The sequence below is a fragment of the Erythranthe guttata genome, chromosome 14, assembly GCF_056151865.1.
Source record: "Erythranthe guttata isolate IM_541 chromosome 14, IM_541, whole genome shotgun sequence".
Taxonomy (NCBI): Eukaryota; Viridiplantae; Streptophyta; class Magnoliopsida; order Lamiales; family Phrymaceae; genus Erythranthe; species Erythranthe guttata.
This window is the reverse complement of record NC_142546.1, coordinates 3,978,354-4,050,442: the sequence shown is the minus strand read 5'-3', so window position 1 is coordinate 4,050,442 and position 72,089 is coordinate 3,978,354. Positions and strand designations below refer to the sequence as shown.

General features: G+C 32.3%; 8 protein-coding genes, 1 long non-coding RNA gene and 1 pseudogene across 13 annotated transcripts; 5 read left to right on the top strand and 5 right to left on the bottom strand.

The window, feature by feature from the left end:
- The first annotated feature begins 1,253 nt into the window (after positions 1–1,253).
- On the top strand, positions 1,254–3,661 carry LOI1 (Pentatricopeptide repeat (PPR) superfamily protein). Its single transcript, XM_012983665.2, has one exon. The coding sequence runs from the start codon at positions 1,482–1,484 to the stop codon at positions 3,528–3,530; it is 2,049 nt and encodes a 682-aa protein (XP_012839119.2). The 5' UTR covers positions 1,254–1,481; the 3' UTR covers positions 3,531–3,661.
- A 3,208-nt stretch (positions 3,662–6,869) lies between these two features.
- Positions 6,870–8,862, bottom strand: LOC105960294 (LOB domain-containing protein 15). Its single transcript, XM_012984460.2, has 3 exons — positions 8,671–8,862; positions 8,286–8,571; positions 6,870–7,351 (listed from the first exon to the last, which is right to left on the bottom strand). The coding sequence occupies exons 1-3, from the start codon at positions 8,682–8,684 to the stop codon at positions 6,896–6,898; spliced, it is 756 nt and encodes a 251-aa protein (XP_012839914.2). The 5' UTR covers positions 8,685–8,862; the 3' UTR covers positions 6,870–6,895.
- A 5,198-nt stretch (positions 8,863–14,060) lies between these two features.
- LOC105959532 (CBL-interacting protein kinase 2) lies at positions 14,061–16,924 on the top strand. Its single transcript, XM_012983652.2, has 2 exons — positions 14,061–14,195; positions 15,089–16,924. The coding sequence occupies exon 2, from the start codon at positions 15,350–15,352 to the stop codon at positions 16,727–16,729; it is 1,380 nt and encodes a 459-aa protein (XP_012839106.2). The 5' UTR covers positions 14,061–14,195; positions 15,089–15,349; the 3' UTR covers positions 16,730–16,924.
- Positions 16,925–20,197: 3,273 nt separating this feature from the next.
- LOC148764961 (CBL-interacting serine/threonine-protein kinase 11 pseudogene) lies at positions 20,198–22,090 on the bottom strand (annotated as a pseudogene). The gene has a single exon (XR_016029925.1). The product of XR_016029925.1 is annotated as a CBL-interacting serine/threonine-protein kinase 11 pseudogene (transcript).
- A 6,295-nt stretch (positions 22,091–28,385) lies between these two features.
- On the top strand, positions 28,386–31,590 carry LOC105959516 (MYB family transcription factor). The gene is made up of 2 exons (XM_012983627.2): positions 28,386–30,403; positions 30,826–31,590. Exon 1 carries the CDS (start codon positions 28,981–28,983, stop codon positions 30,319–30,321), a length of 1,341 nt encoding a protein of 446 aa, XP_012839081.2. The 5' UTR covers positions 28,386–28,980; the 3' UTR covers positions 30,322–30,403; positions 30,826–31,590.
- On the bottom strand, positions 30,548–31,386 carry LOC105959524 (transcription repressor OFP17-like). Its single transcript, XM_012983640.2, has one exon. It carries the CDS (start codon positions 31,384–31,386, stop codon positions 30,754–30,756), a length of 633 nt encoding a protein of 210 aa, XP_012839094.1. The 3' UTR covers positions 30,548–30,753.
- A 5,307-nt stretch (positions 31,591–36,897) lies between the features above and the next one.
- OFP2 (ovate family protein 2) lies at positions 36,898–38,354 on the top strand. The gene has a single exon (XM_012984452.2). It carries the CDS (start codon positions 37,176–37,178, stop codon positions 38,208–38,210), a length of 1,035 nt encoding a protein of 344 aa, XP_012839906.2. The 5' UTR covers positions 36,898–37,175; the 3' UTR covers positions 38,211–38,354.
- A 3,549-nt stretch (positions 38,355–41,903) lies between these two features.
- Positions 41,904–43,484, top strand: LOC105960275 (uncharacterized). Of its 2 annotated transcripts, XM_012984444.2 has the most exons (3): positions 41,904–42,336; positions 42,891–43,004; positions 43,119–43,484. In XM_012984444.2, exons 1-3 carry the CDS (start codon positions 41,953–41,955, stop codon positions 43,299–43,301), a joined length of 681 nt encoding a protein of 226 aa, XP_012839898.1. In that variant the 5' UTR covers positions 41,904–41,952; the 3' UTR covers positions 43,302–43,484. The 2 variants fall into 2 exon arrangements, with proteins under 2 accessions (XP_012839898.1, XP_088670538.1); XM_088814412.1 differs by lacking the exon at positions 42,891–43,004.
- A 1,623-nt stretch (positions 43,485–45,107) lies between these two features.
- LOC105959507 (uncharacterized) lies at positions 45,108–47,415 on the bottom strand. 2 transcript variants are annotated; one of them, XR_001172953.2, is made up of 4 exons: positions 46,795–47,219; positions 45,826–45,866; positions 45,562–45,660; positions 45,108–45,328 (listed from the first exon to the last, which is right to left on the bottom strand). It is a non-coding gene; the product is annotated as an uncharacterized LOC105959507 (long non-coding RNA). The 2 variants fall into 2 exon arrangements; XR_001172952.2 differs by lacking the exon at positions 45,562–45,660 and having other exon boundaries at positions 46,795–47,415.
- A 10,486-nt stretch (positions 47,416–57,901) lies between these two features.
- LOC105960266 (uncharacterized) lies at positions 57,902–59,182 on the bottom strand. 2 transcript variants are annotated; one of them, XR_016029956.1, is made up of 3 exons: positions 59,109–59,182; positions 58,410–58,574; positions 57,902–58,307 (listed from the first exon to the last, which is right to left on the bottom strand). XR_016029956.1 is itself a non-coding variant. In XM_012984434.2 (3 exons), the coding sequence occupies exons 1-3, from the start codon at positions 58,882–58,884 to the stop codon at positions 58,125–58,127; spliced, it is 576 nt and encodes a 191-aa protein (XP_012839888.2). In that variant the 5' UTR covers positions 58,885–58,942; the 3' UTR covers positions 57,902–58,124. The 2 variants fall into 2 exon arrangements, 1 of the variants encoding a protein (XP_012839888.2); XM_012984434.2 differs by lacking the exon at positions 59,109–59,182 and adding an exon at positions 58,657–58,942.
- Between the last annotated feature and the right edge of the window lie 12,907 nt (positions 59,183–72,089).

Genomic DNA, 72,089 nt, shown 5'->3' with positions numbered 1-72,089 from the left:
GATGGTGTGTTGTGGCGGCAGTGTGGTGACGATTGGGAGACAGATTTAGGGTTTTTTGGTGGATCGGGCGGATGACGGCGCCGGTAGAGAATTTCGCGCATGCTGAAACCTTAATCGACTATGTACATGTTCATAGTCGATTAAACTAATCGACTATGCTCTGGCAGTCGATTAAGGTTGATCGACTCCAAGTTTTTTTTTTTTTGAACTTTTTGTTTATTGTTCCAATTGTATAAATCATTTATAATATTTGTATATTTTTTGTTTTTGTAATATATAGTTGATTTTGTATTTTTTTCGCAATTGTGATTTGTTATTTTTAGTAGCAGATTCTTAATCGAATATGCTTCACATCATAGTCGATTAATATACCTAATATAAAAAAAAATATAAAAAAACAAAAAAAAAATTAAATAATTTCCTTAATCGACTATGAAGCATAGTCGATTAAGGCTAATCGACTATGCTTCATAGTCGATTAAGGAAACTGATACAGAAAAGACGGGGAAAAAAACGGAAAAAAAAAAAAAAAATCGCTGAGCGCGTGACCCAGTGTAATGTGGTGGGCGGGGGCAAAACTGGAAAACATAATGGCTGAAATTGGGTGTGGAATTTTCTTAAATGGACTAAAATATTTTTAGCCTCCCTCCATTAAAAAAAGTAGTGAGGGAGTTTTCTCAAAGAGCCCATTTTTTTTAGGATACACAAGAGAAACCTAGAAAGCATTTTTTAATGCAAGTCATCTCGAGTTCAAAATTTTGAATTAATTTTTAAATATATAGAATTGCGAAAAAATTTGAATTAATTTTTTTCTTGGGAATCCGAAATTTCAATATCTAATTCCGATTTTTATTTTCCGAAAAAGATTTAAATTAGAAAATTTAAATAAAGTATAAAAAAATTGGGGACCAGGGCCGTGAACTCGAGCTCATCGAGCTTTCATTTTCTAGGCTCAAGCTCAAACTCAAGCGGATTTGTCGAGCTCGAGCTCAGCTCTCTTTGTTAATTTTTAGTTTTTTTTTTTCTAATTTTTATATTAATATTACTTTATTTTATCAGTATAAATTATTTATATGACTATAATATATATATATATATATATATATATATATATATATATATATATATATATATATATATATATATATATTAATTTTAATATTATTTTTATTATTAAAATAAAAAATAAATAAATTAGATACTCGCGAGTTCGAGCTTTTATCGAGAGCCGGCTAAGCTCATTTACCACCCCTATTGGGTATTGTGGGTTCCTTGCAGTCTTCCCTCGTTTTTCTATCATTCAAAAACTCTCTCTCGAGTTGTATATCCAATATCCATGGCGGCCGCCTCCGTGAATATCGGACCCCTTTCACCATAGACCATGAATTTCATCCTCCTCCATAAAAACAGTTATCCATCGAACACTTCAATTCCCAATGTCGGTGATCAAATGAGCTCAACATTCGTAGAACAGAATAAAGATGTCTTTCCTCAGCCCGAAATCACTGGCCTCATTCGTGGAGGCCGCCGTCTCTGCTCAGTCACCCCGCCACGGCGGCGCCGCCCACGCCCAGGTCATCAAAACCCTGGGCCTATCCCTAAACGCCTTCCTCTCCAATCACCTCATCAACATGTACTCCAAGCTCGACCGGCCCGAACCTGCCCGAATCCTCCTCTCCCTCACCCCACCCCATTTCCGATCCGTCGTCACCTGGACTTCGTTAATCTCCGGCAACGTCCAGAACGGCCATTTCTCCTCCGCCCTCTCCTATTTCGCCACCATGCGCCGAGAGTGCATTCAGCCCAACGATTTCACGTTCCCTTGTCTGTTTAAAGCGTCGGCCTCACTCCGCTCGCCCGTTCTTGGCCGACAGTTTCACGGGCTTGCTACGAAGCTTCTGTTGATCGACGACGTGTTCGTCGCCTGCAGCGCTTTCGACATGTACTCGAAGACTGGATTTTTGAGCGACGCGGATAAACTGTTCGACGAAATGCCGTACAGAAACGTAGCCACCTGGAACGCCTGCATTTCGAACGCAGTCCTCAACGGGAAGCCCCACGAGGGCGTTCGCAAGTTCGTGCAGCTTCTACGCTACGAAGAGGCCGTTCCGAATTCCATTTCATTCTGCGCTTTCCTAAACGCATGCTCTGACGGCAATTTCTTGACGCAGGGGCAACAATTGCACGGATATTTGATCAAACAGGGCCACGAATCTGAAGTTTCTATCTTGAATGGGCTAATTGATTTTTACGGCAAGTGTCACAAGATTCAATTTTCGAAGAAAGTTTTCGACGATATGGGCGAGCGCAATAGTGTTTCTTGGTGCTCGATGCTAGCGGTTTACGAACAAAACGATATGGGAGAAATGGCATGTGGGTTGTTCTTTAAGGCAAGGAGGGCAGGTGTAGAGCCCACAGACTTCATGGTTTCAAGCGTGTTAAGTGCGTGTGCGGATTTAGCCGCACTCGAATCGGGGAGAGTTGTTCATGGTCTGGCTGTAAAGGCTTGTATCGAAGAGAACATTTTCGTCGGAAGTGCTCTGGTCGACATGTACGGCAAGTGTGGGAGTATCGAGGATTGCGAGAGAGCTTTCTTCATGTTGCCTAATAGAAACTTGATTTGTTGGAACGCTTTGATTGGTGGATACGCCCACCAAGGGCGCGCCGATGTGGCGCTCGAGCTTTTCCGTGAGATGACTTATCCCCCTAACTATGTAACTTTCGTGTGCGTGTTAACTGCATGCAGTAGAGGTGGTTTGGTGAACGAGGGTCTCGATATATTCGATTCGATGAAGAGCAAGTACGGAGTTAATCCTGGAGCAGAGCATTACGCGTGTGTTGTGGACATGTTAGGGCGAGCGGGACAGGTGGAGCGTGCTCATTCGTTCATACAGCAAATGCGGATTTGCCCCACGATTTCGATATGGGGAGCGTTGTTGGGCGCGTGCAAGATGCACGGAAAATCGGAGCTCGGGAAAATTGCGGCCGAGAATTTATTCGAACTCGATCCACAAGATTCGGGAAATCACGTCCTGCTTTCGAATATGTTTGCTGCTTCCGGCCAATGGGAAGAGGCGAATCTCGTGAGGAAGGAAATGAAGGAAGTGGGGATTAAAAAAGGGGCCGGGTGCAGTTGGATATCGGTTAAGAATTCGGTGCATGTTTTTCAGGCGAAAGACGTGTCGCATAGTAGAAATGTCGAAATCCAGGCGATGTTGGTTAAATTGAGGAAAGATATGAAAGCTGCTGGATATACGCCCGACACGAAATTGGCTTTATATGATATTGAAGATGAAGAGAAGGAAAACGAAGTGTGGGCCCATAGTGAGAAGATTGCGCTGGCGTTTGGGCTTATTGCGCTCCCTCGTGGAGTGCCGATTAGGATAACGAAGAATCTTAGAGTGTGTGTGGATTGCCATAGTGCGATAAAGTTCATATCGGGTATCGTTGGACGGGAAATTATAGTTAGGGATAATAACCGTTTTCATCGGTTCGTGGACAATAAATGCTCTTGTGGTGATTATTGGTGAATATATATGTATATATGGACGCCTTTTTTTTGCGTTTCGAGCAAAACCGTGCTTATTTTTTTAAATGCAATAGATACTTTGAGACCAAGTTATGAACCGAATATATCGATTTTTGAAAGACTAGAAACAAATCGTATCAGTTTTATTTCGGTTTGGTTTCATTCATTTTTCGATTTTATATTTCATGTTTGGTTCGTATATTGGTTTCAATTTTGATTGAAATTTTCAAACACTTTCATATTATCTTATTTTCTTTGAGGCTGAGACCATTTCAAATAAGGTTGAGTTGTTTCACCCGAGACAGAATCCATGTTCATATACCAGCAATTAAACAAGGTTGAAGAAATTTTAATTTAATAAACGCAAATATATATTAGTTATAATAATGGACGACGGCAATTAATATGTTGCCAACTTTGATAAATTATTTTATGGAAACTGGTGCTTCGTGGAATTAATTAAATACAAAAACTAGAAAAGTTTATAAACTTATTTTGACCTATAAAAGTCAACTCATTTTTTGACACCCTAGATAGGCCTTGAGAATTGAGATTCACCAAATAAATGTACACTCTTTGTTTACGGATTCACACAAGTAAAGGTTTGATTCGTGAAACAAGAAATAAATAACACATTCATATCTGGGTTGGTTGGTTGTCAAGATAAAATTAAATAATTTAATAAAATCAAATTATATTATTGGAGCTTCAATAATCCAATAAAAAAACATGGCAAGATAATGCTAAGTCATGAAAACTAATGAGGCCTGATAAGATATGGACTATATATATGGGTGGGTTTATCAATATGGATTTTTGGGGACTAATGGGCAAGAACAATACCTTCTCCACTGGACTTAGTTCCCGAAATTTACTTAACTGCAAAAAGGGAGTATTAGAGGGTGTTCTTCCCGTCGTTAGCACTCCGAAGATTAAGTTAGTCCAAATGTAATGATCGCTGAGAAGGAATATGTAATTATATGAGAGTGTGTATAAATATCCAAAAAATGGCAACATGGAGATTAATCTAAGAAGTTTTATTTATACTCTCACCTTATAAGCTCCAAGGATCCCATGGCCACGTGGGAGGCTAGTAGTAGTCTGGGCTATCGCCGCCTACCTATCCTACAACGCCACGTGGAAAGCCGTCGCAACTCACCTATTATGTCCTACTAAACGTCCCTTCACATAAGTCCTCCGTATCCTCATTTCCTTTCAACGAGGTTAATACCCTTTGGCAAGGTCAACCCGCGCACATCCTTCTTGGGGCGAGATCTTTGCTATTTCTTCGTACTCGAGCGAGATGAATTTCGTTGGGCGAAGTTATTACTCCTGACACATTTCTCCCAAGTTGTCCTGTCTACAGGCTTTCCGTCTTGTTTCTGACCCCGTTCTCCCAGGCAATTCCTTTTTGCATCCTCTTCCGTACGCCCTATTTTCATCTGCAAATTCAACTCTTTGCCTGATACAACTCCCGACCCATCTCCGTTCATTCGACAGCACGCACACGATCGTATTGTGGACTTCCAGTGACCGTTTATCCAGGTGAATCCCCTTTCCTAACTTTTTCCAATTAGTTTACACCAGTCGTCTTTTTCTTTCCCGTATTTCCATAAAGATGGCATCGACACCCCTACCATCCAGTGAGTCCACCCCCCTAGGCAACTCCTTAGAACTATTAGGGTCCATGGCTTTTTGAGGTGTTTTTTGTGTCTCAAATTATTTGTCACTTTAGAGTTCCAATAAAGTATTAATTGTATTTTTATCAATTTTATCCCTTATCACTCTTAATTAGTTAATTAAAAAATATTAATGAAAGGGGTATTTTAGTATTACCATGTTATTTTTGGTATAATCTATGCATATTTATTGACTATCTTAATCTACGCATAACCACCCAAAACGACATATAAAAAGGGACGGATGGAGTATAATGGGATAAGAATGGCATAGATCTTATTAATGATAAATGGGGGTAGTGAATTTATTTATTATATTTCTTGTTAAATTGCTATTAATTATTTTGAACTGATAAATGATGATCGCACAGTGGCGTTACGCAAAATGAACACATTTTTACTTCCAATTTGAATTTATTTTTAAGTGAGCTAGGTGGCGGGTAAAACCATCAACCAACCTATTTCGAAACTAATATTCGGTTGTCAACAATCAATCGACCCACAAATGTTGGGTTGGCAACGGTTTTCAAATTTGAGCATAGTTAATTTACCGAATGGGCCGTTTTTAGGATTGTAATCGACCGACCCAACTGAGTCCCAACCTTACTCAAAACAAAGCTTAGTTGGTACTAAAAAGGGAGTAATAGGAAACAATTTTTTTTTTTTTTTGAAAACGATAGTAATTAATTTAAAACTAGAGGAAGAGTAATAAATAGAGTCTTAAGTTAAGAGTTGTAGAGCATTGGGCAGCACAATGAGCTTACATTTTGTCTCCTTTTAACTTCACATTACACCTCCTTAAATTGCACTGACTAATATGTGTGTGTCCGATCCACTGACTTTATTGCTCGGTCAAACCTTTGTTTTCCCCGCACGTGCATCCTTAAGGGCGTGTTTGGATGTTTCAATTACCCTAACAAATTATTTATCCGCGGAAAACCTAGTCAATTTCGAGTTTTTCAGAATTAACTTTTAAATATTCATAAATTTTTAAGTTGACTATTTTTTTTTAAGTTATTATTATAAATACTTCACAATAATACTATTAATAATAATACTATGTAATTACTCAAAACTAAGATTTAAAATTAATTTTTTTATTTAGGTTTTAAAAAATTCATGAACCGGCCTTTGTGATGAGCTTGATCGAACTCGAAAATTAAAATGTAAGCCTATTGATTTGAAGTTCAAATTTATAAAATTTCACTCGAGCTCAACTCATTTACACCCTACCTGAATATATCCATGCAATAAAGACCAATGTTCAACACATGAAAATAATATATCACATATTTTCTTATAAGAAATTAACAATGTAATTACGAGTTATGACCAACCTTATAAATCTTATCAATCGCATCAACGTTCGCAAATGAGCTCTTGCTAGAAATCTCTAATCACGAGATCGACAACTAGTATTTTCTCGTACATTTTATTAGGTTCAACCGATCGAATTATTCGAGCTCTATAGCTAGTATATATTTACCTCGAGACATAAATTTCGTTTCAAGAAAATTAAGCTAAGTGTCACAACATACAAGAAATAGAACAAACTATGAGAAAACCCTAACACATGCAAATTCTCAGTCACCCCAAATTTCTTACTAATAAGTAAAAAAAAAGAAAAAAAAAATCAAGAAAAAAAACAAATGCACTATATATATATACGTATATATAGTTGATGCATTTAATCGAAATACGATATGTGATTATTGGAAATGCTGTTGTAGCTAGCCGTTCTAGAAGGGGAAGTGAACAGAGACGAAGGGGTTGAAGAAGTGGAAGAAATGATGATAGAAGGCGGCGGCAGTGGCGGCGGGGGCGGCGGTTGCTGCCGAGGTGGTGGTGCCGAGGCTGGACCGGGCGGAGAAGGTGTTGGGGTGAGCGGCGCTTGCGGCAGCTCAGCCACAGAGACGGCGCCCAAGGCGGCGTTAGTGGAAGCGATGATAGTATTCGCAGCTTCTCGATATTTGTATCTGAGTATTTCAGCCCTAACTGCATTAAGTTCAGATTGTAGGGTTTGAATTTGTTGCTGAAGAGCCGAAATGGCGCCCATGCAGCCGTAAACGGGATCTCTGAGCCGTACGTTGGCTTCGTAAACTAAACTGTTGGCTGCGTCGGCTCTTTGGAGATCGGGCACCTCCTATACGAAACGAAATTTAAATATATTGTTACGGAGAAAATTAAATACAGTTAAACTTCTATAAATTAATACAGTTGGGTCTAACGAAATTCTATTAATTTAGCGAGATATTAAATTGTTGAACTAATAATTTAATACGTTTTTACCGAGTCGGGACCAGAAGAAATTATTAATTAACGAGGTTATTAATTTATCGAGGTTCTACTGTAATAGTACATACAAAATAAGAAGTTGAGTGTTTTTTTGTTAATTTTTTTAATTTACAATCAAATGTCGTTATTGAAATAAAAAATAGTGAAGAACACAATCCGAACTTCGGTGAATAATACTCGAAATTTATGTCATTTAAGGTTTCGGCAAACAAATTAAACATAGATTTCTAACGACGGATAAATTTAAAAGTTTAAAATGACAGATAATATAGTGAATAGAAAGTCTCTAACGAGGGTTTATGAAGTTATATTTAGGAAATTCAATGTGTTTTTTAATTAAAAATTCAAATGGTCGTTACAGATCGAAATAAAAAGTAGTGAAGAACACGATTCGAATTTAATTATTCGGTGAATAAAACTTATTTAAATGTGTCGTTTAAACATAGATTTCTAACGACGGACAAATTTTAAATTTTGAAATGGCAGATGATATGCGAAATAAAAATTCTCTAACGAGGGTTTATGAAGTAGCAAATTCAATGTTTACTTATTTATTTATTTTTATTTTTATTTTTTTATCTAATTAAAGTTAAACACCATAACATATATCCTCTTAAACATGATGTTTATTTATGCAATACATAACAAGGATAAAATGAACCCTTAAACTGTGGGATTTCGATTTAGAAGTTCGTAAAAGTCAATATTTTTCGATTTTTCGATTTTCGACAAATAATAATAATTAAATTAAAGTAAGAAAAAAAAGAAAAAAAAAGAATTACCAGCAGCATCTTGGAAACATTGCTAGCACCAAAGACTTTGTGAACAGCAGCAAATTTATGAGGCTCATGTGGTGAGAAGTAAGGAGAGAAAGGGCATTCCTCTGCACATCTTCTTCTCAACAGCTTACACGCAGCACACGGTGTTATTGTGTTTAATGTCGTCCCCGCCCCGCCCGGTGGGTGTGGGCCCCCGGCCATTACCATATTTCTCCTTATTCCCATCGAATTATTATTACCAACATCGATCTCTTTCTTCAACTTCTTCCCGATCTCTTCATACCCTTCCCTACCAACAAATATATATATTACAACTCAAGACTTATATATATATATCAAACAAAATTAGGGTTTCTTGTTTTCTTTATGTATATATATATATATATACCTTTCTCTGGACATATATGTATATACTAAAGTTTATGTTTATGTATATATATGGCTCTTGATTGTTCTCTCTCTCTCTCTCTCTCTCTCTCTCTCTCTCTCTCTCTCTCTCTCTCTCTCTCTCTCTCTCTCTTTAAAGAAGACAAAAAGGAAAGAGTTGCTTAGAAGAGGAGATATATATCTCAGATAAGATAAGGGAAATTAAAAGTAGGTCAATGTTATGTTTCTTCAAGAAAGTGCCAAAATATTATTTGTCATGTAAAAGATTACTATTTGATTTGAGGGCGGCTGACAGATCAACGATAAGATAATAACCTCGTTTAAATAATAATTTATTCTAGTTCCGACTTGGCAAAAAAATACTAAATTATTATTTGTTCGATAATTTAATATATTACTAAATTAATAGAATTTTGTTAGTTTTAACTATACTAATTTATAAAGGTTTATATATATATATATATATATATATATATATATATATATATATATATGCTAATAGTCATCCAAAGTGTTGAACATTTGGAGAGAGAGAGAGATCTAGAGAGAGAGAGAGGAATGACAGGTTTGAGATGGGGCATGCATGTGTGTGAGATCTAGCAGATTTGACTTTGGGACAGCAAACACACACACACACAATGACTTTGCATCACACGTTGGAACAACATTTGTTTATGAATTATCACATCTATCGAAGTTTTCTAGCATACATATATATATACAAATGGACAAGTTTTTAATGAGACAAATATCTCTATTTGCGTGAGCGGAATTATTAAATAAACCATGATGCATGAGTAAACATTGTTAGAAATTTTTTGTCTAATTAATGATTTGTCTTGGTATGTGTACGATCTTATTAACTACCTGTACTAATGGATTAATTAATTCAATTACATATTTTAATTGAAGCACTCTAATTATTTTGTTCCACTTATGGTAAATCAATGAAAGGGATCACTAGTAGAAAAATTGTTTTTAACTATGATCATTAAATGTATTAAAAGGTATCAAATTCATACTAAAAAAGTTTTTGCTACGAATTTGCCCTGTAACATATACAGGCGTGGCAAAAGCTTTGCTACGGTAAATGGCCGTACCAAATTGTTTTGCTAAAGTAAATCCTAGTATTTACTACTTCTTCAAAATTATTCCATAGTAAAAAGTACCTTTTATTATGGTTTTTTACTGTAGCGAAAAATTTCGTAATAATAAGCAACTTTTCTACTAGTGGATATATGGTAGATCAACGAGAGAGATAATTTATATTGTATGTATAGGCATTATATTGGCCGAGTGGTATTGGGGTGAGCAGAATGCATTCAGTCAAGGGTTCAAAAACCTTTTAGTTTGATTTTTGGCAATTCAACTTTAGGCCAAAAAAAGATTTTCATTACAATAAAGACAATGCAAATTTGGCAATTAGTGAAAAGTCCTGCTCATATGTCAATTGCGCAATCCTAAGAGTCTTTGAGCCCAATAAATTAGTAGAGAACGCTAATAGTTATTAACATGTGTTCGAGGTAGTCAAAGGGATGGCTCCACTAATTGCTGATCAAATATAGATTGTGCAACTCAAGAGTATTTGAGCATGCAAGAGTTGAGATTATCGAAGATTACTACTACGTGGCTGAGGTATTTGAGCCTGCAAGAATATAGATGTTTGTAAGCAACTTCTAATCATTTAAATATGTGCCGATCTTCATAGGTGGCGCTTCGTGCTCTTAGGAAACTTCCAATTCTTGAAGTCGGCGGAGCGCCTGCCAGCGACCTAGAGTTTTGGCGAGAAAAAAGAAAAATAAAACAAAGAAGTGAAGATGCAATAGATTGGAGTGAATGAGAGCTTACAATTTTCATAAATAATGCAATGTGGGTTATATGAATGGTATAGTATGTAGTTTGACAATGTAATGGGCTTATGTCAAGTTGAAAAATCATATTAGGGGCTATCACTAATAAAACAAAAGATGGTTGATCAATCTTAATATATCCTGATGTGTTTGGGGTTTCACTAATTCCTTAATTATAAAAAAGAAAGAAAAAAGAAAAATATGATAATTATTTGTACATCCCACTTGTTGGATCTAGAGAAAATAGAATTTATTGCATTTGATGCGTCTACATTTATTATAATTGTTATAAGATCCCCCGTATTATTTATATTATATTATATTTGAACTTTCCTTACCCTTGAAACTAGCATTTTAGGGGTTGTTTAAAAGTGCAATCATAAAGAGATTTTTGCTAATATATTACTATTATCATATGAGAATTTTAGCAATTCAGAATAATACATGATCCTGATTATCACAATTCAACAGTCAAAGAAAATAATGTAAAATGCATAACTTTGACTAATTGGTCCGTGAAATTTTCATTTGTAGAGATCTATTCCTCCTTTTATTGCAAATTGAATACAATTATTTTGTAAGAGGATTCTCTCAAAAAGAAAAAAAAAATGTAGGAGGCGTTAAGAATAAAAATTATATTCAAAAATTAATTTCTCAACGCATTTTCCATACTTGTATAGTTGTATTAACTATATTCACGGTATAACGTATTACATAAACCAAGGATGTAAAAAACGGTAATCGGGTCAGAGGCGGTTAGGCACCGACTCACGATTAATCGGTGCGGCGGTGATTAATCGGTGATAAATCGAGAATAAATCGGTTTTTAAAATTTAGTATAATATATTTCTAGATATTGTTTATAAATACTGAAAACATATATAAAAAGATATTTAAACATAGTTATGTCTCCATCATGTATATATCCTAATAACATAATAAAAGTTTAATAATAATAATAATAATAAGATCATAATACATAAATATCCTTATAAAATATAAATAAAAAGCCTTTTTTTTTGAATTTACATTTACTCTTGAACATTCCTCGCATACATCATTAATGCTTTAACAATAACTGTTGGAACCACGGCTGCACTTTGACGAACTCACGAAATTTGTGGATTGAGGCTTGTACTCCATTTGTTCTCTAATTTTATATGTAACAAGTTGCTGCAATGAAAACCACGATAATGTAGATAGGCAACGTGAGGCGCGGACTAGGTCGCTCTCTTAAGACGAATTTCACGACCCCTTCTCTAATGAGGTGCAAAAAGGTTCCGATCATGTCGCCTATGTGATACAACAACCCAGCCTATCTCTCCGCTGTAACTTCACCGAAATTGCACGTTCAAGTGAAGCAGAAGCTTACACCCGACACACAACAAAAGCTCAAAGTATAAGTATATAGTATAGAAGAAAAGTATTTCTTTTATCTTCTCTTGTACTCTCTTCACTCCTCTCTTTACAAAGCTACAAAAGTCCCCTTTATATAGTATAAATTATAAGCACCATAAAACTTCTATTTAATATAGAATTAAAGGAAATTATGGAGGTTTTATGAGACAAAATAAAGTCTTTATAGGTTTCAAAATGTTTGTCCAAATGACCTCATAAATTGGTCAAAGAAAATATTTAATAAAATATTATTTTTTATTAAAAAACCCAACAATAACAGTTAACATAAACAAAATAAAGCATAAACTCATATTTTTTTTTATTAATATCCCAACTTTAATTTTGAATTATAAAAAAAAACCGATTTTTGACCGATTTTTGGCCGATTTTTGCCACCTAGTTTGACCTGCCTTAAAGGTTTGACCGTCTCGAACCATCTAAAACCGCCTCACAGGCAAAAAATCGATTTTTCAAACATTGTCATTAAAATCGTAAATGTTTGGGACCGCCCCCGCCTCGGAGACCGATTAATGAGCCGCCTCGGCCGATTTTTAGAATACTGACATAAACAATCATCTAGTATTTTGAAATCCGGACCAGACCGGTCGTTTGAACGGTTAAACAGCGGACCGTGGCCTTACCCGTTCCGGTTTGTCGGTTGAACTATGATATCGAAATCTAGTGAAAATCAAGTTTTCTTTTTTGCTTAAAAGTTTGCGTTTTTTTTTTAAATAAACAAACAAAATGGCTAAAACAATGTCTTTTTACTGTCTATTTGAAGGAATGAAAAAAATCAAAATACAAAGGTTTGAAATTAGAAGACATATTAGTTTAGATTGTAATTTATATAATATTTCGGATGATTATGGTGGTGTTTGCGAAAACTTTTTGAAAGTGATTATGAGTGTTTTTTTTTGCTCATAATATGTTTTTACGTATTTGCAAAATCAACTATTGCTTTTGCTTCTCTTAAAATAATCTGCTTTAAGCTATTTTTCTAAAAGTACCCCTAACCCTGCTTTTTCTATTTAAGTTCATTTTCCGGAATAATTGCAAACACCCCCAACTTTTAGAAATAAGCACTTAAAACTGACTTAACTCACAATCACTAACTTCTGCTTTTAAATAATCATTTGCGAACACCACCTATGTGTGATATGTGTGATATGTGTGTATTGATATATTGTGTGTGTAAAATAAAAGTTGGTTTGATTTACGTTTCAATTGGAAATGAGCAATGAGTTAATGTCTGTGAAAAAAAATATGGTTATTTACTATAAAAATTAAATATAATAATTGTAAATGAAAAAAAAAATCGGTTGAACCCTAATTGAATCGGTTCAACTGTAACCCAGTAGCTTGTTCGAGTCACTGTCCGGTTCGATTTTTACAATATTGAATCATCTAAAGAATAGTCCCTTCAACAAGAATTTTATTTAATTTTAATTTTTTTGACAAACGAGACTTCCAATTTTAGAATAATAAAAGGAATTCGCCGGTGATAATTTCTTTTATATGAAGAGGCCGAGTTAATTGCGACAAAACTCCTCGTGTTAATTCGAATTGCTTCAAAAGTCATTATATTAACGTAATTAACAAAAATCACTTATGTTGTATTTTTAAAATCACACCGCTCCCAAAATTTTAGGATAAATTATGACTAAACTTAGATTAAATTACAAAAACCACCTCCACCTATTCATAATTGTCAAACCCCATGATGTTTGTTTCTTTCTTACACCAACCCCTTACATTGTGACTTTTCACGAAATTTTTAGACTTAACAAAATTTCAGATATTTTCTTTCATTTCCCACCTAATTAACATAAGGTATAATAAATTATACATATTTTCTGTTAAAAAACTCGATCAACAATTAATTAGAGGGGGGTTTTGGTTATTACGGATATGTGGGGGTATTTTCGTTATTTAGTCTAAGTTAAGGGGGGTTTTCATAATTTACTCAAAATTTTAATATGGTCCTTGAGTGAAGCACAGTAGTACACATCTCAAAAGGATCTTAATTGCCTATAACTTTAGATATAGAGGGGGTATTTGTCAATTAAATATAACTCAAGGGTGCCGAATGCAAAACACCCTGAAAGCCGAAAGGCCCCTTGTGTGAATGCAGTTCATGTTTCTCATTCAACATCACGCGTTTACTTTTAATTTATTTTATTTTTTAAAACAGAAATAAAAAATAAAAAAATTCAGACACGCACTTTCTCCCTCATCTCTCTCTCTCTCTCTCTCTCTTCCGGCTCCCAGAAAAAATAAGGTAACTCATCGAATTCCCTTTTATAGTTTTCATTTTTCATTTCTTCGATTGCGATTTTCTTGTTTCCTGTTTCTCTATTCATTTACGAAAATTCAAATAATAATAATAATAATATCAACACAAAATCCCCAAAGATTTAATTTTGAATTTTGATTTATGTTTTTCTAGCATATTCATTTTCTGGGCTCCCAGCAATAGTGTATAAATCTCTTGATTGACATCCATTTCTTGGTTCTTGATTATACACACACACACACACATGTGTGTGTGTGTGTGTGTGTGTGTGTTCTGAGCAATTATGAGAAGCTTGATTTTCTGGAATAATTAGTTCTAGAAAATGAAAATTGCTTAGTTTGCTTGTTTATAAATGTTATATAAATAATTAGAAGTAATGCCTAACTTATGTGTAAGTTTCCTATTGTGTAAGAAGAATAAATTCTTGTGGGTATTTTTTGGATCAAGCGAGTTCGTATATTCGATTTTCAAGTTCGATCTTGTCGAGTAAGTTCGACATAGTTCGATAAGACTTTTGTCTAGCAAGATGCAGTAAGATTGCAATCTTATGGATTATATTGGATCCGATTAATAGTTAGTTAGTTGATAAATTTCGAAAGGTTTGATATGAAACTAAGAAAAGAAGATAAATTTTACGATCACCCCCTACCTTGTTAAATCTTTGTAGAATCTTAACCCGAGCAAAATCCGTCGAGTTTCGGAGTAAAATCCTTAATGTCTTTAAATTCTACGATTTTAATGATCATAGTGAAGCCCGACCATTTGCAAGATATTTACGATCCTACGATTTTACGATCAGATTTTACCATAATTAATGTGTGTAGGTAAGTTAATATGTTAATTGTCACTTAAATCGATTTTTTTTCTCTCTCTACCAGGTGTCGTGTGTTTCTGGACAACCGACTCTTTGGCGCTGTGCCGAGGCTTATTCAGTTGCCGAAAAAATACTTTTCAGCATTTTCTTCGTCGGTCTTCAAAAAAGACAAACCAAGAAATGCTGAAAAAAAATGTTCACGAATCGAAATTCTCGTTCTCCGATTCGCCTCTTCGCCTCTTCGCCTCGATAAACGAGGATCGAATATTTAAAGCTCCTCCGTCAGTTATTGTATATTAAAAAAAGGATCTTTACACCTTCCAATATGGATAATAATAATAACAATAATAAAGGCGTCGTCTTATTGGATAGATACGAGTTAGGGAGGTTATTAGGGCAAGGCACGTTCGCGAAAGTTTTCTACGCGAGAAGTGTCCAAACGGGGCAGAGTGTGGCGATTAAAGTAATCGACAAGCTGAAGATAACGAAAGTAGGCGTCGTCGATCAAATCAAACGAGAGATATCGATCATGAGGCTCGTAAAGCACCCTAATATAGTTCATCTCCACGAAGTAATGGCGACGAAGACGAAAATATATTTCGTGATGGAATACGCTAAAGGCGGCGAGCTTTTCCACAAAGTGTCGAAGGGGAAGTTGAAAGAAGACGTCGCGAGAAAATATTTTCAACAGTTGATAAACGCGGTCGATTTTTGCCATAGTAGGGGAGTCTACCACCGAGATTTAAAACCCGAGAATATTTTATTGGACGAAAATGAAAATCTTAAAGTTTCGGATTTCGGTCTCAGTGCGCTGGCAGAGACGAGGAGATCGGACGGTTTACTTCACACTACTTGTGGGACCCCCGCTTATGTGGCGCCGGAGGTAATCGACAGGAAAGGGTATAACGGTACTTCGGCGGATATTTGGTCTTGTGGGGTTATTCTTTTTGTGTTGTTGGCCGGTTATCTTCCGTTTCACGATTCGAATTTGATGGAGATGTACCGGAAAATTGCTCTGGCGGAATTCAGATTCCCGAGTTGGTTTTCGCCTGAAGCACGGAGGCTAATTTTGAGGCTGCTCGATCCGAATCCGAACACTAGAATTTCGGTAGCGAGAATTAAAGGTAGTTCTTGGTTCAAACGGGAATTGAAGTCGAAAGCGACGAAAACAAACGATCCGCAGAGTAGTGTAGTAGAAGAAGAAGGTTCTCGAGAGAGAGAAATTGTCGATTCCGAATCGAGGCTTTCGAATTTGAACGCGTTTGATATTATTTCCTTATCGGAAGGGTTCAATCTCTCGAGATTGTTCGAGGAGAGTCGTCGTCGTGCGGATAGAGAAACACGGTTTGTTTCTAGGAAACCCGCATGCGCGATTATATCAAAGCTCGAGGAAGTGGCGAAGCATGTGAAGATGAAGATAAACAAGAAAGACGGAGGGTTGTTTAAGTTCGAAGGAACGAAGGAGGGTAGAAAGGGAATTTTGTCGATCGAAGCCGAGATATTTGTGCTGGCTCAATCTCTTCATTTGGTCGAAGTGAAGAAAACGAGTGGGGATACTTTGGAATATCGGAGGGTATTGGACGAGGGTTTAAGACCGGGGTTACAAGACATTGTTTGGTCTTCAATGAGTGAAGTACAACAGTTGAAGCAAGAGGAAGATTCATTACAGAAGCAGCCATTGTTGATGCGGGATCGAATACCTTGATTTTGAGGCTGAGTTTTTTTCTTTCGTTTTTTCGGGTTTTTTTTTTTTTTTTTTTTTTTTATCATTATTTTTGTACACGCTATATAGTATATAGTTATTATATATATTAGGTACAGGCCATTGAAATGGTTTTTCTAGACCATGATGAGTGTGTGTGTATAAAAGAAAATTTTGTTGATGCAAGTTATTCTTGAATACCTGGACTGAATTCCCAGTAAATTGATATTAAATGAGTTGCACCAATTTTTTTGGGGAAAAATATCGTTTTTATCCCCAGATTTGTATCGATTTCACATTTAGTCCCCTATGTTCACAAAAGCGCATTTGGTCATTTATCTTTCAAACATTCTAACACTTTTAGCCCTTCTCATCAATTTTCTGTTATTTCTAACGGAATCAAATTTGTTCCAATGACTGCTTTAATTGACCAACTAACGGTAAACTGACGGAAATGACCAAAATAATTAAATTATTGAAATACGAGGGATCTAATATGTTTTTTTCTTCTTCTAGTGAACATAGATGACTAAATGGGAGATTAGTACAAACTTGAGGATGAAAACTGTAATTCCCCCAATTGTTTTTCATTTGTTTTTCTTGATCCTCTATCTCTTTGAGATTATGTGTAGTAATTACTAAATTAGAGCTAGACTTTTTCAAGTTTGAAAAATTGCACAAACATCTCCCTACCAAAAAGGTTATATCCAATTGTTATTTGTTTATTTTTGTTATTACATTATCAACAAATTTAGTGTTTGAAAAAATATTAACTGAGGCAAAGAAAAAAACGAATAAATCAAACTAAAATAAAGAGGCTCTTTGAGAAAACTCCTATAAGCTTTTCTATTAGCAAAAATAATGTTTTGAAACCCGGACCGGACCGGTCGGTTCGATCGCGAATCGGAGCTTTGTTCAGTCCGGTTAGCCCTATCAACCCGAAAATTACAAAAAACCGGTCTAATTGTTAAAAATTGGTTTTTTGACCGGTCGGACTGTAAACCAGGAAACCGGGTAAAAATCAATTTTTTGGCTGAATCCACGCGTTTTTAATAAATCCCAAAAAAGAGGCCAAAACGACGTCGTTTTAGTGCATAGAAAAAAAAAAAAAACCCTCTATGAAAGGGAAGTTGGAACGTGCGTTTATGTTTCCATGTTTCACAAAAATTCTATTGTGATTTGATTTCTGCCAAAATACGACAATATCAAAAGTCGTTTTCTTTGTGAAAAAAAAAAAGAACAACTTGTATTGCTAATTGTAGTTTTATGCTTAACTCATACCAATATTTCATATTGGTGATAAATTGGCCATTATACGTAATTTTTTGCATAGATAATACTATAAAATTAAATATAAATAATTAAAAAATAAATATTCAAAAACCCGATTGGACCCTGGTTTGAACCAATTCAACCGTAATCCGATAGTTTGGCCGGGTCAATTTTCAGTCCGATTTTCAAAACATTGAAAGAAACCACCCTATTTTCATTAGTAAGGATACCTTAAGTTTTCATAATACTAAATCTACATTCTTCGCACTTCCCACTACCACATACAACGGTTTTTCATTTTCTTTTTCAATTTTAACAGGTAAAAATCGTCAGGTTCAGCCAACTACTAAATCATAGTTGATTAGCGTTGTATTTTAGAGAAGAAAGACACGTATTCGTTATAATTTCTACATTAAATCGTTGTCTTGTCGACGTAACCATAAAATACACAACATCGAAGTGAAGATTTGGCGGCGGATGAAGCTGAAGGTGAAAGGACTAAACACGGTGAAGAAGCTCATATTAAAAAAATCAAAAACCCGGTTGAATCGGTTCAACCTTATAAAACCATGATCCAAATGGTCGTCCGGCTCCATGGCCAGTTCGGTTCTGACAATATTGTTTTTTTCATTAAAAATATTTTTGGAAAGAATAAAATATTATTTAATGAAATTAAGTTGAATTTTTTATTTAAATTTTATTGTGTATTGGTCCTTGGTATCCATCTCTTTGTTTATCTTGGTTTCACAATCAACTAGACGCTGAAATAGGGGTTGTAAACGAGCCGAGCCGGCTCGCGAACTCGACGAGCCAACTCAACAAAGGCAGCGAACACGAGGTCGGGGTTTTCAAGCTCGAGCTCGAGCCCAAATTTAGTTGTTCGATAGCTCGCGAGCTGCCTTATTATTATTATTATTAACTAAATAGTAAAGAGTCTATAATAATAAATATTTATAGTATTTAAATAGGAACAAATCTATATTACTTATATAATTCATAATAATATAGAATATTACAATAATAATATAAAAATGAAAAAATATATATAACTAGAGTTCATTATTTATTTTATAACTTTTTTTTATTTTCCTATAAATATTTTTTAATAAAACATTAAATGATTTTAACAAAAAAAAAAAAAAACACTAGATGAGGCCGAGCTCGAGCTTGTTAAAATTGGCTCGAGCTCGTTCACACCCCTAAGCTGAAATACTACTGTTAATATTTGGACTCGTTCAATTTTTCTGCCTATTTTGATTAGTTCAATATTTTTCATATTCTATTAGTTCAATTTTTTGTCCTTTTCCTTTTAAGTTATTTGGGTTTGGCCAGTGAAAATTTAAATTCGACATTTGAGCTTATTTAAGGTGTAAGAGTTGGAATACAGGGTAGATGATAAGCCAACAACAGAAATACACCCTTTCCTTTTGGCTTGTCGAAATCCCGTTGAAGTTGATCAATTAATCGGCTTCGTTTTCAGTTAAACCCTCAATAGGCTTTGTGGTCCATTACTCGTTTTCCCCTCGTGGCCAATGGGGAAATTACTGTTATTTGTGAACTACGCTTCTTCAAGTCTCGTTTAGGACTCTCAAGGAGCACCACCCGCTTATGGTTATCTCCGAAAAGGGAAAAAAAAAAAAAAAGGATATTTCTCCGTAAGTGGGCTCTACTTGGGTCTATTCATAATTACAACAAACAATTCTAACAATTATAGTTTATTGAGAGATTATCATCCCGTTTGGCTGATCTTGTTTTAAACTGCTAATAGACTCTTACTTCTAATCAATTTTCTTAAAAACTGATAAGTTATTACTTGTTAAATATTATTTTTAGAATTATCTTTTTAATTGTTTGGATATAAACTTATAAACTATGTTTACTATTTTTAAGAAAAAAAGTGCGACATAGATACTTTTTGAAAAGAATTAAGCTTTCCACCAACTTATTTTTTAAACTTTTAAGATTTTGAAATATACCACCAACTTATTTTTTGAACTTTTAAGATTTTGAAATATACGTTACCAAACACTTTAGAAAAAATTATAAATTCTTAAACATCTTATAAACTAAGTCAAACGTACGCTTCTATATGTTATAAGCTCAGCTCAGCATAATTTTTGAACAAATAACAATCACAAACAGAACAATATAAAGCACCACCACATTAGAATCAATAACAACACACAAACAACAAAATCATTGTCTAAAATGACTTTCTTTTTTTAAGTTTTGAATATAATTTACATTCCAGGACAAATATTTTCGAAAATCCCGGTCTAAGTTTCTTATTTTTTTCCTAATTCCTAACATTCTATGATCAAAGACGAACCTCGGTTCATCTTATCCACACTTCACAAACAATCGTCGTATAATTCAAACACTCACACACACACACACACACATATACCGTATGGATCCGAATAACCGGATCGATTTTTCAATAAATAAAAAAATGTATAAACACAACAATACCCCCACACCCCCACCCAGCGCTCGCCGATGGGCTGCCTAGGAACCGATCGGAGACCTAGTTAACGGGCTCCGTCCATTGCATAATCACCGGCCTAATTTTCTCCTTCCACAAATCGGAAAAGACTTTGGCATCCCCACCTTTCTTTTTCACCTCCACAACCACCAAATTATCCGTCAAGCGGTAAACATCCAACGAGACAATGAAATTACCATTTTGCCCCTCCACCTCCACCCCACATTCTTTGGTCCTCCTCAATTCAAGCCCACCGTTCTCCTCCGCCTTCACGGCCTCCTCCACCCTCTCGATAACTTTCTCCGGCGAATCCTCCACCGTCAGCCGATCGACATTCGCCGACTTTCCGTCGAACAAACCGGAGAGATCCAAACCCCGAGAGAAGGAGATTATATCAAAGGCGTTCAAATTCTGCAACTTAATTTCTTCCTCCTTCACAAGAGCACCGCTAAAATCTTCACTCCTTTGAGATTTGATATCCGAGTAACCCTTTCTGAACCAAGGATCGCTCTTGATTTCGTCGATGGTGATTCTGGATTCCGGGTTGGTATCTAGGATCCGGGTCAGAAACCGTTTAAGATCCGGGGACATCCATTTGGGGATCCGGAATTCGCCCTTGTAAATCTTCTTGTACATGCACATCAAATTGGGGTCGTTGAAGGGCAAATACCCAGCTGTGAGGACGAACAAAACGACGCCGCACGACCACACGTCCACCTTCGCGCCGTCGTAGCCCCTCTTCGCGAGAATCTCCGGCGCCACGTAAGCCGGCGTGCCGCAGAGCGTGTGCAGGAGCCCGTCGCCGCGGACGTGGTCGGTCAACGCGCTGAGACCGAAATCGGAGACCTTCAGATCGCCGTTCTCGTCAAGGAGCAGATTCTCCGGCTTCAGATCGCGGTGGAATACGCCGCGGAGGTGGCAGTAGCTGACGGCGGAGATCAGCTGCTGGAAGTACTTCCGGCCGAGATCCTCGCTGAACCGGCCCTTGGCCACCTTCGCGAACAGCTCGCCGCCCTTGACGAATTCCAGAACGAAATAAATCTTCGTCCTGGTGGCGAGAACCTCGAACAATTTCACGATGTAAGGGTGGCGCAGCCGGCTCATGATCGAAATCTCGCGCTTGATGTTCGCCATTAGATTCACATTGTTGTTGAGCTTGCTCTTGCTCACCACTTTCACGGCGACGCTCCGGCCGTCGGAAACGTCCCTAGCGTGGTACACCTTCGCGAACGCGCCGCAGCCTAGAAGCTTCCCGATCTCGTACTTGTTGAACAACGCATTCTCCGCCGATAAAGCCATGTTTGCCGCGGAAGACGGCGGCGATGACGGACCGGAAACCGAAAAATCGTCGATTCCCGGCATCAGTGCGCAATAATTCGGAAAAAATCAAATTCCAATTAGGTTTTGGAAAAGGGATTGGTTGTAAGGTTGTGTTCTACAGCTAATAATAGTTGGGCGAACGATTGGTTTTTTTGGTTTGTAGAGAGAGAAAGAGAGGAGAGAGAGAGAGTGGTTGAGATTTAAAAGATTCTAGAGAATAAGATTTAAATTACAGGTGGCGATTTATGAGGACGTATTTATATACAGTGTTTCAACTCGGTACGAGTTCTTTTTGGACTTTGGGGAAATTAATTAATTAAATAGACGCGTGTTTTGGGTGGGAATAGTAAGACTAGTCAATTTGCATGTTGAATGAATTTTTTTTTTTATTTTTTTATTTAACTTTTGGTGGAATTTCACCTAACCTTATAAAAGGTTTAGGAACAATTGTACTTGTGTAAGGTGTTTAAGTTAAATTAATAATAATCGATAAAAAAAAAAGTTAAATTAATATTACTTTTGCCTTTTGTACTTTCAATTATTTGCAATTATGTAGGGTGTTTGGCTAAGCTTTTAAATAAATAATATTACGCTTTGATATCGTTCTAGGTTCAACTCCAATTTTTTTCTTTATTTTTATTATTTTTTAATGGGTTAAATACAAACATCATGTACTATGAACTTTGTATCATATACCTCCTATACTACTTATAAATAAAAAAAGAAACCCTTACTGTTATATTTTTTTCCAAAATCTGACGAAAATACCCCTGCTAAGTTTGTAAATATAAGGGTTTTGTTTGAGCCATTTTCTACTATATTTTTTAACATTTTCGGTCATTTTTACTTGCGAAATTTTGATATATTTTTTTTCTCCAAAACATTTAATTACTTCGATTTTTTTTAAAAATTTTCTAAATAGAACCTCTTATTTTTGTCATTTTGAATTTCTTTATTTTTTTCTTAAATGTCTTCCGGTACATCGAATTCTCAACAATCATCGGATTGTAAAGATGGTTGTAATCTTAGTATGTTTAAACTACCGGAAGACATTTAAGAAAAAAAATGAAGAAACTCAAATTGACAAAAATAAACGGCTTCATTCAGAAAATTAAAAAAAATCTATGTAATTAGATGTTTTGGAGAAAAAAATATAAATACCAAAATTTCCACGTAAAATTGACTGATAATGGTAAAATATATAATGAAAAATGGCTCAAACAAACCCCCCATATATATATATATATATATATATATATATATATATATATATATATATATATATATATATATATATATATATATATATATATATATCAGGGTTGTACAAAGCGGTAATCGGGTCGGAGGCGGTCAGACACCGATTCACGATTAATCGGTGTGGCGGTGATTAGTTAGTGATAAATCAGAAATAAATCGGTTTTTAAAATTTAATATAATATATTTCTAAATATTATTTATAAATAATCAAAACATATATAACAAGATACTTAAACATAATTATATCTCCATCATGTATATATCATAATTCTATAATAAAAGTTTAATAATAATAATATTATAATACATAAATATCCCTATAAAATATAAATAAAAAGGTAATTTTTTTGAATTTACATTTATTCTTGAACATTCCTCGCATACATTATTAGTTCTTTAATAATAACAGTTAACATAAACAAAATAAAGCACAAACTCATATTTTTGTTAATTAAAATCCCAACTTTTATTTTGAATTATAAAAAAAAAAATCGATTTTTGACCGATTTTTGCCACCAAGTTTGACCCGCCTTAAAGGTTTGACCGTCTTAAACCGCCTAAAACCGCCTCACAGGCAAAAAACTATTTTTCAAACCTTTACACTAAAATCGTAAAGGTTTGGGACCGCCTCCGCCTCGGAGATCGATTAATCGGCCGCCTCGGCCGATTTTTAGAACACTGATATATATATATGCTTGAGTAGGGGTATTTTCGTTACATTTGGAAAAAATGTAATGTGAGGGGGTTTTTTGTATTTATGTATAGTATAAGGGGTATATGATACAAAGTTCATAGTATATGGGTGTTTTTGTATTTAACTCTATATTAATTTGGTAATGAAGGAATCTGCAGCCAATTATATACGTGCATTTGTAAATCTACACTCTCGTATATGGGTGAAAGTCAGATGAATCGGATCGTAGTTAGCCCTTTCGAAAAAATTTCAAAAAAATTTGAAAATACAAAATCAATTCAAATTCCAAAATACCGGAAATTTCGAAATTTGGGAAAAAATCGAAAATCACACAAGTTTTAATATTTCAAAGTTAGCGGAAATGTTCTAAAAATTTCATTATTTTTTTTTAAATAAGAACATTCACGTTGATAAAAGTGAAACTAATAACTACTAAATTTCAGTTTAAAATTATTAAAACATAAACCACATAATAAATATTCAATAAAACTTCTAATCAATATGTCAAAAGGCGGCGGATATATGCAAGCCCATTTTTTTATTAGTTTAAGACCTCCAACAGAAAAATACTAATTTACCCTTAATGAAATTCAAAACCAAATAAAAACATAAATCATAAAAAAAAAAACCGGCATTACAATGCCGATTTTGACTTGTAAAGTCGGCGTTGTGTCGCCGATTTGGTTAACAAAAATCTGCATTGTGACGCCGAATTTTGTGTACAAAATCGATCTAGATAAACCGATTTGGAAAACCAACGAAAATACACAAGAAAATCAATTTCTATCTCAACTTTATTCTTTAACAACATCCATTGAGGATTTAACACTACAATCTAGAGTCCAAATGTCCAAATGCAGTAACTTCAAGAATGCGAATATTTTAATTATTTTATTTTGAATATATGACTTCAAAAATTTATTCATATTTTATATTTATATAATTAATTTAAAATATTTGTGACTGTAGTGCGTGGCACCACTATTTAAGAAGAATAGACACATCATTCTAGAAAGAAAAATCTTAGTACTATTTTCGAATTATGAAAGTAATGTTTGACATAGGACAAGTTCATGTGTCACGTGAATATGTCTTCAACGTTGCCATCCATACACGTGTTTTTTTTTGCCTGTAAATTATTGGTAGATAATTAAGCGTATTTTGACTCATAATTAATTTCATGTTTATTTTAATTTGTGGGCGGCAATTAAATTGAAATTTGCGTCATAGAATTATCAATTAAGTCATTAACTATTTATTTGCCGTTGAAAACTTTGATTTTGAAAGTTTCGGATTATTTAATAGTTTCCATTAATTACTTTGACTTGTTATTATTTCCACAAGGTTTAACAACTTTCAAAGATTACTTTTAGCCAAAAAATGAAAAAGAAAAGAAAATTAATAATAATAATTTAATAATAGTGATTGAGTAGCGAAAAGCCAAATTTACTCTATTGGTTTTTGCCTTTTTGGTGCCTCTTTAAATAGGGAAAATATTTATTGGTCATTTAATAGACTTTTCTTCATGTATTCCAATTAAATATTAAACTTTAATAAACGATGCTTATAAGAAAATGATTTACAAGTTGACTTTTAAAAGAACTTATGAACTTTACAACATCTTACAAAAAGTTTAAACTTAGACGAGTTTTGCAATTGTCTGCACCCTCTTTTAGAATTAGTCCATTAATCCATTTGGTTACTTACATTGGATTAATTTAAGGCCTCGTTTGATAGAATTAAGTACTGAACACTTAATGCTGAATAAAGATCTGAATGACTAAGAACAATGTCTGAATACTGAATGCTGAATGTTTAAGTTCGTTTGGTAAGTACAAGACTATTATATCTGAATAGTATAACTTTACTTTATTAGCCCTAGGGTAGAAATTGGAATGCAATTTTTGATTTCCGTTAATTTCGATCCTAGTTTTTCGATTTTAAAACAATATTTTTCATTCAAAATTCGGAAAATCCGATTTTGAATTTTTTCGATCAAAATTGGAATGTATATGAGATGCCGTTTTTCGATCCTATTTCAATTTCCGAAAACAATTATGAAAACTCCGAGTTTTTTCGAAAATTACACTAATAACATCAATAAAATTATACATTTTATATTTAAGTGACTGAAGGATCGTAATTTTTCGATTTCCGCTGAGTTCCATTACAAAATTTCCAATTTTAAAATGAGTTTTTTCATTCCAATTTTTGAAATCCCGATATTTTACTTTTTCAGATTTTTTTGGAACAAAATTGGAACGAATCCTTCCAAAAAATTGAAATTTTCGGAAGGTGCTTATTTCGTTCCGATTCGTCCGATTTGCACTTCTAAGTAGCCTCAATGTTGTTGAACAATTAAATATATTTACTAATTAACTATCAATAATATCTAAATAAATATATTTATGTTTAACTATGACCTTTATAATAATATAATAATATAATTTTGATTAAAATAAATATGCTAGTGGAATTTGTATGGAGAATTGAACCCCCCACTACATATCATTTATCATAACATTTAACTATTTGAATAAAATAATCCAAATAGAAATTTTATGGGACAAAATTGTCTCCACTCTGTCCAGTTAATATCATCTGAACGATTAAGCTAGATTTTTCCAACTGAATCGGTAAGCAATAATTGGCTCCGTTCAGGTCTCCTTACCAAATGCACTGAACAATGACCCATCTGACCGAATAAGAGATGGGTACTATTAAGAGGTCATTAAGAGGTCATTAAGTGCAATCAAACAAGGCCTATTATATGGTATTAACTCGGTTTTTTACTGACTATTTAATTATTTAGTTAGAAAGAAATTCGATTCCTTAGAGATGGGGACCGGTTCGGCTACTTGGGCCACACCCATTTTTCTACTTAGTTATTGGGCTAGAAGCCCAACGGGCCTCGAAAGAAGGCCTGATGAGTTGGTAATTAAGAGATAGTCCAGTAGGATCGGGGCAGACCTCGGGAGTAGTGGGCCGAAAAGCCCGAGTAAGTCGCAAGGTAAATGAAAGCGAGTCAGGAGTTCGCTCCCACATGATCAATTCGCACATATAGTCCGATAGTAGTAGCTCGCTGCATATAACTGAAGAACTCGATGAAAACACGCCCGAAGAACATAAAAGACGGTAGGTGGCGAGTGGCGACCTCACCATCATACCGTTTGGCAAGCCTGATTCGCGTATCTTTTCCATCAATAAACGAGAAAAATATGTAAAGTAGTATCAATTACCAATCAATTAAGTGATCTTAAATTAGAAAGATAGCTATGGACAATCTTGTCTTGTATATAAACAAAAGTAAACAACCAATTACTTATAGGTCGAGCTTGTCACACATGGTTAGTCTAGTGTGGATTACGTCTCTCGTATAGTTTGCAAGCTATTATACGAGAGTGTAGGTTTACCCAGTGCAACCTATATGGTTGCTTGCGGGTTCCTTCATAACAAAAAAAACACAAAAAGTAAACAACCCGATTAGGGTTACGTTTTGAAAAAAATCAATAGTATTTTATACTCTCTTCTTGAAATTCCCTCTTATTTATCTTCCATTAATTATTCCACCGCTGCTGGCTTGAAGTCCGACGTCTAGTGTACTCTTCGGCACTCGAAATGAGTAGGATTTGGAGATAGTTTTTGAGGATGTAGATTCTACACCACTTAAATTAGATTTTTTTATTAAATTATGGTATTATATGTATAATATTAAAAATAAAATGTTATTCGGCGTACCCATATACCATATAGACTATAGAGTAATAATTTGCCTCCAATTTGAAAGGATAAAATAGTCTTTATCTTAGTTTATTAATAAATCCACCATTAGGAAAAAGATGTGGAATTAGTTTTAAACGTAACTACATAATTTATTCAAATTTTGGTCATATTTAAAAATGAAATTTGAAAAATCAACGATCAATGGGTCAAGGACAGTCAAGGTGTTACCTCAGGGCAACTCCAACCGTCAAGTGCAAATCTATTATTTGCACTTTTTACACAATTTAAGGCCAAAATCAGAGCTCCAACAGTATAATGGAAAAATGCAAATTTTAACAAATGGTAATTTTGGTTCTTAAAATTTGAAAAATCAAAATTAAAATTTAACCAATTGTGAAAAAATAAAAAAATAAAAAGATAACCACAACCCATCTCTTTTAATCTTCAAATTTTACAGAAATTTGAAAATTAAAATATGAAAAAATAATAATATATAATTGTTGTTTAAATTATAAACAATGTTATTGGAGTATACAATATTACAGTTAGAAGTGGTGGTGCATAACACGGCATGTGTATCAAATTAAAGGTATAGACAACCAATTTTAAAATAACTGTTGGAGATGACCTAATATAAAAATAAACATATATATGCATAATTTTTCAAATTAGAGGAGGTCTAAATGCCGTTGGAGATGGCCTAATATAAAAATAAACATATATATGCATAATTTTTCAAATTAGAGGAGGTGTAAATGCAATTATGCAAACATGGAGGATGCACGTTTTTAAATTATCTGGTTTCCCGTAGAGAACCCCCTTCAATTTCAAAATTGCATCTTCTTCCTCAAATTACAGAAAGGCCCTCATAAATTATAGAATTTAAAAACAGTCCCCTCTACTCTGTTTTAGTGCGTCGCAGCAACCCCGCGCAAACAAAACAAAAACTATCACCACCGCTCCCGCAAACGACGTCGTTTTGCCTCAACACACTGTTCGGTGTCAGAGCCCATGAGTGCCGCACTCAAATCCTTCACTAAAACTACTTCCCCACTATCTCTGCATTTACCCACTGCAACTTTGCTCCAGACGACGTCGTATTGAACCACACTCTTCTTCCTTCAATTCGAAACCCTACTTTTTTCAATTGCTCCATTTTCTCTCACCTTTAATCGATTCCTTCAATGCCGGAAACGGCGCCGTCACTTTCAATACTGTCTCCTCTGTTTTTGAGCCTTCCGCAGTAAGACATTTTTCAACTTTCCTCTTTAATTGATTACTGAATCCGCAAAAATCTCGTGCGTGTAATTGATTTTTTTTCTTTTGATTTGAATTGATTGATCCCTTCAATTGCGGAGTTCAAACCGCGAATATTGCTTCTGGTTCCCCACTTTAAACCCCCTTTTTCTTTGCCTTTGATTAAAGCCTACATGTGAGTTACATTTGATTTGTGTTGATCTAAAAAAAACCGATCTTGGACTCAGTTAGGTTTTTTGGTGAATGGGTTTTGAGTCGAATAAGCAGGGGATGGAATTTGCAGCTAGTTCAAAACCCCTAAAACCCTCTTCGATTATTTCCGATAGAGTTTCGAAATTTGCGAAAGTCTCTAGATTTAGGTCCATCGGTGTCTTTAATACATCTGAAGATCTAGACGGGGGTAGTTCGCCTTCGTTAGACGAAGAAGTCGGCAGCTCGAACGATGATTTCGTGTTTTGTGCCTCGAAAGTTCGTTCGAAGCCCACTGAGGTAGAGAACAACGGCAATGTGGAGATTTTGAAATTGTTCGATGCTCTTTTGGCGTTGAAATTAGCGTATATGAAGCTGCAAGAAGCTCACATTCCGTACGATCCCGAGAAAATCAGAGCTGCTGATGAAGAGGTAGTCTCTTCGATCGAGACTCTCTGCTCGATTAAGAAGGCTTATAAGGAGAATCTATTGAAGGAAGATAATACAGTTTCTGCATGTTCGGCGCTTTTGCTCGCTGAAATCCATGTTAAAGAGAAGGCTCTAGAGAAGTTGAAGTCTCGTGCCAAGAATAAGGGCAAAGAGGTGGCTGTTTTACGGAGAGAGCTTCAAGAGTTGGAAACAAGGAACAACGGGATAGCCGAAGAGATTAATAAACGAGAAAAGGAATCTTTCAAGGGTTTGAATCATTATTCGTTTGAAAATATTGTGAAGGCGGTTGGAAAAGCTATTCACGATTTTGCTAAGCCGTTAATCGCCTTAATGAAACATTCGGAGTGGGATCTTGACAAGGCCGCTAGTGCAATACAGCCGTCCGTTGTGTACACGAAGAGGTCCCACAAGAAATACGCGTTCGAAGCTTATGTTGCTCGAAGGATGTTTCACGGGTTTTCGCAAAACCAGCCCTGTTTCGAGGAGAACGTAATGAAATTGGACGACCCTATAGCTGCTTTGATGGAATACCCGCAGTCGAGTTTCGCCGAGTTTTGCAGAGATAAATATCTGTTGGTAGTTCATCGTGATATGGAAGTGTCATTTTTCGGTAATTTGGACCACAGGAGTTTTGTGGCCAATGGGATTCATCCACACACCCCGTTTTACCGTGCGTTTGTACGAATGGCGAGATTCGTGTGGTATTTGCAAGGATTTAGTGCTTTTATTGAGCCTAGAGCTGAAATTTTTGGTGTCAAGGAAGGAAGTGATTTCTCGAATTTCTATATGGAAATTCCAAAGGAGCTCGAGGAATATAAATCTCTTGTGGGAGAAAGATACAAAGTCGAGTTTATGGTCATGCCCGGTTTTAAGATAGGGGAGACTTTAATCAAGTCGCAAGTGTACGTCTCTAATGGAGGATTTTCAAATGGTACGGCTAATTAGGACGAGCGGTTCCGTTTATATGTAAATGGAAAATCGTTGTGCTCTTTCGGTGTTTTCATTTGGCGCAATCCTAATCGAGCAGGTACTTCAATTGTAACATTGCTTCATAAATATATATATATATATTTATATATATTGTCCAATGTTTTTTACTCTATTTTCGGAGTATCGGTTCAGTTTATGTATAGCATATATATGTATTGTGTACTAATTAGGGACCTACGAGTAGAATGTATGTAAATACCCGAGAAAAAAATTAGTCTTTTTAACAAATATTTGGAATCATAAACTTCAATTACATTTCTTTCAGCTACTATTCATGAATTACATAGCATTTGCTCTGCATGTATGTAGTTTATTATTCCATTGAACGCATAATCATTAAAAAAAAAAAAAAAAAGGAAAAAAACCGAGTTGTCATATAAAGCAGCTCTACCTGAGGAGTCCTTTACGTGGCGTTTCGTCATAATTCTCACTTGCATTAAAAAACAAATCTTGGCACAGCTCACCGTAAAAACGGCCCACCAAATCAGCAAAAACGGGACTCTTGAGATTCTTCCAGTAGTAAAGAAGCTCTTCAACGTCAACCAAATCGCCCATCTTCCCTTCTTCAACAACCATCTCTATCAAGTGCTTCTCGAAGCTCCTGCACGCACCCGCCACGTCATCCTCCTCCTCCTCCTCGTTGTCCGGAGCTTCCTTCCTACTAGTGGGCCCCACGCCCAGTCTTATGTACGCTGGCGTGATGGGCGAAGGGTACGGTTCTCTGTGGTAAGGCGCGTCGGAGAAACTCTTGAGCTCCGAAACCCTGTCCGTCTGATCTCTGTTCCGTCTCAGTGAATGAAGGACCGACAGGATTTTCGGGAAACGGCCCTCGTAGGCGGTGTTGTTGGCTGCCGCGGCGGAGGCGGCAGTGGTGCTGGTTTTCCGGGCTCTAGGTTTCCGGTGACCGTTGTGCAGAGATTTCACAAAGACGGGTTTGTGGAGCCTGAATCTGAAGAGGTGTAGTATTTTCTTGCATGGTTTGTAAACGTTGCGTTTGAAGGACGATAAAGCCATCATCATATCTTTCGATAATTACACACACACACACACACACAGTAGTTGGCTGTTTTGTTTTTGCAGTTTCTGTTATTTAAAGGGGTTTGAGTAAAAAGGGTTTTGTGTGGAATTCACGTTTGAATAGTGATGGTCTCTCATTAGGGAAAGTGGTGTACCATACATACGAAATTGTTTTCAATTGTCTCGAATGAAATGTTTATTATGTTAGTTGCCTAGCACTTACAAAGTCCTCTCTTGGTATAAAGTGTTGGTTATTATTCTATGGCATCCCACTACACCTGATTATTTATACCGGGAGGTTTTGAATCGTAGATCTACATATAATCACACACACGCACACACACACATCCATGTGTATATGTGCTTAGTGAGTAGTTATTTAATCAAATGTATGGTTCAAATCCATCCGGAGTAAATAACCAGGTACCCAACTTGAATTATTGTAAATTATCTTATATCAACATATTTTTACTTCATAAACTTATCATGTATTAGATTTTTAGCATTCTACTTGCCATTATTTTTTTTTTCTTTTCTTGATTAGTGAAAATATTGGGCTTAAGACTGTTGGAGTATAAATGAAACTAGGCCCATGAGGACGAAATGATTTTATTTTTATGAGAAAGCCATATAATTAGCGGCCATTCAAGAATCAAGATCCTTTAAATAGATGACTCGTTAACTCATCACTATAAATAGGAAGCTCATTCATTACATATAGGGCAAGTGATTTTGTTCATTTGAGGAGCTTCCTACTCTCCTTATAATTATCGGTCACCGACTTGGTTGTTGTTAGGGCAATAGCTGGGACAACCCATGACGAGTCTCATAGTGTCTGCACTGTTTTGTAGGTTGACGCGTAGATTTGCACCAAGTGTTTGGATTTGTATTAGGCGTCATTCTCTTATTGCCGGACACGTGGCGAATAGCCCCTACATCTTCGTATTGTTTGAATTTGGAGCCGTGCACTGTTGAACTTGTTTATGAGCAACTCATGAGACTTGCATAGTTATAAATTGGGTAAAGTTCATTTTGTACCCTCTGGATTATGGGGTGTGTCGAATACAAACCCCTGAATTAAGAAACATATCAAATTTCCCGCTACGTTTTCTGGTCAAACTTAAAAGAATGTAATGACAGGCTCTTTTGGCTTGCAAGTGAGCTACCAAACAAAATATCGCCTCTTTTGGCAGGCTCGAGCTCGAGCTCGTGTCTATTTTGTCGAGCTTGGTTTGTTCTTTTTTTGCTCGAACTCGAGCTCATGCCATTTTGTCGAGCTCGAGACGAGCCCATTTTGTTTGGTTTTTTTTTTTAAATATCTATTTAATTATTATTATTAAAAATTATTTTAAAACAAAATTACAAAATAAACAATAAATTGTAATTATATATATATATTTTTAATATTTATATTTATATTTTATTTATTTCTATAACATTTTATATTATTATACATTATTAAATAAAAAATAATATATGTAAAATAAAAAAAAATAATAATAAGGCTCGCGAGCCGGCTTGTGAGCTCACGAACAACTAAAAAGTGGCTCGAGCTCGAAAAACTCGAGTCCGAGTTCGAGCTTTTTTCGAGCCGGCTCATCGAGCTCACCAGTCGGCTTGACTCGTTTACCGCCCCTAGATCAGACCCTATCAATTTCACAATACGTGTCAATGATATATTATGATAGACAATGTATGATCAATTCAATCAAATTTATCAATCTCGTAAACATTACCGGTAATTAGTATTAGTAGAGCTAGCTACTAAGGATCCTACTAAGGACCATATAGGCTTGAGATTAATTGAGAATCGACGGTTAACCGTTCCACCTAGCTCCGTCAATTCATAGCCTTGGAATGCTCATAATTTGTGCAACAGTTCACAAACTGATGCACGCGAAATGTAGCCCACATTAGACTAATTATGTGACGAGATGAAAATAGACATCTCCCTATGGGGCACAATAGCCAATAATCTTACTAATATCTTGGCGGGGTTATATTCATTAAACTATTATAGCCATTAAATCTATTTTTTTTAGAGGTGAATTTAATCACCAGATAGTTGATATGTATTTTTTTTTTTATATATATATAGAAAGACATTTTATTGCATATCTTAGTTTATCAATGTATACCATAAATCGTTACATGCGATTTCTATAGTATAAGAATGCAACACATATATGCATCGTTTGGTTGGGAATATTAAGTATTAACTATTATTAACTAAACGGGTAAATTACGACCACCTCTGGGATATGATAAAATTACGAAAATTCCTCTCTTATTTGGGTAATTACAATAGCCTCCCTTAACTATAAATTTTCTTACATGTCCACCCTTGCGGTTTCAAATTTAGTGGAATCTTCTTGATTATATGGAATATTATTACTTTTGTACCCGTTTTATCCCATTCGAGCTCCACATTTTGAAGCAAGATGATCATAAGATGTGTTTTTTGGTTTGTATATATCAGATTGTGGTGCATCAGTAACTTTATGTTTACACAAAACGAGTACAAACTATATCAGATTGAATTTGACACCATAAGGATGGATGTGTAAGATGATACATAGTTGAAGGGTAGATGTAATTATCCAAACAAGAGGAGGGTTTTTCGTAATTTAACCATACATCATGGGATGGTTGTAATTTACCATTAACTAAATAATTAGACTTTGTTTAATGTTTGATATCCCAATAACTTGTCCGGCGACCCGTAAATACTATGCTGAAATTGGATGTTTTAGTTATGAATGCAATTAATTAATTAATTAATAAATCACAAAAATGAGGTAGCACGCGACTAATTAATTGAAACAACTTTATTTAAACAGTTGAACAAAATCGTGCATGGCGTCCATCATTTCTGGAGCACGGAATTTTGGGAAAAACAGCTATGCATAGACATATTTGCCTTTTCTTTTGTAGCTATTAAATCATACTCCATTATTACTTCTTCTCAATCATTGCACACAAGGAATGCTTTATCACTTATGAAGATCATCTAAAAGGACTTGAGAATAATTTTAATTTATTACACTGATTTCTAATATGATTTTCGCAATGTTCGAAACACGGAAATTGTATTTCTAATCTGGTTTTGACAATATTCGAAACACGAAAATTGTAGTTCTTTGAATCACTTTTCTAATCCAAATTGATTCGCTAAATATATTGGATGCCTATAGCATAGTTATGTATGAATAAATTACGTTTTGAATTTTAGATAAGGGTAAATTCCACTTTCCCGTCCTTTACTTTGACTCGATATTATTTTACCATCTTCTACTCGCGATTGCATCGATTTGCCCACCTGTACTTGGAAAATTATTTCAATTGGCCCTCGCCGTCAAACCTTTGAGCTTAACACCGTTTGGTCTAAGGTCTGAAAATTACAAAAAAAGCCAATGCTTTCAATTTAAATAATTATACAAAAAAAAAAAAATATTTGTGATTGTTGTCGTGGACTATGCTTTCTCGTTGTCTTAATTTTTTTTTAATAATTATTTAAACTGGGAGGGGTGGCATTTTTGTAATTTGACGGCACAGACTAAATGGTGTTAAGGTCAAATGTCTGATAACTAAAAACGAGGGCTACATTGTAACAATTTTTCAAGTACAGAGAAGCAAATCGATGCAATCGAAAGTAAAAAGGGGTAAAGTAATATTGAGCCAAAGTGCAATGGAGAAAAATTGAATTTGCGAGTACGGTTTATTGATTCATTCATAAATCATATCTTATTCATCTAAAATAAAACTACATATTTTATGTTTTGAATTTTGCGAAATTCAGCATAAAAAAATGGACAAACTCTAATTTATAATCAAAACTGTATTTTAAAACTTAAAAAACATTTATCACATCTCATCTAAAAAACTAACAAAAAATTACATATGAAAAACATAAATAAAAAAATGTATCCTCAACTCTCAATTATCCAAACCATATTAGTCGGTGGACCTCAAATTCTTAATTCATACATATATAAAATAAAAATGATTATATAAAAAAGATAAAAAGTTTTATAAAATAATACATGGGACTTTGATTTTTTTTTCTCTCTTGCCTAGGGCCCCTTATTAGTTAGGATCAACTCTCCAATCATAATTATAAAAAAAATTGACTGCTACAATAAAAAAAATATCTTTACTAAAAACCAAACAAACATTAATTTTCTTTTTCAAATTCTTCTTATAAAATACATTTTTGCGACAACTTCAAACATAATTTGACTGTTACAGTATATTTTGTCAAATTATTCGCTCAAAACATATTTTACTAAAATAAAATAAAAAAACAACTCCCTTCGGTATGTATTTCATTAGAAATGTAAGGTACCTCTATATATATTTATGAATATATGATGAAATTAAATAAACATTCCATAAACTTTAGGGAAGAGTTTGTCACAATTACTTTATTTACACTCAATTGACCCAAAAATAAAATTATTTCCTCTCTTTCCTTGTGATGATATATAATTGAAAATGTATATACATAAACCCCATGGCCCACAAAGTAATTTATTATTATATAAAGAAGAAAAGTGGAATGGAGAAATTGTTGGTTGTTTGTTTGTGTGGTATATAAAGGCAGGGCAGCAGCAAATCTGGGCTGTTGCTTCCACTTGATTTCATGCATGCCAGTGTTTCCCATCACGGCGGCCCCACCACCATTCAATTATTACTTTTATACAAAACTAGGATTAAACACATCATTTTGATTCTCTTTCTATTTCACTAAATCTCTATTTTTTTTTCTTTTTTTCATAACAAAATTACAAATCTTGTTTGACAAAATTATATATAATTTAATACTTGGTTAGTCCAATAATTTTAAGACCGTCCCGGAAAATTTGAGAAAAATAAATTGTAACTTGCACTAAATTGCGAAATCTCTCGTCCTCAGAAGCCTCATCCCTGGTGCCGACAAGGAAATAATCCTTATTGGAGTTGAAATTCTAACACTCCGGCTGCCACGATTCGATCCTAAGACCTTGCACCAACTCACCGTTCCGGAACAAGTTGAGTTGTACCCATGCGTGCAAATAAATTGTTACTTTATTCTATTAAAACCATTGTATATGGAACCTTCTAGTCAAACCAATGTTTACGGACGAACTTCACACGCTTGTATTATATCACACATGTATAAATTTGGTAAATTGTATTTTTAGTCATGGATGTTCTTATATTTAGGGATTTAGTCCTTACAAAATCTTAGCATTTTTTTGTCATATTTCACTAGTGTTTTGAATTTTACCCAATTTTTTTTTTTAATGATTTAGCTAACAAACTCGCCGACATTTATCTATGGTGAAACTTAAAAATTATATATAAATGCTTTTGATCTAACTTGGTTTACACATTCGTCCACTTACATAATGAAAAATTTGCAGTGCCGTGGATGTAGAATTTATAGTTTCTAGGTGTCCAAGTAAATTCCGTCAAATTTATTTGCCACCTCATAAAATTAAAAACCAAAAAAAAAAAAACACGCGAAATAGGACCAAAAATACTATATTTGCAAAGTTAGTGTGTGTAAAATGTGAAACATGACAAGTAAGAGGACTAAATGTCTAAATAGGCCAAACATAAAGGACCAAAAGCATAATTTTCTCTATAACCAAATGCATATGTTTGTAATTTTGTGTAAAGCAAAACCTGTCCTATATAAATATAGGTACATATATCAACCAATCTCTTGAATATATCATTCTTAAGCATATATATACATAATAAAATTCCCAAAAAAAAAAAAAAAAATCTTGAAATAGATCAATCAAATGGGAAATCACAAGTTCAGATTGTCAGATATGATGCCGAATGCCTGGTTTTACAAGCTGAGAGATATGAGCATCAAATCAAGAAGCATCAACAACAATCCCTATCCAACAAAATCCTCGTACCGAATCACCGACACGAACCCTAACAATAAAACCTTCGACAAATCTCCCCGAAAATCTTCCTCCAAGAAAAAATCCAAGCGCAAAACCGTCTACATGCCGTCTCCGAAGAAACAACCGCAATTCATCAACAACCCTTCCGTGTTATTTCCCGGGCCCGACCGCAATTTTCCCGTCTGGCTTAAGCCCGGAACGGTACTCGATCATCATCAAGAGCGTTTCCGGGAAGACGACGAATCCGATTCATTAGATGCTGCCACGTGTAATGATTCTTGCTGTACTTGCAAACTAGTAATTGCCACTACTTCTTCCGAAGCTGACGACGATGACGAAGACGATGGTGGTGACATCATCATCGACGTCAGCGGCAACAACCGTCCAACAATAGACAACCTCATGAACGGATTCGAAGAATTCAACGAACTCCCTCCGATTCGCACCAAGCCGGCCGCGAAGCCAGCACTACCTTCTTCGGAAAATGACAAAAACGCCCCTCGGGCCAAGAAGAGCAAGAAAATTGCGGCCCGTAAATCGGTTTCGCGGGCCAGTGGAGTGAAGATACGGGCCAATGGGCCTAGAGTAGCTTCGAACGGTAGCAGAAGAAAACCAACTAGCGTGAAATTAAGTGGCGATCGTGATTATGATTACGATTATGAAGACGAGGAGAAGAAGAAAAAGAAGGGTTTGTCGTTTTATTCGGAGAGTTTCGCTATTGTGAAGGCATCTTTCGACCCGGAAAAAGATTTCCGGGAATCTATGATGGAAATGATTGTGGAGAATAATATTAGGGCATCCAAGGAATTGGAACATCTTCTTGCTTGTTATCTTTCCTTGAATTCCTACCAGTACCATGATCTTATTGTTAAGGCATTTGAGCAAATTTGGTTTAATATGCCTCAACTCGAAATTAATTAATTAATTAGTTCTACATAAATATATATTCATCTTTTTTTTTTTTTCTTTCTAGTTTATGATAAATGTATTTATGTAATATTTGGAAATATATATTAATTGTAGCTTCTTAGTAGAACTAAAGAGGGCTTTAATTAGTTAACTCCACATTTCATGTGTTCTTTCTTGATTTTTTTTACATGTTATATATAAAATTTTGTAATTGATTTTTGGTAATTATGAAAAAAATAAATTGGAATTGTGTCTGTATTTGGAAGTGCTCGTTGTTAACCACAAATTTTTGAGTCTGTACAATATAAATACGAACACGCACTTAACACGTAAACAAATAATTCATTTTGTCAAAGAAAGATTTGATTTGCTCTATTTTTGTCGGACACGATGAAGTAGTAAAGCACAAAAAGGTTAAGAAGACTATTGTAAAATTAAATTGAATTAAAAAAGGTCAAATAGTAAAATAAAGATTTGAGAGGTTTGAGGTTGAAACTCACTAGAAATATAGTTGAAGGTGTTTATGTTTATTCGATTCAGAAACAAGTTTTTAAGCACTTGAATCGATCTAAAAGAAAAGAATTAATAGAATTTCAAAAAGGGAATTGCTTTTTGCGGTTTGAAAATTGCTATTCGCGGTTTATAACAAAACACTCAAAAAAAAAAAAAAACACTTTATTTCACTAAAATCCCAAAAGTTCCCAAAAAAATCCAAAAATCCCTCCAAAATACGTAAAAGCCCAACTTGGGCGCCCATTAATGCAGTGCAAGCATTCGAACATTTTTTAGCGAAAAAAAAAGCCCTACAAATCGATTTGTAGGGCTTTTTAACATGAAATTTGTTCCGTAATCGACCTACCTAATGCATATTACACATAAAAGGGTCGAAATTACATCGAAAAATCGAAGCCCAACCCTTCTTCAAGCTTGATTTCGAATTTTCGATTTTTTTTTTTGTGGCTACTTGCAGTTTTGGGGGGTTTTTTGATATTTTTAAGAGTTTTGGGAGGTTTTGTTATAAACCGCGAATAGCAATTTTGTAATCGCAAATAGCATTTCATTTTCAAAAACCGTAATCATCTATTTTCGTTTGATTAATAAATATATTTGTTTCGTATAATTTATATTTTGCAGACACGGAAATTTGTGGTTAATAGATATCATTGTCAGAAGAAGGGAATATTATATATTGTGATGTGTAGTGTTCTATTTTGAGAAAGAATTTATTTATTACATATATATTATTCTTACTGACATGTCTGAAAAATACAGGGAGTTACAAGAAATGAAAAAGATTGACAGGTTGTTCTTGTTTGTTCTTCACCTTTATGTTTTGATCACTTTCTATTTAATTTTACCTTTCAAAAAAATTGATTTTCCAATATTCGAATAAAGCATGTCCACAATATATTTTGAAATAATGGAGGCATAACTATTTTGTAGATAAGGGCAAGGTAGGCCTAATAAGTAAAGCCACTTTTTAAGAGTTGTCCAAAGTAAAAAAAAGAAAAAAGAAAAAGAAAAGTATAATCATTCATTTGCACAGGCTTTTGCTGTTCATGCACATTTATATATATTCTTTAAATTATCTAATTATATATATATATATATATATATATATATATATATATATATATATATATATATATATATATATATATATATATATATAGTTACATAATCAAATCGACAGTTATTATTAATATTTATTAAAAATGATTACTCAATCGAATCGCCCGTCACATATTGGCTAGCTAGTTTGTGGCCAAGTTCGAGTGGGACCATCTTCGAACTTAGTCCGTGGCCGTGTCTAAATGTATATTAGGAGCTTGCTTAGCTACAATCTGTAAATAAGTTGAAAAAGTTTTCAACTGGAATCCTTAAATTGTGATTTGTCTATTTTGAAGCTGTTTGACCTAACTTATAAACTGTTAAAAATAACTTAAAAGATGTTTAAGAGATTATAATTTTTTTTTAAAGTGTTTGGAATTTTTGTCAAAAAAATTATTAAAAAGTCTAAAAATAAGTTATTGGAAAACTTATTTGCTTAAGATCTTAAAAACAATAAAAATAAATTATAAACTTATTTTCCAAATATTTCAAAAATTGATTCTAAAAATAAAAGTAACAGTTTTTTCAGCTTTTAAAACAACTTCTCAAATTTAAGAGTTTATAGACGATTTAAAATAAATTTAGTCAAACGAGCTCTAAATACGTACATTGTCGTGTGGCTTACGACATACACATTAGTTATAATTTCATACGTAAAAGAATGAGAGTTGATAGGTTGTTAGGGGACTCCTTTTCAAAACATAATCACCGATTTTAGTTATATTTTTGTTTAAATTGTGATCAATAATTTTTAATTATAAGGCCCATCCACTTATTTTGACCAAAGAAAAAAGAAGAAGAAGACAACAGAAATAGAAAAATGTCCTTTTTTATGTAAATAAATTATATAAATTAAATTGTCAATGGTCGCTAGATCGAACGTGTCACATATAATTATCCTAGTTTAGTTTACGTATCTCGTATGATTTATAAACTATTATACGAGCCCATTACACCTATATAATTGACTGCAGAATCCTTCATTAAGAAAAAAAAGGACCTGAGTTGATTTTATACAGAATAACAAGTGGGATTTCCTGTACACAAACACATAATTAGTGAATTTGTTATAAAAAAAAGCAATTATTTACCTAAAAATCGAGATAATTGTCATCCATTTGAATATTGTTATTTCCTACTTGATGAAATCCGATAAAAACGTAACAATTTGAGAGATTTTGAAATTATAGAAAATCATAAAAATTGTAGGAATTTTTTGAATTTTATTGCCAGGTAAAAAGCTTGACGACCAATTTCAATTTGGTAAAAGACCTGCCACAGCCCAACCCAGCTTCAAAATCCACTCTCAAAATCCAGCCCATTACCTAGATAACCTTTTTTTAAATAATAATAATAATAATAATAATAATAATAATAATAATAATAATAATAATAATAATAATAATAATAATAATAATAATAATAATAATAAATTGTTGTTGTTGTTGTTGTTGTTGTTGTTGTTGTTGTTGTTGTTGTTGTTGTTGTTGTTGTTGTTGTTGTTAGGGCAAATTACAACCACTTCTCTGCCCTTCATGTTTGAGTAATTACAACTACGCTCTTCAACTATAAAATTTAGTGGAATATTCGAGATTATATGGAATATTATCACTTTTGTACCCATTTTATCCCATTCGAACTCCACATTTTGAAGCAAGATGATCATAATCTGTGTTTTTTGGCTTGTGTATATATCAGACTATGATGCATCAAAAACTGTATTTTTACACAAAACGAGTACAAACTAGAGCACATTCCACGAAATCCAGATGATTATGTTGAATTTGACACCATAAGGGTGAAGGTGTAAGAAAAAAAATCATAGTTGAGGGGTAGATGCAATTATCCAAACAAGAGGAATTTGTTTGTAAATTGACCATACTTTAGGAGGTTGGTTGTAATTTACCCTTATTATTATTATTATTATTATTATTATTATTATTATTATTATTATTATTATTATTATTATTATTATTATTATTATTATTATTATTATTATTATTATTATTATTATTATTATTATTATTATTATTATTATTATTATTATTATTATTATTATTATTATTATTATTATTATTGTTAAATAGTATTTAAGAAGGCCAAGGGAGAAACGATTAGGGCTTCTGAGATAGAAAGTGATAAGATGGTTTCTCGCGGATCCAGCGGCGACGGCAGTAAAGTTTCGAAACTGCACGATAGAGATTCAGAAATCGAGAAACATCCGCCGGCGACAAAGAAGTCCAAATATCCGCCGCCGGAGACGAAGAAGTCCAAATATCCGCCGCCGGCGACAAAGAAGTCCAAATATCCGCCGCCGGCGACGAAGAAGTCCAAATATCCGCCGCCGGAGACGAAGAAGAATCCGCCGGAATTGAAGAATTTCAAATACACGGAGACGAAGAAGCGGATCAATAGGATACGCAGACAACTCCAGAAATTAGAGCTGGATTTTAAGGACAACAACCGGATCAATAAGATACACAAACAAATCAATAAATTGGAAGATAAGGATTTCTCCGAGACTTATGTACGTTCCCTTTCTCTTTTTCTTTTTATCTAATTTTATTTAGGGTAAATTACAAAACTCCCTGAACATAGGCTAAATGACGAAAACACCCCCACTTACCCGTAATAACCAAAATCGCTCTTTGATTAACTGTCGAGTTTTTAACAGAATATGTACAATCGATTATACCTTCTTTTAAATAGGTGGGAAGTAAAATAAAATATCTGAAATTGTGTAAAGTCTATTCCCTAGAATAAAAAAAAAATTTTACGAAAAGTCACACGGTAAAAGGTTTGGTGTAAGACGGAAGCAATCCTCAGTATTTTTTTGGCATTACAAATTGTTAGGGTGTTTTCGTTATTTAACATAAATTCAAGGGGTTTTTCGTTATTTACCTCTCATCTACGGTCGAGATTCCACCACCCGCAATACAACTATCATAATTTATTACTTTTAAATTATAGACTTATGTATGTCCTTTTTTTTTTCTTTTTTAATTTCTTCTAATTTCATATTTTTTATCTAATAATTTATTACGTTCAATTTTATCCTTCAAATAAAAAAAATTATTACAGACTATCATCTATGAGCGGGATTCTACCACCCACAAAAATCCCAATAATCCCAAAATAAAGCGAGATGTCAGTGAAGCTGCTAGACTAGCAATGGGTTACTTCAGTCAAACATGTGTACGTGGTTTTATTCTTTTTTCGATTGTATTTCCTTTTTTTTTTTTTTTAAATAAATTCGATTTTCTTTTTTTAGTATTTAATCTCTTGTTGTCGATTTTGTTATGTTTATAGTCCACCAGATACTATGTGGCGGACGTGATCAGAGCAACCGAATACATGTGCTCCGGTCGTGTATTGTGTTTGACGTTCACCGCCAGGCCCGCGGGTTCCCAAAATGCCCAAACTTTCAAAGCGGAGATTTACTACGGACCCGGTGCAGCTGACGTCAATTTTGTTCATCTTGTTGATACTTAGTTTTTATAGGTAAATAATAATTAAATATATATTATTTAAATTCAGTATTTGCGACGTTATTCCCGTTCATCCGAATGCATCTTAAGGCTTTGTTTGGTTCATCGATTTTAGAATGACGAAAATTAAAATGTGAAAAGCAAACGAATTTGAAAATCTCTAGTGTGTTTGGTTGGTTATGGAAAATAATTATTTTCTAGAAAGTTATTTTCTTTGATTATTGTGTTTGTTAGTTAGAAGAAAAAAAAAATGAAAATACATAGTTTTTATTCTTAATTAGTAAATTAACATAATTTTTATTTTCTAGAAAGTTATTTTCTTTGATTATTGTGTTTGGTAGTTAGAAGAAAAGAAAAATGAAAATACATAGTTTTTATTCTTAATTAGTAAATTAACATAATTTAATATTTATATATTTAAAATATTGTCGGAAAATTATAATTCAAATGAATATATTAAAATGCACGGAGTCATGTTTCCTGAGGCGACAATCTTTTGGCGAGAGAAAACATGCTTATTGGTGTTATTTGTTGTATTGGATGATTCTCGAACACTTTCCCCGATCCTTGATTGACGGCCGGCTTATTCTTGATGGAAACACATTTCCCTTGTTTTAGTGTAATTATTTTTAACTTTTTACTCCAAATTACTTGACTTAGTATATTTTACCTTCCAACCAAACAAGAAAATTAATCTACCTTACACTTTCACCTTTTACTTGTCATATTCTTTGAACCAAACATATGCTAAGTGAATCGTCTATTAACCTGCATGTTATTTCGAGTCCATTGATTCGGTCTTATAATTGCATTAGTCGAGTTAGGCAATGTAATCGTTTGTTTCATTTATGTGGTATCGGGATTGAACTTTCTAGGGTTTCATACTTGCTTATTTTCGGAGTTGTTTCAAGTCCTCTCCATTTCGATTCATTTCATAGGATGCGTATGTGTTTATGAAGTTGTAAAAAGTTGAATATGTAGATTCTAACTATGTAAACTACAAGAAAGATAAAACATACCGATTTGGTAGAAAAGCTTGGCTTCGAATGTTTCGGTTTCTTCAGAACCCTTAGGCTCGGCGGTAAAGATCGAACATAAATAACAACCCGCGCATTTATATATATCGGCTTGCCCTAATCAAATCCACCAGAGAGTATGTGATTTTCTACACACATACACGTACATAACAAAAGAATCAACAATTCATTAATAATCATTCCAAAAAGAAAAATCGAATTTATGTGTCAAAAAAAATAACATACACTTTAATTTGTTGAAGTAACTAATTGCTATTTTGGCATATTGTTTTGAGTTGTCGCACTGTAATGGGATTAGTGCTGATAGTGGAATCTCGGATTTATGATAGCAGCTCATCTCCAATGAGTTGGTTCCTTGTGGGCACCAGGTCCCGGTCCGCTACCTTAACGGGCCATTAATACTCACTAACTCAGTAATATTAGGGGCCTTTTGCTTTTCAAGATGGGTTTAGGACCTTAGGTGGGATAGGATTAGGCCCCTTGGATTACACTGTTGGGATTGGTGGTTTATGACTAAATTTCATGTTAGGTTTGACAGGCAAACATATTGGGATTAAGTTAAATCTGATTTCAACGTCATCTTAGGTTTGCAAGACAAGGTAGGATTGATGCGTGTAGTTACCAAATTGCCCTCAATATATATTTAAAAGATGCATTTCACCTTCTTTGTTTTGTTTCTACAACTTATTTAGATGAATGAATTCTTCCTCCATTTTTTTGCTATCGATCCATAACTCATTTCCAAAAATAAACAATCAAACTTCAAGACAATATGAAATAAATAAATTTTATTAATATACGAGTCAAATTGAAGAAACAATACAAAAATTAACTATCTTTTAATATTCATACTACATTAACTAGAAAAGAAAAAAAAAAACAATGTATTAACAAAAACTTAGTATGGAAGAAATAATTCCTGAATAAATCAAAGCATAGCATCTCAAATCAACTTTGGTATCAACTTTGGTAGTTCTTGATCACCATCCTTCACCTGTTACAAAAGGGGGAAAAATAGGAAATACATTGCTTGAGTTAATGAAGAAAGAACTGACTATAAAACTATGTATTTTGTGTTCGTACTCAATTTTATACCAATTTTTCAGTATTGAACTTATATTGTATCAAACATTTGGTTATTGTCCACCAAGACCGGAAAAGGAAGTAATCAGAAAGGAAAAAAAAGAAAGTATTCAAGCATAGAAGAACTTGTAGTCGATTATTTACCTCGCAATTAGCTGAAATATGTAGTACTTTGTTGTTCAATCTATTAGTTCTTTTTTTTATATATATAAGAAATTCAATTTATTTGTCTACGATGAGAACCTGTCAAAAGAAAAATGTTTACATGGAAATTGGCAGTTGGTAATTGAGAATAGAACATTAAAAAGAAAATCGTTAACATAAAAAATTAGTGGAAGTATATTGTTAGTTATGAAGGGAATGATACAAAGACCTACGAAGGGAATGACAAAAATGATTAACGATTACCTGGTTCGACTACTTGCTAAGAATCACTCCCAATAAATAATCTACAAAAGGAGAAAATAAATTAGATGACTCACTCTAAACATCAGTTGAACAAACAATTGTTTACATAATCTACAAGGAAATTGCAATATATTTTATTAAAAGCATAAACATATAAACTGAATTCAAGCTCACTAAGCTATGTTTTAGTTCTCCACAAAATAAAGAGACACATGGATTAACATTTTGCAATGAATAGTGTAAAATAAAATAATAAAAATCTATTATTTCATTTGTTTATGGGAATAACTAGAAAGAATTTAATCACGTAAAAATAGATCACAGATTATTTAAGCCACAACTTAGAATTTCTTCATCGGTAACATTAACAACGTCACTAGTTTGTCCCCCAATGTGACTTTGCTCAACGAATTTTTAGTTTGTAAACATTCAAAAAGTCATATGCTGAATTGCACTTCAAACACAATCATAGTTCTAAAAGTATATCAACATAATTAATGTGCAAAAGAAACTATTAAACAAATATTACCATAATCCAAATCATCACTTACAAGACCTACAAATATGTCCATACAACTTTAATAATCCAAATTATTACCCCCAAGAGTATGTCTACGTAATTGGGCATCAAACCCCTGTTCGTATCAGATTTCTTATAACATATACAATTTCTACACAAAAACAACCACATGTGTATGAAATTAGATATAAGAGAATAATGGTTGAAATAAGGGAAAATGAGAACTACAAATATGCCAGGATATATAATAAATAATAAATTTTTAAGTGCCTTTAAAGAATTTTAATCCTGAATCCCTATAATCAATCTAACTATACATACAACACCCTCGATATGTTCTAGAACATGTTGGGTGAATGAGTATAGGAAATCAATCATGTGAAATTAGGAATTTAGCAAATGAACTGAAATTAAGATAGATAAATATTGAAACATATAATTTGAGATACCGACTATGGCTGACCGGGAGAGAACTAACAAGGTGCCAGCGGCAATCCTAATCTGGAGAGAGAGAAATTATTAGATTCAATTAGAAAAGGGATACATAAAAGACAACTCCACCACCGCCGCCGCGAAAACGTGCCCAGTTTCAACCTCGGCGCCACCGCGAAGACGCCGAAGTTCTTCTATTTCAAACCCATCACCAGGGTATTCCTCCCGTTCACATTCGAACAACCGTACACGAAAATACTGCAATCCAGCCACGATCTGTTGCTGCTCGAGTGCAAAAATTTGCCGCTCGTACGTATGAACTACTGTGTGTACAAGAATCGAAATGAAAAAAATGATAAATAGGAATTTTAAAGAAGATGAAGAGAAAAAATGCAGAGATAAAATGAACAATTGAAATCTCTCTGCATCGTTAGGTCACAATAATTCATCTCGGGAGAATAAATTTATTTATATCCGGTTATTTTGCAATTGTTAAATTTTGCAGATGGCAACTTGGTAATATGACGTAAGGTTTCAATCGAGATGTATGTGGGATTAGCTAATTGGACCTCCCGAGGTGGGATGAAATAATCATCGAAATGCAGGATAAGTGACCGGGCCTGGAATCAAAGCCGGCCTGGAATCCAATAATCCTAATATGTGCTCTAGTCGGATTAATCCATCAATCTAACTTTTTCCAATAAAGCAAAAGGGCTCTTACTGTATTAACCTGTCAATCATCAAGAAAAAATAGATTTTTGTTTAATTATTGTGTCACACTGTATATTACTGTGTTGATCTGTCAACACATAATATTCAACGCTCTTTTAAAAAAAAGACAACGTCTTTAACTCTTGAGAAAAAAAAATTCAAAAACAAAAAATAAACATTAACGGCGAAAAATGTCTTTTAAAATTTGGATGTCATGTCCATAAAATAAAATCTACTATTTGTATAGAAATTTATTATTTTACAATTAATTGTCATAGAAAATTTGTTGTTTTCAAAATACACTCTTCTATGATTTGAAATTACATGGCAATCATATAATAAGATGTACATAGTTTTAACATCAAACAACAAATATCAAAACGATCTAACAAAAAAATCATGCTATCATCCCAAATGAACACTCCACCTACAATCAAAACCACAGTAATGGAAAACGTTATTCAATGACAACTAGAAATAAAGAAATACCTTGATCAAGTATAGTTATGTGACGAACATAAAGTACATCTTTCAACTAAAAAAAACATAATGCAACTTAAAAAAAAATCCACAATGGCCAATATTTCACCATCTCTCTTCAAATATCATCAGGTTGCAGATGTCAAGTGCGATAAACAAGAAATCAAATAGAAAATTAAATATACAAAACCATAAGACAATCAATTCAAGTATATAGAGGTTAACACACATCTTGCACAGACAAAATCATCTAAAAAAGTTTCAACCACCTAATACATATTGACATCTTAAGATAAAAAGCTCTTCCAACAATATAAATGATATCTCGAGCTAAAAATAATATAATCCAATTTTTAAAGAAGAACTTCCAATACAAGCTAAGAATAATATATTAAGCATCTCTCGAGGCATCATCGATAAACATATCTAATTAATAAACCAATTACATAATTTATATTGTATAGAACCATGAAAAATTAGTTTCAAATATCATATACTCATACACTGAAAATCAACACACATGTTCAGTTGAAAGAGCCACCCTATCTATTTGATCAACCCAAAAAATAAATTTCATAGTACCACTTCTAATTGAACATGTAAGAAAACTACATCACAGTAACCATGAGAAACTATAATTTATCTTATTCATTTTCTTCTTAAGTAATTCTCGTATTCTCTTTTGCACCCACCTCCTCAACAGGCACGCCAATTCTCATCTCAGTAATTTGGTGGTCCGGCTGCAAGAGAGAGCAAATATTGATCAACTCAATAGTTATGAAGGCAAATAAATTATATATCATTACCTGGACAAGACGTTTTCCAAATGTATTATAATACGGCCTGATCAAATGCCCTGCGACTTTAGCACCTCCTCTATATGTCCAACCATCTCCCCATGAATTATGGACTTCATAGTGCTTTTCTCTCACTTCGTCGTCGCTCCCTCCAACTAAAAGTACAGAGTGAAAGCGACCTTCTTCAAGTCCTTCCTTCAAATCAAATGAGAAGGATCATGATGTTCATAACAAACCTAAAACATGAAATACAATAAATTATGCATCGACTATACTTATTATATGAAACAATATTATTTCAATTTACTTTTACCTTGTGTTTTGAAAAGCTCTCGTAGACTTCCATAGTTCCGACAATAGGGCCTCGAGCTAAAAATCGCATGATATCTTCGAATGGTAAAACTTCCGCCAGCACTCCTCAACCAGATATCTGAATCTTTGGGTGTTTTAGATAAAAAAACATATATATATGAATTAGCAAATATAAATATCTTATCAAACATAGAAATATTAATCCGGCATGTTAAACTTATTTCTGTATTCGATGTATCTTGTCAAATATTTATCTTATGTTTTTTAATGCATAATCTTCGCGCAAGCATACACCAAATCTCCTGATGTATGCCACTTGGACTTCTTCATTATATTCTTGACACCCCTCCACATTATCATCTCTAACGAGCAGAGGATGTACTTGACCAACGTGGTCGATCAAGTGTTGAACTGATGCCGAATTGTACTCCGTTGAAGGGTGATCTAAATATAATTGATAGCTCACCAATGCGCATACGACTGACATCGAACAATAATCTATAAATGAATTACAATAATAACGTAAATTTAAAGAGACCACAAACATCAATACAAAAAAAATTAAAGAAAATGATAAAAGATCTAATAGATCAACGAACTTACAAAAATTAATTGTTTGTTGAAATCAAATATTGAAGAAACTTTCGATTTGATAAATTTAAAAAGGTCTCGATGACCTAACTTGGAGGGTGTTTAGAAAATGTTTTGAAAACTGATTATGATTTTTTTTTTACTTTTAATCAGTTTTTAATTGTTAACCAAAACTCAGTGACTCTTCCCAACAATTTGAATATTTCATTCATTTTCCAATATATACAACCAGAGAATATATAGGATTTTTCAACCTTAAGTTGCTATAATGTCGGCAGACCCTTCGATAGAATTTGAATCTTTTTCAACTGTTATTTAGGTCCCCAAAAAATAATTGAAAAATTGATAAATATTAATTACTATCTGGATTAAAGGTTCATAGTGTGTTTAATGTATTTTTATTGTAGAAAACAAATTAATTCGAAGCACATATATCGTTCATAGTTACTTCTAAGTAGTTGTTCCAACAGGCAGATAGGTCTTCGATCCCATCACATCACCAATAAAATCGGGAAAACTTTCATACCCGAGCAATGGCTTTACATCTCCACTAGCGTCAATTTGCAAAGGGTATTTCCCTTGCAACTGACTATAGTCATCTGCTAAGTATTTATTCTAATTATCTTCAGCAATGTTGTTTATATATTTGACACACTCTAAGCTCTCGGGATGATTGAATAAATTATCGACCTCCCCCATGTGCTCGGCCCAGAGGGACAACCTGTATCCATATACCTGCAAGTACGTATTATTCTATATTTAAAATGACGATTTTTAACAATGATTTTTTTTCCTCATTAATTTTAAAAATTTGAAAGAATAATCTAAACAAGATTAATAAACCTGGCCATGAGGATGCTCTTTGTTCTTGGCCCATGTGTGATGGGGTTGATAACCCTCCATCGCAATGTTGGCTGAACCGATGATGATATAATCGTCATCTAGCCCTTCGCGTGCACGTATATCATAAATCTTCCATGTCATGAAGAAAATATTATGCGAATTATTTAAGGTGGTAGCTTCCCATGGTGTTGATTGGTAGGCCGCCTTAGGGCTTCAAAATATACAATTTTTAGAGGTCTTAAATATTTAGGTATAAGTATAACGTACATATTTTTAGTTGTGTTTTATTTTTCTTTCAAAGGCCTCTAAAATGTCTATATTACTTTTTTTTTAATCAAAAAATTCGTAAACCTAACTCAAATCAACATATATCAATTTAACTAAAAAAAAAACTTACCAAACTAACCTAATCAGCACTTACTTCTATTCCAAAATGAGGTACACATAAATAGAATAATACCGATCATGATCTAATTATTTATGTGAGAAAATCTGATAGACATGTATTTGAAATATCATAGAGGTTCTAAATTACTTAGATATAATTATTTTAAATTTCACAATATTGAAAGAAGTTTTAACAAAAGAAATTTAAAGGAATATTGATTCAAACAATGTATAGTAGTATAAAATATAACGGGTGCAAAATGGTTTTCGTACTGTAAAATTAGATGGAATGAAACGGTTCATTTTGTTTTGTGTAACACGACACATCATGCAGGCACCTAACGAGTATGCGTCTTTTGAAAATATGACGTAATTTTTTCAACTTTCAACAGTGTAGAACTTGAGATGTCTTAATTGTAGTGAATATGCCAAATTTTACTTTTCTTGTGCACATAATCGTTATGGTTTGATAACTTGTCGGATTACCAACTTGTGGAGGGCACATTTATATTAATTAATTTTACTCCATTACTCTTATAATTGTTGATGGAATATTTTATTGCAATATTTGATGTCATATGTTGCTTTTATTTTATACAGGGGTATATGTTTTTTTTTTAAAAGAAGATTATAACCAGATAACCAGATAAATGTTGATTTTGTCGTTATATGTATATTTCATCGGTTTATTCGAACCTATATTTGATCAATTTCATTGAATGTAATTTTTACCGTACACGTTTTGTCAACTACCTATTTTATATATACGAAGTTCACATGTGTACAATTGTATACGTATTTACATTTTAAAATTAGTTAACTAGTATATGTCATCTTTTATAGAATCTACACAAATTGTGTATCATGCATATTGTATAATCTGCATGTATAATCTATTAGTGAAATGGAACACAAACGCAATATTCAATACAATAGAGAAGTTGACTTGATTTTCCACGGAAAACATTGACTACGAACAAAAATAATAATAAATATATATGTTTAAGTGTGTATAAAACATTTATTCCTTGAACCAAACTAGAAAAAAGCACGTGCCTCGCACGTGTTTAATTAATTTTATAATGTTAATTATGTATGTGATTTAAAATAAAATTTTGTATTAAAACAAAAAAAAATATGGATTATTTATTTTTAACAATGTAACTTGAAGAACATTTTATATTTATACAAGAAGTGTGGATTATTTAATAGCAATATTTAACTACAAAATTAATTTTATAATGTGTACTTAAAGCAACATGATTTCATATTTTTTTACTATGTTGTTTTTCAAAAGCACAACCATCAAACCAACATATTTACATAATTTATTACTATTTTCTTTTCCAACATGTATTTTTACATTCATGTTCTCTTCGATATCCAATTTCATTTCAAAACCAATTTAATCATAACAAAATATATATATATCATTAAACTTATTCCATATTTTAATTTTATTCAAATTCTCAAAAAAATCGTTATGCCAAATATTTAATATTAAATAGCAAATACAAACATAAAAAGGGAGATTGATTATTCAATCATACATATAAGGATGGTGGTAATTTGAGTCATTTAACAGTTTCTTGATTTTGTTGCATTACTATGGTGCTAATAAATTGACCTAGAAAACAATATCAGGTCTAGTGTTACTTGCAAGATACATTAGTCCCTAATGGCACTACGATAAGGTACTTCTGTTGTTAAATAAAAAAAAAACCAATAAATAAGGTACTTCTGGTGTTAAATAAAAGAAACAAAGAGAGATCGAGAGAGAACAGTAAAATGGAAATATATTAATTGGATGTATTGATTGCAATATACATAATATTTTTACGTACATAACAATATGTAATATACATAGATATATAATAACTTACTAGTAAGGGTAGAATAGGTATCACAAAAAAGTTAAGAAACATAAAATATTCATGCTTTTAAAGGTAGGGAGATTACCCGTTCTCCCTAAGGACATTTTTGTCTTAAATGAGCTATTTTATTGGGACTCCTATGCCGGGATAAAATGGAGAATTGGAGATCGACTAAGAAATATTCCACGAAATCTACAAAAATATTTATTTTGACACCGTAAGGGTGAACGTGTACGATGGATACAATGTACACGTGTGGATGCCATTATACGAACAAAAAAAAAGGGATTTTTTTTGTAATTATACCTCAACTTAGAAGTGGTTGTAATTTACTCATCTTTCTTTTAGCCTGTCCAAAAATCCAAAACAATTGTTACTTTCTGGTTTATTTATTTAGAAAAATAGAGTTGTGCAGTTGAAAAATGGAAAATACGAAAGCAATTACTATTAAGAAAAAGTAGAGGAAATAAAAAACAAAACCATAGAAATATAACAGAAAGAGAAAATGTGCATGACTTTTCATTATGCTAGTGAAACAAAAATTGGTATTATGAATTAGGGGAGATCATGATACATTGATTGAATGCATTGATTGAAATATCAATAACTTTTTTACTTAACTAACCATAAATAGTATATAGTGTAACTTACTAATTAAGGGTAAAATATGTATTTTTGTTTCTTAACATTGTTATGCTTCATATTATGCCCCTTATTACAACGTTATACCATCAATTATTTAGGATCAATTGTGTAATTACCAAAATAAAAAAAATTAACATAACTTAATAATGTAGTTTAAATATCAAATATCTTTTCATGTGGTATATTTATACTAAGGCAAGAGTTTATTTTCTTCATATTGAATTTTTCTCTACGTATTGAAATTATCCATGTAATTTAATTTTTATAAAACTACATTTGAAGAGCTTTCCAATGATATACTATAAGCATATACTTGTAAAACTTTATTTTAAAACAAATCAGTTTATTTTAAGTTAAACATTAGATACCTAAAGTAGTTTCAACTTTTAAATTAGCTCTCGTATAATTTTTATCACGTATATTCCACAAATATGAAAATAGAATAATACAAACTCAAACGAATTATTATTTGCGAATAATATTAATAATATTTATATTATGTTATATTAAAAGTATGATAATCTTTTCATATATTATGATTTATTTTGAAAGTTGAAGTTTATTTTCTTAAATTATTAAATAAAATGTATTTTTTATAAAACTCATAATAGAGTTTTTCAGTGACATATCATAAACAGGTAAGCGAGCATTATCAAGTTAATTAAGAATTATTTAGAAATAACAAAATAAAATTAAAAATAAATAATAATAACCAATATATAATAAATATGTCTAAAATAAGATGAAATAGTTGTGAATGACTAAGATTGATTTTAAAATATCGAGGTAAAATAAATTCTTAAATTTAATGTACTTATCGTTATTTATGGATTTTATTAGTATAAGTGATAATATGATTTAACCATAGTCAATTATGTAAAAAACATAAAAAAAAAAAAAATAGGTTAATAAATAATAATGTATATTAATTACTTTTTAGTATTATAATTTTAATGTTACGGATCTGTTAGTATACTACAAAATATACTAAAAAAAATATATTTTTTATTTTCTTTTTGTTACTGTAACTATTTTTATACATTAAATTTCAACAATGTCTTTTCTTTAGAGTGACATTTCAAGAGTTTTCCAATGATCATAATATTACAAACATTTCGAAAATTTCAGAAATTGCATTAATTTATAATCTCTTGATCCAAATTCGGATATAATGGGATTTTTCACAATGTTTTCACTCTTTTTTCGGAATTTTATAGCGAAATGCATGAACATCAAAAAAAAAAATTCAACAAATTGCAATATATAAAATTAGAAAAAACAATATGCAACACAGAGTTTATGATATAAGAAAAATGCTACGGATTCCTTCATTATCAAAAAAATATAAGCTAAATATTTAAAATGGACATATTACTACCAAAATTTTCAGTGATTATTTTTTATAATATCATTCTATTCGTTTTGTCACTTGCATAACATTTATGAAATTATCATCGATCTTATCATATTTCTTTCATAAAAAAATATTACGAAGACATACTAAATCAAATGTAGTTTCATTTTACGGGTTTTAAAAGTTTCATATAATTTCTTTATTACTAAATATGTTTATTTAATTTACATATTTCGATAAAAGAAAAGTTACAAATTTATAACAAATAAAAAAGTAATAAATAAAACATTCTAGAGGTTTGAGATGTAAATCATGAAACTAAATCACGCCATTAAAAATATTTTATGGATTATTAGAAAAATATCATTTTCCGATGATCCATAAATCCTAGTCGAATTTGATTTATCCAATAAATGGAATACAAAGTTCCCAAACATTACTTTTGTCTATGTGTTAAATAAAAAAAAAAACAAAAAAAAAAACAAAGAGAGATCGAGAGAGAGCAGTAAAGTGCAAATATATTAATTGGATGTATTGATTGCAATATACATAATATTTTTACGTACATAACAATATGTTATATACATAGATATATAATAACTTACTAATAAGGGTAGAATAGGTATCACAAAAAAGTTAAGAAACATAAAACATTCATGCTTTAAAAAGGTAGGGAAAAATATTACGAAGACATACTAAATCAAATGTAGTTTCATTTTACGGGTTTTAAAAGTTTCATATAATTTCTTTATTACTAAATATGTTTATTTAATTTACATATTTCGATAAAAGAAAAGTTATAAATTTATAACAAATAAAAAAGTAATAAATAAAAACATTTTAGAGGTTTGAGATGTAAATCATGAAACTAAATCACGCCATTAAAAATATTTTATGATTATTAGAAAAATATCATTTTCCGATGATCCATAAATCCTAGTCGAATTTGATTTATCCAATAAATGGAATACAAAGTTCCCAAACATTATTTTTGTCTATGTGTTAAATAAAAAAAAACCAAAAAAAAAAAAAGAAACAAAGAGAGATCGAGAGAGAGCAGTAAAGTGCAAATATATTAATTGGATGTATTGATTGCAATATACATAATATTTTTTACGTACATAACAATATGTAATATACATAGATATATAATAACTTACTAATAAAGGTAGAATAGGTATCACAAAAAAGTTAAGAAACATAAAACATTCATGCTTTTGAAGGTAGAGAGATAAAGGTAGGGAGATTGTGCAATTCAGTTATGGAGATTTGATGCCATATTACGTCTCCCGCATAACTTTTGTTCCGTTTACCAGGCTGTGGTAATTTGGTCCCCTCACACAAATATCAGTATTTAGTACATGGCGCTTCGGATGGGAGCTTATTACTGTATTCTCTCGAAATTTAGAATTCTTGGTGCCGAGCAGTTTTTAAAGATGAGTGTATGAATAGGAAAGAGATTATTCACCAGATAAAGTCTCAGCTTACTATTCTATCGATAATCTTCAGCCCCAAACTCAAATCGCCCTAGCGATAACAAAATAAATTAGAAACGGTGGGGTTTTGGTTGACTCCTATCGAGACCAAGCGCACTTTATGGTGCCGCTGGGAACCATCTACTGCTAAGAGATATAAACTAAATGTTGATGGGTCAGCTCACGATGGGCAGTGTTCTGGTATTCTGGTGAAGGTGTAATTAAAGACTATAACGGAGTGATTTTAGTTAGGGCTGGGACTTAGGGATTGGGATTTGGGATCCCGTTCCGTCCCGATCGGATTTTTACTATTTGGGACTAAAACTTCGGGAATTCGGGATTACGAGATTCGGGATCGGTATTAGGAACAAATACGGGATCGGAATTCGGGATTACGAGATTCGGGATCGGTATTAGGAACAAATACGGGATCGGAATTCGGGAATTGGTTCAATCCCGATCTGGATATTTTAATCCCGAATTAGGAAAAAAGAAAAAAAAAACTAATAAATACACACACACACACACACACACACACACACACACACACATATATATATATATATATATATATATATATATATATATATATATATATATATATATATATATATATATATATTGTCAAGGAGATGAGAAATACTATATAATATATTGTTTCAACTTATTTTTAATTTTTTTAAATTTTATTTATTCCAAGTTTTGTGGTAAAAATAAATATTGCAAGAACAAAAGTATGTATATAATATATTCAAGTTGGTTTAGTGTATATAATAATACTAATGGAAAAAAAAAACAATATTTCTTAGTTTTTAGGCAAAATATGGGATTCCCGATCCCAATCCCGAATTCCCGAAATATTTAGGGATACCGATATACCGAGATTTAATATTATGGGACGGGATTGGGATTTAAAATTTCTATCCGAATCCCAAAATCCCGACCCGAAAATCCTGAATTCCCAAAATCCCGTCCCGAACTCACCCCTAGTTTTAGTTGCATTCTAGATATTCTACGGGATTGGTACAAATAATATGGCGGAATTTTTGGTTTTGGCAGATGGTTTACAATTATGTCATGATCTGAAACTCGCTCAAGTAGACGTGGAGAGTGGTTCACTTGTGGTTGTTCAAGCTATCAAACACCATTGCACGGTGGCATGGGAGTTGGAGTATGTATTTCGCGAGAGCACAAAGTTATTTCCCACATATTTCAAGATCAATCACTTCCATAGACAAAGGAATTGTGTGGCGGATCGACTCGCTGACTGGGCACACTCACATTGTAATCATCGGGAAGTGTACATGGATGGCAATTTTACCGATGAGGTTTATCATGAATATCATAATGATCAGACGGGGCTTTGAAAAAGTCGAAAGTAAGCGGCAAAGTTTAGCAAAAGATGCTTAGGAAATGGTTTGTGATGTGGATTTTGATAATTTATTTATTTTTCAATTTTCCTCCTTATTGGATCATATTTGTAATAGTATCTTTTATAGATCCGCTTTTTATTCCGTTCATTTAGGGGTACTACTTTCCTTGTATAGGACCATAAGGTTTTTAACGAGGCCTCCTTGTGTCTTTCGATATTAATGGAATAAAAAAAAAATATCGGGGGCTAGGGGACTCCTGAATAAAGAGGATAGGAGAATGAGTAATAAGGAAAGCTTGATTTTATTCCATTATGATCTCATAAGACTGTAGATGAACAAACTCTAAACAAACTAGCTACTAATACTCCTCACATATAGGAGATTTGTATACAACTAATATGCTAAAAATAGACCAAGAAAATACTCCAATAAAATCATGAAAAATATATATAGCAGCAGCTTAAGAAAATAATAATGTCGCAAGCTAAGGATTACATGTTAGCAGCTAAATGGCCACAATTTTGACAAAATCGACATCAGTTTGACCGATTCGGTAGACAACCTTTGCTTCGAACGTTTCGGTTTCTTCAGAACCCTCGGGCTTGGCGGTAAACGTCAAACGGAAATAACGACCCGCGCAAACATGTTGGGTTGCTCTGACCAAATCCAGCACAGAGTATCTGATGGGCTACACACATTCATACACACATAACAAAAACAAGCAACAAGTCATTAATAATCATTCAAAAAGAAAATCGAATTTATTTGTTATCCAAAAAAAAAAACATACACTTTGTTTGTTGAAGTAACCAATCGCTAGTTTGGCAGTATTTTTTAGTAGTCGCATTCTATTGGGATTAGTGCTGGCAGTGGAATTTCGTCGGTCATAGAGGACCATATCGGAAAGACGACGTCGTAGGGGGGTAGGTTGCACATCGGGTTTACAATAGGAGTTCTATAAATTTATTTAAAATTTATTAGAACAAGATAACAAAAAAAGATTAAAAGAAAATCAAATGAAATTAAAAGGAACATACAGAAATCTCGTCTAAAACCTCCTCTTCTTTTTCTTCGTCCTCTTCTTCCAATTTATTTATCAGTTTATCGAGATGCCTGCGTATCTTAGTGATCCGGTTTCTCTGTTCCGGATTCTCCACCTCAAATTTCTCGAGTTGTTTGCGCATCTTATTGATCCGTTTTTTCGTCTCGGGATATTTCTCCATTTCCGAATCTCCGCCGTGCAATTTCGAAACACGAAAAGTCATCTGAGAAGGAAGCCCTAGTAGATTTCTTCCTTGTGTTAATAATAAGATTATAAATATGTATATTAAATAAATAAATAAATATAGAAAGCAACGGAATGGGCTGGATATTATGAAAACAAAAGGTAATGGGCTATAAATTTATTTAAAATTGAAGATAACTATTATTAGAACAAGATAACAAAAATAGATTAAAAAAAATTCAAATGAAATTAAAAGCAACATACAGAAATCTCGTCTAAAACCTCCTCTTCTTCTTCTTCGTCCTCTTCTTCCAATTTATTTATCAGTTTATCGAGTTTAGGGGTGTAAACGAGCCGAGCCGACTCGTGAGCTCGAAGAGCCGGCTCGTAAAAAGCTCGAACTCGGACTCGAGATTTTCGAGCTCGAGCTTTCTGATGAGCCGAGCTCGAGCTCGAGCTCGCGAGCTCGAGCTTTCTGATGAGCCGAGCTCGAGCCGGTTTTCAGTTGTTCATGAGCTCGCGAGCCGGCTCGCGAGCCGGATTTATTATTATTTTTTTATTATTATTTTTTATTTTTTATATGTTATTTTTATTTAAATAATGTAAAATATTATAAAAATAAATACAAATATTAAAAATATGTATAATTACAATTTAGTTTTTATTTTTTATTTTTTTAAATAATTTTTAATAATAAAATAATAATTAAAAAAATATTAAAAAAAAAAAAAAAAAAAAAAAAAGACAATGGGCTCGAGCTCGAGCTCGACAAAATAAACTCGAGCTCGAGCTCGAGCCATAAAAAGAGGAGCTCGCGAGCTCGAGCTCGAGCTCGAGCTCGACAAAATAAACTCGAGCTCGAGCTCGAGCCAGCCAAAAGAGGCGAGCTCGGCTCGAGCTCGGCTCGTTTACACCCCTAATCGAGTTGTCTGCGTATCTTAGTGATTCGGTTTAACTTTGTAGCACTTCTCGATCTCTTTGGAGCACGAAGATATTAACTTTGTAGCACTTCTTTGTTTACAAATTAGCACTTCTTTTATTATTTAATACTGGATGGATAGATAAAAAAAAAAAAAAAAAAAAAAAAAAAAAAAAAAAAAAAGAACATTGGGTAATATTTTAACTTTGTAGTATCTTTCTCTTTTTTGATAATTTCAAATTTGTAACGCCATGGAAGCAAATGTGATCAATTTAAACTTATTTAACATGTAAACATAGAAGAGTGGATTCTTTCCACAGAGAATACTTTTTGTATGGGAATTGCTAGATGTAAGATATTTTGTTAATTAGAACTTTTTTTGTTTATATTTTCAGTTATTTCTAATTTATGTTAGATAAGTACTTTTATAAGATGCAAGTAAATATTCATATATTTTAGTAAAAAAAAAAACAATAGAATATATATGTTATAAACACATTGTTTTTGTTAGTGAAATATGTGAAATTGAATACCGTACGTAATTGTATAGCATTACCCAAAGCCACTTAAAATTGGATTAATGATTTTTTATACACTGTTCAATTTATTTTATTTTTTATAATTGTTCCCAAAAAAAATTACTTATAAATTTGCTATGCCCAACATCCATTATTTTTTTGAATGCATTTACTGCTTTGTTTGTGCAATATCTGCATTTAATATATGTTTTGTTTTATCTTCCTAACTAGTACTACACCCGTGCGATGCACGGGGCATTCATCGTAAAACAAATATTAAACAATAAAAAAGGTTCTCGAAATAGTAAGATTAATTGTTGATATGTAATACAAAGAAATATTAAAAAAATATAAGTATTTTGTATTGTGTAAGTGATGAAATAAGGCGAAATAAATAAAAAACTAAACATCGAAGGTTTTAATTTCCACATACAAAGAGCGAATATATCGTTGGTCCCAAATTTTAACAACCCCAATTACATATGAACGTTCAAATCTTGAATTTGATTGCTTGGTCCCAAATTTTAACAACCCCAATTACATATGAACGTTCAAATCTTGAATTTGATGCAAACAATCGGTGTTATTTTTTTTGATACCAATCGCCCTAAACGCATGCAACGAATCCAGTACAATGAAACTGACCTGCATACGTTGTACAATGGTCACACGGAATATGTAAATTGTTACCAAAACAATACCAATATAACTGTTTAATGGCATAAAATCATTGTAAAAATATTACCTTCATTAAATATAGTGAGCGGAGTCCACAGCAAGTTCGTAGTACAATTAAAATAAACCTACAAATGAAAAATATTAATAACCTGAAGCCTTGTTCCATTGCACAATCCTCTGGCGTGATCAATATTTCTCATGAGCATAACGGAAACACCTTTTTTCAATGTCAACTTATGTGGTGGAATTCCGAAGCATGATATGGTGTTGAGAAACTCCGGAGAATATATTTATGCGTTGACATTCCATAATTACTCCCCCTTGCACATACTATTGGAGCTGAAATAGACCTTCTCCTCTCCAGCTATGATCGATAAAAAATGATCATTCACAAAACCGACACTTTCATTAGTGGGTACAAAAAAGATATATTAGTTGACCCAATTGTTACAATTATCTCATCTGATGCACTCGGATACTTAACATGAAACTTAGTTATCAGAATAGTGTTTTATAGCAGATGCATTGACATCACCTATAACTCATCTAATACCTTGCGAGTAACCTGCTCATTTTTTATTGCTCATATGCGATCAGTGATACGCATTACTGAAACATAAATGGTAACCTAAAAGTGTAAGAAAAAATACAATTTATATTATACTATCTTTATAAAAAGGAACTTCATTAGAGTTGACAATAAGATTGATATAAAGTGCAAAAATATCTAAGATTGCAAAATTAATTATTCATATTAATAATAAAAAGAAAATGTGTCGTTGAATCGCAATGTACATTTTTTATGATCTAAATTCATATTCGCTTAAAACCTTCCTTGTAGACAACATTGAAATTAACATCTGAGTCTAGATTCCGACTTGATGAGTATCTTTATGCCACATCTACTCTTAACTCTCGAAATTGCAACGTATCCATGCCACCTCTATTGCTAATACTAATGCTAACATTAATACTAATACTAATACTAATACTAATACTAATACTAATACTAATACTAATACTAATACTAATACTAATACTAATACTAAAAATGGAAACTTTGACTTGCATTTATACACATAAATTATAATATGGAGGGACCTATAGCAAATTGCCCCGTTTAAATAAGCATAAAAAAATTCATTATAGGAAATAATGAAAGTACATGTAAAAACATAATAATACATGGGGAAAGAAATTAAAGAAAGACAAATAATTTGAATGTTAATGAACTAACAAATTTATTGTTACATAAGGCTATAAATATAAAATAAAATTTATTCAAATACATTGAATAAAGTATATATGAATCTCTATTATAAATCAATAAATACTCGAATTACTTTGTTTTTATTATATGCTCAACTTCAGTAACCTTAACATTTTCTTTGTCGAAATAAAGTTTACAATCATCGCAAGTATAATCAAAAGATGGAAAAACATAAGTAAAATTTTGTAAAAATACATCCATACAATAAATATGGATCATATCTTTGCAGGCTATACAACGTCACATGACTTCTCCCTTGCCGATGTCGCCGCATATGACATAGACACCATCCATCGGTTTTCAAAAAACAAAAACAAAAACATGAGTTAGATTGTTATATATTTGTATATATTTCAATAGATAAAATAATAAACAATAAACAACAAATGACATGTTTCGGATGAACATGCCGAAAATTTAAGAAAAATAAAATACAATTGCAAAACATTAAGACGAAAAAATAAAATATTAGGTAAGTACCGTGGTTTGATGTAATTATAACAAAATGTGTGAAGGAAGAATGAGGTGAATGGGTTAGGATCAAGATGATTTATACTCAACTTTAACATCCTAAATAAGTTAATAAAATGATGTTAAGGAAACTGCAATTTATTGTATTAATTGATGAAAGTAAATCATGAAATTATATTGTTAATATTTGACCAAAATTATCGATCTTGAATAACTATGATATTCTTATAAGGTTCATTTTATTTGCCATATTTATGGTATTACAGTTTACGTTATTAAACATTTATTTTCCATGGTATTCAATTACATTAAATTTCATCTTGTCCATTTAGTTAATTACCGTTTGAGCATATACACAAAATCCTTATATAAATATTAAAGCCAAACATATAAAAAGTAATTGAACAAATCAAATCAATTGATTAAAATCATGCTCAACAACCGTGTGTGTACACACACACACCCACACACACACAAATATATATATATATATATATATATATATATATATATATATATATATATATATATATATATATATATATATTACCATATTTGATGGAAATTAAAATCAATGCAAATTGATGGGATTCAAAATATATATGGAAACGATCGACACCAACTAATACACAAATTCGAATAATTGATTTTATGTCGGATTGAGTTTTTCAAATAATAAAGGATAAATAATTGTAGTATATTACAGAAGAATATAAAGTTCATTTCATGTATAAATGTATATTATTTATATAAGATATAATTAGATTTCATTTTTTAATTACAATATGTCGTACTCCATATTCTTAATTAGTTGAAAAATATTTATAATTTGTAAATTTAAAAGATTAGAAAATATTAATATAACGAATTATATTAAAATAATTAATTATATTGTCATAATATTAGTTTCTAAATTATGAGAAAATTTATAAGGAAATGTTTTAATTTTTTAGTAATTTTGGAAATATGCATTCAAAATGTTACCGGAAATGAAGATTTACAATTAATGAGGATTTTTTATGTTTATAATATATATGGAACAATTAATTCTACGTAGAATATGAGTAGGATGCCATTCTAAATTATGACAAATTTTATAAGGAAATGTTTTAAGTTTTTAGTAATTTTGGAAATATGCATTAAAAATGTTACCAAATAATGAAGATTTACAACTAATGAGAATTTTGTATGTTTATAAAATATATGGAATAATTACTTTCACGTAGAAAATGAGTAGGATGCCACATAGATATGTCACATGTCGATTTCTCAACCAAATCGTACATCCTTCGGTCTGTTACATTATCTGGAATTTTGGCACATATGATTTTATATATGTCTTTTGATGTCTTCGGTTTGTCTTCATTGTGAAGCCAAAGCAATATGTGCGCATGCGGGAGACCGCGCTTCTGAAACTCAATTGTGCAGACATCTGAAAATTTTACATTTTAAACGTATTTGGTAAAAATTGTATACAAATCTTTTCAATGATTGACGTAAGAGAATATTTTAGTATTATAGGAGTAGACAACATGTAAAATATTTAATATGTTATATTTTTAACTTATAAATTGATACTTACATGCTCTAATGCGACCAAATATTTTGTCCTTCTTCAAATTTGACATCAGACTGTCGAGCTTCATCTTAAACACTCAAGCAAGAATATCGGGACGGTCTTCAGGTTTCAAATTAGTTCCATTTACGCAGCCATGGATCGATTGGAACCCTTTCGTGGTCTTATTATTTGATTTATCTATCAAGTAAGACCCATATAAGAGTAAAATATTAATAACATGATTAGTAAAATGAAAATTTGTGAATATACATCATAAAGCAACACTTTTCATGAATTAATTTGCGAACAACACCGTATTTGTTTCCTTGCGCTGGTGTTAATGATCTCTTCTTTCGGATATAATTTATGCGATTTGTCCTTACAACTTTTGTATCATGAATATTGTTCTAGTTTAAAACATCTCACGGGGAAACGTTTTCTTTCATATTTGATTGTATATTCGGAAAAAAATAAGATTACAATGTGATACAACAAAATTGCAGTAGCGTATTTATATAACTGTAATATTGTTATTAATCTATTTAAACCCATAAAATATCCATATATTACGACTATTATAGATTGATTTATTAAGATTTGATCAATTAGCATGTTTTCGTATTTAGTGAATTGTAATAAACTAATACTAACTAAATATATAATTTGCAACATATTTAAGGAAAAAAATGAATTAATTAATGATATATATTATTTTATAAGTATATATTCTTGAAAATATATAGGTGGCGTGTTTTTTTTATTTTTTATTGTGAATATTTGGATGCTAGTGATAGTGCAACACTAATATTATATTTCCATAATTAAATACAAATACAAAATTGTAATATGAATTAATTAATGTATACAATGTAGATATGGTGTGACTTCATATAATTAAGTCTTCAATTTTATAATTAAACAAAGTAATTAGAAGATTTGTAACTTTTTTATATTAACCTCCGTGTGTTGCATTTTGAATTTAATATTTTAATTATTTAATTTTTATAGTTACATGATATTCTCCATACACTAATTAGTTTCTATTTTTAAGGATGAGCAAGGACCTTAAACAATAATAAAATAACAACATTTATTCTTAATTACATAAACATTAATAAAATAATAACAGTTATTAGAGTTTACAGATAGTATCTAAAATCAATAACGGATGAAATTCTTTAATGTGAAAAATAATCATTACATATTAATATTCCTACACATGAGTGATTCAAGATAAAAACATTGTACGGATTACACAAAAGAACTTTTAAAAAAAGAATTATTGAGTGTAACATTAAATATTAATTCAAATAAATAAATAGTGCAAAATACCCAAAACAAACGAAAAGTAAAAGGTCTTAGCGAATAAAACCACAATCTAAATCAGTTCGACCGAGAAAAGAGTATTTCAAAGGAAACAATAAGTAATGCTTAAAACCAAGGTTGCTATTCCACTTTCCTGTTTGATCTTCTTCAAGAGAGCAGTGGTCAAATGCATTAGGGTATTCTCATTCTCTTGCGAATCCAGACTGAAATCTAAACTTCTCTTTATTGGAGTAATTTCAACTGCCGAGAAATCGAAAACTGAATCCTTCGAAACCATTAAGGACTCGTTTTCCTATATTGAAATGTTACATAATCCATTAATAAAATACCGTTGAACGAACCGTTATTAATTAATATTAATGTCTTAGTAATTTGAAAACTACCAACCTTTGATGACAACATACAGGCCGAAGAACTATCACTGACACTTGCGTGGGGTGAAGTAGTATTAACTTGCTGCATATACGTATTAAAATTGAAAATAATGTAATCAGATATAAAAAATGAAAAATATGTTAGAGAAAACAATATAAAATTTAATACCCCATCCAACTGTTATTTTTTTATTTATGAATCAGTAATCACATTGTCGTTGCAGACTATTAGAATACTATAAGTAGAATTTTTAGGGTCATCAATATTATTGTGCTTGACATTGACTTTGAACATAAACTTCTTACCAATCAATCCGTCGAGTTCAGCAGGATATTCATTAGGATCTTCACCCTAAATAATGAGGCCGAAAAGGTAATACACATCTTAAGAGTATATATTTAGGGTTATATATATATATATATATATATATATATATATATATATATATATATATATATATATATATATATATATATAATAAACATGCAAAAATATATTATAATTTTATAGATAGATTTAATTACTTACTCTTTCTTTCATGATACGAATTAAAGCCCCAGCATCACTAACTAACTTTTTGACTTCTTTGCCAAAGGCGATGAATGATGCAACATTTGTGTCATCCATCACGATCATCTCGATTTTGTAACTGAATTTAAATTGGTTAATGTAATAATACCTAACAATGTAAAGAACATGTATAAAAAAAGGATTTATGAATAAACACATCGACTTGTTAACTTAGTTAAATATGAACTTACGTTACTCAAAAAAAAAAATCTGAACTTACGTTTTTTCCGGCGACGTCCAACTTTTGTTGCAATTTTCGTTGTACCACTTGTCAGAATCCTGTGCAATTTTTTTGTAACACTTTTCATTCGCACACCAATTATACCACCTTCTACCTTGCTTCAACACACTCTTTATAGTTCCATAGAAAACATATTTACCAACCTAAAAGTTGAACGGAAAACCATACAAAAAAAAAATAATAAAAAAAATTAGTGTATAAACAACAACATAAAAAAATCAAAAATTAACTACAATAAATGAAGAATAGAATCCGGGTATAAAACTTTTTTTTCTTGTCGTGTGCTTTGTTATATGAATGGGGAATAATGGATGTGGATTGAAGTATTTATACTTATGCTTTATGTGATAAAAGGTAAATAATATATATCTTTAAGGAAATAAATTATATGCATTAAATTGATACAATTAAAAATATTTTATTATAGTATGTAAGAATAATAATTGAACAAATTATGGATTGAGTAATATCTTGTTACTAAAATGGTGTGGTGTTTACAAATTAATTATATTTAACGAAATGTCATTTAATAATTACCATAAAATATATATGATATTACGGAATATGTCCTTTATTATGAAGAAGATATATATATATATATATATATATATATATATATATATATATATATATATATATATATATATATATATATATCTTGTTACTAAAATGGTGTGGTGTTTACAAATTAATTATATTTAACGAAATGTCATTTAATAATTACCATAAAATATATATGATATTACGGAATATGTCCTTTATTATGAAGATATATATATATATATATATATATATATATATATATATATATATATATATATGATATGATATTACTTACCAAGTCTTTTACATAAAATATGATTAATTTATTTTAATAATTATTAAATGACATAATTAATGATTACCATAATAATATATATAATATTATGGAAATATGTAATTCTCATAAAATATGTCATTTATGGCATTATGATATAATCTAATATCACATTATGGAAAATAATAATAAAATAATATATTATATATGTAATATGTAATGACACATGGATTAGGATGCCTACGTGGATGGTGACATGGATGACACATGTCGTAATTCTAGACTATGAGGGTTTCAATTTATATATTATATAGATTTTATTCAAAACACTACTCCATATATATTGCATGTCACCTTTTTTTAGCATCGACGTATGTTGTTAAAAGTGCAAAACTAATAATAATAGTATGGATACGTTGTTAAAAGTGCAAAATTAATAATAATAGTATGTTGATTCTTTTTTTTCCTTGAGTACATAGATATATGTAAATTAGATTCAAGTTCTAAACTTGATATATACATTGCGATGGCAAATAGTGGAATTTTTACACTTTAGTTTTTCTGTTGTATTATTTTAAACATGACATTTATCAATTTTGTGTATATTGTTGTGAAATAATTCTCATTAGCTCGTTTATTAAATATTTTATTACAAATACTAATTGTGTGAATATAATTAATTAATCAATATTAGTTAGTTATTAATGTGTAACTAATATATATATATATGTATATATATATATATATATATATGTATATATATATATATGTATATATATATATATATATACGGTTATGTATATGTATGCAATGTATACTAATTAGTATAATATAATATCATTCATAATATAATATAATATAAATGTGTGAGTGGGAAAAATAGTGAGAGTATGTGAGGAGAGAGAGAGAGTAGAGAGAGAGAGAGTGCATGTGTGAGGAGAGAGAGAATGCAGCCAAATGTTGTCTTTTATTAATTCACTTGTACATCTATTTATAGATACAAAGTGATGAGTCACCACTAACACTTGTCAACATTTCATCTAACATTGTTGAAAATTACTACACATGTCCTAACACTTGTCAAATGACTAATAACCCGTTTGCTAAAGTCCACAATATTATAACACTCCCCCTTGGACGTAGCACTATTGTATCGACTGAATTGATGCCTCATTAAAAACCTTAAGCCGGAAAACCCAGTGGGAAAAACCGATCAGAAGGGAAAAAGAGTGCATGATTCAAATCCAAGTCGTGTGAATAAGCTGCCTCGTTAAAAACCTTAGCTGGAAAACCCAATGGGATGAAAACCAGTCGTAAGGGAAAAAAGACTGCAGCGCACTATTGCTCCCCCTTAAATGAGCAATATAAGCCCCCCAATACGGGGCTGTCAATCAATTTATAGGTTGTCTCATTAAAAACCTTGAGCTGGAAAACCCTATGGGAAAAACCAGTCAAAAGGGAAAGAGTACAACACATCAAATCATTATATGCTCCCCCTGAAACAAATAGTATATGCCTCCGAAATAGGCAATTTAAAGATTCATAAGTTGCCTCGTTAAAAACCTTATGTCGGAAAAACCACATGGAAAAAAGACAGAACAAAAGGGAAAAAGAGTGCAACATATTATCACTTCGTCTTTGCTTTACGCATTTTAAATCCACAGGAGTTTAAATATCAAAATTCAGTGAACCATAAAGATAAGCCATTGGAACGTCTGTTAGACGTAAGTCCATTCCCTCATGGACAACCCTAGGAAACGAAAAATGATTGTATTCATTACGTGTGAATACATCTAATCATAGTTAACCCCATATCATCGGGAGAATTCTTGAGTTATAAGGCCGACATTATATTGTACAATTTTGTTGTCATTATTCCTCTAACCAACAAAACCCCATTTATGTCCAGGGAATTTATATTGTTCGGAGTTTGTACAATTAGCCCACATTTATTTCGTTTCTCTAGGAAAGCCAATTCCGATTTAACCGCTTTCTCGCATTTAGGCCAAACTCGGCTCAGCCGACATTCTATTTTTTGAACGTGATTCACTGGATTAATCATCCCGAAATTTTATAATTGTAATTGACCTTAGTCGAGAGGTTAATCTCGACATATTTATCCAAAGCATGTTTATTATGACTCGTTTATTCAGTGGATTCAATTAATCCATATGAGTGTGAGCGTGTGCTACAAGGTACTGATATTTATCCAAAGTACTGCACAAATCTCATCAAAATTATTTTGATCGAGTTTCTCCGGCACTATCCATTCTCATATGCACGGGGTATAGTAACTTGTGCAGAAAACGTGCAAAATCGTATTGCACCTACATAATAAACACACGCGAGACCATCTATAAGATGCTTCTCACAAAATCATAAATATTTAAAATATTTATCCAAAGATTGTATTGATCCATAAATATTACCAATCATTTTTCATTAAATGGTATATAACGAATCTCATTAATATAAATAATAGAAATAGTGTTCGGACATTGGGATCCCTTTATCGTTTAACAAATGTCCTTTAGTATATTATGTATTCCTACACATCATTATATTTTATGGGCGTCCCCATACTATTATGCCAAAACCTGAATATTTCAGGATTAACCAGTTTATATGACATGGTCGTGTACAAATTGAAGACTCGTATTAGGACACAATACAATATAAAAGCTAATGATTTTAATATCATAAGCAGAACAATTGTTTATTCCCGGAGCCATAATCTCTACGGAAAGTAATTTAGTTTTAGTTCGTGTTTTGCGCAATATCACACTCAATAAAATTTAGAATATATTAAATTGTCAATTAGACTAATATATCATCCGGGGAGATATTTAAACTCAACCTCGGGAATATATATATTTCAGGGGAGATATGCAAACTCTACTTCAGGAATATTTCATTTGAAGGAGAACTTCTAAAATTCGACCTCATGAATATGTCATTCGAGGTAGATATGTAGCTTATCTTAATTTCGGGAATCAGTCCGAGAAAGATATACTCAATTTCAAAGTTCGAAATTATAATATATAGACAATAGTCTATTATGTTTGTGTTTCACATGTACATCCATATTAAATAATATGTTCATAAAATACTAACTCAATCTTGGGTATCTAACATCCAAGAGAGATATATAATTTCAACCTCGAGAATTTCTCATTGAGGAAGTTTTGTGAACTCGATCCCGGGAAATTTAACATCCGAGAGAGATATGTACATGTTATACAATTAGTAAACATATGAGTTAACTTTGAAATATTATCAATATCATCAGGGGTGTATAAGCTCGACCTTGAGAATATTCTTCCAATGGAGTTTTACTAACTTAAACTCGGGAATAAATCGTCCGAGCTTGAGAGTCGTAAATTTTTATTTGGGGAATATATAATTAAGCTCGACCTCAGGAATGTATCGTCCGAGTGAGATATTATAAACTTGATATCGGGTATATGTCGTCCGAGAGATATATATAAATTTATCTTCGAAATTAGCTCAATCTCGGGAATAATATCATCCGAGAGAAGTATTTCAATTTGACGTCATATATGTTTATCTCGAGAAAATATTATAGGCTCAACCTCAAGTATATATCGTCCGAGGGAGGTATGTTCATAAATAAATAAATTCAATCTCGAAAAATCGTTACATCGAGAGAGTTATATCGTAACCATTAAGAATATTATCATGCATGATCTCAAATATATATAACTTTTACTCATAGGCCAAAATATATTTTGTTGGCAATAAACTCATGAGTTTTAATTTATTTTGACCAAATGATTATCTGGGCGGGAATATTTACATCCACCCTGGTCAATTTAAGAACATCTTGACGAGGACTATCTTTCACATCATCGTCGTAGGCCTAACCCCATATTTAATTTTATAATGACCTTTCAATAGACCCTTAACAAAATTGTCCATCGTTTATATGGGTACCGCACCTAATTATTTTTATTTTAATTGCCTCATTGGCCTTTGAGGGGAATCACAACTTTTAGTGATTTTACGGGCATCACATCCGGAGTCATATTTATGATTTCTATATCTGCCATTATCAGGGACTACGACGTCCACAATCTCTACGAACATTATGTTCGGAGTAATTATCATAGCCTTTAAATCGACTCTTAATTTGAACTCCTAAGTAACGGAGTCATTTTCATTTCTATTATCTAAATCAGCCCATTTTCTTTTGCTAATTTAAACAGGATTATTAAATAAATAGATCGAAACTTGTACATGCCAATTACAAGTTTCTAAATTTATAAAATTAAATTCATGTAATGCAAGTTGAAAATGCATAGTCGAGGCGAGAGATAATAACCCTTTTTTTCATGAATCAACATGCACATAATTATAGATATATATCCTTCATTTTCTCCGAAAATCGGTGGCGTATAAAATACCGTAGTATTCGCTTCACCATTTGATATCGAGGATCTGGATTTTATCAAATAAAATAAAATAACATAAACAAACTTACA

What these genes read in the sequence shown, in the direction of transcription:
- LOI1 (XM_012983665.2), top strand. Translation starts at nt 1,482, where the DNA reads ATGTCTTTCCTCAGCCCGAAATCACTGGCCTCATTCGTGGAGGCCGCC.
- LOC105960294 (XM_012984460.2), bottom strand. An exon ending in ATGTTTCCAAGATGCTGCTG is followed by an intron (nt 7,352 to 8,285) that starts GTAATTCTTTTT and finishes CGTTTCGTATAG; the next exon opens with GAGGTGCCCGATCTCCAAAG.
- LOC105959532 (XM_012983652.2), top strand. Translation starts at nt 15,350, where the DNA reads ATGGATAATAATAATAACAATAATAAAGGCGTCGTCTTATTGGATAGA.
- LOC105959516 (XM_012983627.2), top strand. Translation starts at nt 28,981, where the DNA reads ATGGGTTTTGAGTCGAATAAGCAGGGGATGGAATTTGCAGCTAGTTCA.
- LOC105959524 (XM_012983640.2), bottom strand. Translation starts at nt 31,386, where the DNA reads ATGATGATGGCTTTATCGTCCTTCAAACGCAACGTTTACAAACCATGC.
- OFP2 (XM_012984452.2), top strand. Translation starts at nt 37,176, where the DNA reads ATGGGAAATCACAAGTTCAGATTGTCAGATATGATGCCGAATGCCTGG.
- LOC105960275 (XM_012984444.2), top strand. Translation starts at nt 41,953, where the DNA reads ATGGTTTCTCGCGGATCCAGCGGCGACGGCAGTAAAGTTTCGAAACTG. An exon ending in AGGATTTCTCCGAGACTTAT is followed by an intron (nt 42,337 to 42,890) that starts GTACGTTCCCTT and finishes AAATTATTACAG; the next exon opens with ACTATCATCTATGAGCGGGA. An exon ending in GTTACTTCAGTCAAACATGT is followed by an intron (nt 43,005 to 43,118) that starts GTACGTGGTTTT and finishes TTATGTTTATAG; the next exon opens with TCCACCAGATACTATGTGGC.
- LOC105960266 (XM_012984434.2), bottom strand. Translation starts at nt 58,884, where the DNA reads ATGACTTTTCGTGTTTCGAAATTGCACGGCGGAGATTCGGAAATGGAG. An exon ending in AGGTTTTAGACGAGATTTCT is followed by an intron (nt 58,575 to 58,656) that starts GTATGTTCCTTT and finishes ATAAATTTATAG; the next exon opens with AACTCCTATTGTAAACCCGA. An exon ending in GTTACTTCAACAAACAAAGT is followed by an intron (nt 58,308 to 58,409) that starts GTATGTTTTTTT and finishes GAATGTGTGTAG; the next exon opens with CCCATCAGATACTCTGTGCT.